At 46.0% G+C, this 58,003-nt stretch overlaps 4 protein-coding genes across 5 annotated transcripts in view; 2 read left to right on the top strand and 2 right to left on the bottom strand.

Moving 5' to 3' along the window:
* Window positions 1-4,596: 4,596 nt before the first annotated feature.
* On the bottom strand, window positions 4,597-38,812 carry LOC131729696 (basal cell adhesion molecule-like). 2 transcript variants are annotated; one of them, XM_059019906.1, is made up of 17 exons: window positions 38,592-38,812; window positions 16,408-16,535; window positions 15,843-16,059; window positions 14,601-14,671; window positions 14,380-14,476; window positions 13,786-13,968; window positions 13,420-13,544; window positions 12,957-13,113; window positions 12,139-12,254; window positions 11,743-11,884; window positions 11,093-11,220; window positions 10,127-10,271; window positions 9,407-9,442; window positions 9,047-9,067; window positions 8,153-8,297; window positions 7,051-7,165; window positions 4,597-6,364 (listed from the first exon to the last, which is right to left on the bottom strand). In XM_059019906.1, the coding sequence occupies exons 1-17, from the start codon at window positions 38,650-38,652 to the stop codon at window positions 6,362-6,364; spliced, it is 1,890 nt and encodes a 629-aa protein (XP_058875889.1). In that variant the 5' UTR covers window positions 38,653-38,812; the 3' UTR covers window positions 4,597-6,361. The 2 variants fall into 2 exon arrangements, with proteins under 2 accessions (XP_058875889.1, XP_058875891.1); XM_059019908.1 differs by lacking the exon at window positions 9,047-9,067.
* Window positions 38,813-46,346: 7,534 nt separating this feature from the next.
* On the top strand, window positions 46,347-48,647 carry LOC117969130 (adenosine receptor A1-like). Its single transcript, XM_059019913.1, has 2 exons — window positions 46,347-46,663; window positions 47,526-48,647. The coding sequence occupies exons 1-2, from the start codon at window positions 46,347-46,349 to the stop codon at window positions 48,301-48,303; spliced, it is 1,095 nt and encodes a 364-aa protein (XP_058875896.1). The 3' UTR covers window positions 48,304-48,647.
* Window positions 48,648-50,356: 1,709 nt separating this feature from the next.
* On the top strand, window positions 50,357-54,318 carry LOC117964973 (small ribosomal subunit protein eS19). The gene is made up of 6 exons (XM_059019916.1): window positions 50,357-50,481; window positions 51,527-51,597; window positions 51,774-51,874; window positions 52,821-53,004; window positions 53,847-53,901; window positions 54,253-54,318. The coding sequence occupies exons 2-6, from the start codon at window positions 51,527-51,529 to the stop codon at window positions 54,277-54,279; spliced, it is 438 nt and encodes a 145-aa protein (XP_058875899.1). The 5' UTR covers window positions 50,357-50,481; the 3' UTR covers window positions 54,280-54,318.
* Window positions 54,319-54,449: 131 nt separating this feature from the next.
* Window positions 54,450-58,003, bottom strand: part of LOC117964962 (uncharacterized) — a 5,824-nt gene continuing 2,270 nt past the window's right edge. Inside the window, exons 4-9 of the mRNA XM_059019914.1 lie at window positions 57,901-57,945; window positions 57,530-57,634; window positions 57,240-57,319; window positions 56,242-56,271; window positions 55,565-55,608; window positions 54,450-54,579 (exon numbers count right to left, since the gene is read on the bottom strand). Coding sequence (XP_058875897.1) covers window positions 54,552-54,579; window positions 55,565-55,608; window positions 56,242-56,271; window positions 57,240-57,319; window positions 57,530-57,634; window positions 57,901-57,945 — 332 coding nt within the window. The 3' untranslated portion in view covers window positions 54,450-54,551. The remainder of the gene's footprint in view (window positions 54,580-55,564; window positions 55,609-56,241; window positions 56,272-57,239; window positions 57,320-57,529; window positions 57,635-57,900; window positions 57,946-58,003) is intronic.

Below are 58,003 nucleotides of genomic sequence, written 5' to 3'. Positions count from 1 at the left end.
GATTTGTTTTTTTCCCAGAAAATGTCACTGCTGGGTTACAAGTATCCAGATTACAAATAATTACGATAACGAAATCCGTTTGGTTTTTTTTTCTCGATCACAAAATACAAGATTGCAAAATCCGGATCACTTTTACTCAAGATTACAAATTTGGAAAAAAAAAACCAAAAAAAAACAGGTGCGCCAGGTGAGCACCTGGAAAACAAGACTGTGTGCAAAACGGAGAACTTCAAACTAACAGAAGATGTTTTAAAATGAAAATGCGTGTTTCCTGCAAACTCAAATGGAACTGTACATCCCAACATTTAATTTGATTACCAAAATTAAAAATAACTTTCCAAATGTTCCATTTCATTTTTCATTATTATTATTATTATTATTATTATTATTACAATATCTGTAAGCTCTGAGCAGTGATTCGGACATGATTTAGTGCATCTCATAAGCTTCAAGCTGTTTTAATTTGCTGTGTTCTGCTCTTAGCAGATACGTAGTTAAAAGAATTGAATTTGCTTAATGGTTTCATAATGGTGCGATCTTTTGCTCATTCTGTCTAAAGGGAGGTGGGGGTTTGAATGCAATGAGGCAGGTTGTTCGCTAGCTGACGTTAGAGTTTGAAATAACTCAATATTGGGGGTGCAACAGAAGTCTTTCTTGCTCTTTCTCTCCCTCTCTCTCTCTTTCTTTCTTCCTTTCTTTCTTCCTTTATTTCTCTCTCCTGCCCGCCCGCTGGGACACAATTATCTCCCTCACAGTGGGATTCAGCCAGCTGTCGATAACGAGCTGGGATTGGAAATGAATTCTGGAGGACATGCAGAGAATGAATCCGCAGACGGACCGTTAGTCCGCAATCCTCCCTCCTCTCTCCAAACACGATCGCTCAGACAGAGAAACACACCGACGCTCAGACAATCAGACAGACAGACAGTGACACTCAGTAATGAGGCAGAAACACACACACACACACACACACACACACACACACATATTCTGACAAACAATAACAGATATGCATGCAAACACAAGCCAGACAGACATGCACCAACTCCCCAGTAATGTTGTTGAAGCTGACACCCTGGGATCCTTCTAGAAGCTGCTTGATGAGATTCTGGGATCAATAAGCTACTAACAACCAAACGAGCAAGACTGGCCAAATGGGGCCTCCTCTCGTTTGTAAACTTTCTTATGTTCTTATGTTCATACTCACTGATAGACTCACAGACACTTTGCAGCTACAGGAGAAAACCAAAATTATAAAGTGGGTTTTCTATCTGTTTAATGCTGATGTGTTTTTGCAGCGTCTTAGCTGGGCAAATTCTCGTCCTCACCCCATTAAATCTTAACAGTTAAAAAAAAATTCTAAAAAAAAACAAAACATTAATATTCCTTTCAAAATAGACGACTAAATAATAATGCAGCGATATTATTCTTATTCAGGGGAAATAGATTAAATAATTCAATACTGTTTCACGATTATTTAAAGCGGGAAAACGTTGAGACGCTGAAAAAAACAAAGCGGTCAGTAATTTGTAAACAGTCAGTTAGCTTCGTTTACGGCAGTCAGATATCAATAGCATTTTTTGAAGATGTAATCACGGTTGTATTTTATTGTTATTACAATTCCCCAGTACTGACCGACTGACGGACCTTTTCCACGCTGAATATCGTCAATTAAAAACACAAAAAAACATCTGAGTAAGAAAGAAGCGCTTTTGCGCGGCCCAGTCCCTGTGGTATACATCTCTCGCCGGAGTGGATTTTTAAACGAGACCGGCTAATGAGCCTCCCCGCGGGGTAGCGACTGAGACAAAACAGACCCCGCTGGCTGGCTGGCTGGCGGCGGTTCAAAGTGGACACCGAGACGGGACGCAGCTGAGGTGAGAGCCGAGAGGACAGGCGTTCAAAATTGAGTTAATGGCTCGACAATGTCTTCATAGTTTTCCCCGCGGGGTTTCTGAATTGTGTTTGAGTTTTGACGGTTACTTAATTCATTCATGTATTCATTCAAGAAGCGTGTTCAGTATTGATGGCTGACAACAGAAGCAGGTGCGTCGGCCGCGATTTAATTATGAACCGTCTGTGATGATTAATTACATTTTTTAAAAAAAATAATATTTGCATTCACCCCGAGTACCTCTCACATTTACCCAAACACTTATCTTTTAAAAGTTGTAATTAGAGATGCCAAACGTAGTTATAAAGGGCAGCAGTGTGGAGTAGTGGTTAGGGCTCTGGACTCTTGACTGGAGGGTTGTGGGTTCAATCCCAGGTGGGGGACACTGCTGCTGTACCCTTGAGCAAGGAACTTTACCTAGATTGCTCCAGTAAAAACCCAACTGTATAAATGGGTAATTGTATGTAAAAAATAATGTGATATCTTGTAAGTCGCCCTGGATAAGGGCGTCTGCTAAGAAATAAATAATAATTATAAAACCTTAGCGACCACTGATAACCATTCAAATAAAACACATACATGGAAGTACAGTTGTATTGGCAGTGACGCACCTGCCCTTTTCAAAGCGATTGATTCCTTCACAGCAGCCTCTTGGGTGATAGAGCCGGACTCATAACCATAATCAATGATATGCTGGTGCAATCTCTCTGGAATTACAATGAGTCAATAAGCCTTTAAAATCCATCTTCTTAAGAAAATTCACGAACGAGACGAGGCCCCTCACACACACACACACTCTGTGATACTCACACTGACACACACACACACCCACACCCTAACACTCTCTCTCACACACACTGAGACTCACACACACAGAGACCCACACACACTGCGAGACTCACACTGACACACGCACTGTCACACACACACACACACTGAGACCCACACACACTGCGAGACTCACACTGACACACGCACTGTCACACACACAGACACACACACACACACTATCTGTCCCTGCACCTGTCTGCTGCAGCACAGTGCTCTGACCGGGCAGGGTTGCTGTATTGTAAACACAATCAATAGGAGGAAATGAGTGATTAAACACGATCAAAGGCGACCGCGACACCCCGAAACAAACGCCTTGTCACGGCCCGCAGGCTAACCAAACTCACAGATAGTGTGATGCCCCCCCCCCCCACCCCCACACCACCCCCCACCCCACCCCCACACGCCCACACCACCCCCACCCCACCCCACCCCCACACGCCCACACCACCCCCACCCCACCCCACCCCCACACCCCCCCACCCCCACCCCCACCCCCCACACCCCCACACCCCCCTTTTTCACTTCTAACAGGATTTGTAATTGGCCCCAACAGGGACAGGAACAGCACAGGATGAACCCAAAATGTGAAAAAAAAATCACAAAAGGGTCTGGAGAAGAATGCAATCAGAAAAGCAATAGATTACTTGGTAAATGTTGACAGTTACCAGATTTTGACTTTTACCGTACCACATAAATATATCAAGTTTTGCAGTGAGGCTGCAGCTTTAGTAAATCTCTTCAAACACCTTGTTCTGAAGCTGCAGATCTGTAGCCCAGCTGAGATCAGAGAGGTCGGTGCTATTGTGGTAACCAGGGAGCCCAGCACAGCCACCGAGTATTTCATTAGAGAGACGTGAAGGAGGGGAGGAGAGAGGAGATCTGGGGGGGGGTCTGGACATCAGCAGAAAGATGATGGAACTGGGGCTCCAACACAGGGGCAAGAACTACAAACTGAACACAGAGAGAGGAGAGCGAGAGAGAGAGAGAGAGAGAGAGACAGGGAGGGAGACCAGGAGGAAGAGAGAGAGAGAGAGGGAAGGATGGATGGAGAGGGGAGAGTGGGGGGTCTGGACATCAGCAGAAAGGTGATGGAGCTGGGGCTCCAACACAGGGGCAAGAACTACAAACTGAACACAGAGAGAGGAGAGAGAGAGAGAGAGGAGAGAGAGAGAGAGAGAGAGAGAGAGAGAGAGAGAGAGAGAGAGAGAGAGAGAGAGAGAGAGAGAGAGAGAGAGAGGGAGGGAGAACGAGATAGAGAGGGAGACCAGGAAGAAGAGAGAGAGAGAGAGAGGGAAGGATCGATGGAGAGGGAGAGATAGAGAAGGATAGACTGATCGGACGGTGCCCTCTCTGTAACCTCTTCTGTGTATTATATTAGACTCTCCCTGCGTTGTTCCGTTAACAAAACAGCCCTACATGAGAAGCTCATTGGATGTTACTGTGCGTCTTACAAGCAGCTCACCGTGCTTCCCAAGGTCCTGTGTGTCTGCTGCTTTTCATTCCAGCTAAGCTCTCAGTCACTGAACTAAACCCTGAACTGAACATTTGCTTAATTATCCTATCCTAACAGGTTACAGATTTCAAGTTACTGATACGATTTCACAGTTAACTTGAAATCTCCAATTCTTTAAGAGCTGAGAACAATTAACAAGGCTTAGCTTAGCTAAATGAGAGCTCAGTTGGAATGAAACCAGAAGACACAGGGGTCCCCCCCCCCCCCCCAATCCCCGAGGACCGGGGTTGAGAAGCGCTGGCGTGTCGTATAGCGACCTGCAGATCGTGATACATATCGTGACATTAGTGTAGCACTACACCCCTGTTAACTAGTTAAAACTCTTTCTTGCTCCAGGATTGGACTCCACACAACCAGACTAGGGGGCAAACCAGTTTATTTACAACTTTTGTGGATTATTATTTTCTCTTTTCAGAAGCATTTCCATATTTTTTTTTTTTTTTTAACAGCAAGGTCGTGCGACTTTTTAACAAAGACACACACACACACACACAGGCGTACACCAACAGCAAAAATATTACAATTCAAAAAACAGAAAAGCAGCAGGAAATAAAATATATTTCTATATAAAATCGAAACAAAAAAAAACGCTTTTTGCAAAAAAAAAGAGAAAACTATCAAATAAAAAACAAAAAAAAAGATCAAAATTCGAATGAAACCGTTAACTAAATTGGATGGAATCCACATTACATTTCACAATCTTTTATAACAGTTACAAACACGTTCAAATAAAATACAAAAGCAGACGAGTTTCCAGTAACAATAATAATGATGGGAAGGGGGAAGAAATGGGTGGAGATTATTTAATATGGAGCGGATGGAATACATCAATAAAGTTGATTTTCTGTTTCAGCAATACAGAGTGGTTTCACAGTGCGCGGGGGGGGGGGGGGGGGGGGGGTGTCACGTGACACTTGCGTTGCTAGCCAGCGGTCGCCCTAGCAACCTGAGCCCAGCCTTTTAGAAATGCAGACATGGAGGCTAAACGTTTAACATCACGCACGCACACGCGTTGGATGCACACAGCAGTACTGATACGAGCTACACCAGTTCGGACGGGACGGTTTTAAAAGAAGAGAAAGAAAAGGGGGCGCTCTCTCATGCTGTGGTATCCACAACATTGTCCAGTTCTTTGAAAAAATACACTATTTTTTAAATATCGATAAAGCAATAATAATAATAATAATAATAATAAAACACGCTAAAAAGATAAAAACGCTCATATTTTCTTGTTCATTTCTCAAGCCATTATACAAAAAGACAGCAGAACTCAATTGCAATGGGTGACACTGTAGTTTAAAAGATCCATGTACTGTAAAAAGTAATGTCTATATATATATATATATATATATATATATATATATATATATAGACAGTTACACATATACCTCATTCCAATGTTTTTTCCAGTGTTTTAGCTATTTGAACATTTACAGTGCAGGTTTAGATACAGTGTTAGTAATTCAGACAGGCTCCCCACAGGACTGCATGCATCGATTCAGACACAATCAAGCTTCAGTATTTACAACGGGGAGATAGATAATGGTGGCAGCTTTGGGATCCGTGCCTGTTTTCCCCAATTCCAATTCAGCTTTAAAATCAATTGCCGATTCCAAATTCCAAATCCCTTTGAATCAATTCCAGCACAGCGCTGATCAAAAATCGCAATTCTGCAGGATCCTGTTAAACTAGAGCTCCTCACCACAGCGCCAACGCGTTCCCTTCAATTGAAGGTTGCCGTTTGTCTGTCAGGCTTCAAATGAAAGCAGTTGAAGGATCACAGCAATTATTATGACGTCTCTGAAATATCAATTCCGACGCCCTCGAAGGAATTGGAATCAGGAATTCATTTTAAAATGGGATTGCAATGGAAAACAGGAATAGGTCGGTGGCAGACAGCGTTGAACTTCTTATGTCTTCCAACAAATTGTTGGTTAAAACGAACAAACAAATATTCAAAACAGAACAGTCTTTTTTTTTCTCTCCTGCGATGGAGGGTGTGGTCTTGACTGGGAAGGTCATTCTTGGTTTTCACAGCTAGGTGGCGCCCCCAGCTTTATTAAATTTTTCCTCCAGAACTCTCCACTGCCCTTAAGAGGCTTTGTGTTTTTTTGTCGTGTTCATCACTGTGAAAGACAAAAAAGAAAAAGAATTAACTCATAAGGATGATATTGCTAGTCCTAACTAAGAGGCAAGAGAAGAGATTTTAAAGATGGTCAGCGCTCCTTTAAAAGGGAGGGGCCAGTGATCATGTTAATAAAGCTAATAAGAGGTGAGAGAATGGATTTTAAAGATGGTCAGCGCTCCTTTAAAGGGAGGGGCCAGTGATCATGTTAATAAAGCTAATAAGAGGTGAGAGAATGGGTTTTAAAGATGGTCAGCGCTCCTTCAAAGGGAGGTCCAGTGATGATGTTAATAAAGCTATTAAGAGATAAGAATTACTTTATGATGCACTATAACATTAATGTGTGCGAGAATACATGTGTACAGCATTGATGTGTGAATGGAAAAGACTTTGAATAAATAACCTGACGCGGCACACACCCTCACTGTGTGAAACCTCACAGCTGTATCTGAAGTCTGTATGGTTAATGTTTCAACTCTAGAGCAGGGCTGGCCACAGCTGGCTCTTTCTCACCCCTGGTCTTCGTTCCTAAACCCTGCTCTAAATGGTTTATCTGAACCAGTTAAACCTCCATCCAGACCCTGAGGTCGTTCGTTATCTCATGGAAAATCTGGAGTGGAATGGCCCTCCAGGACCGGGATTGATTGATTGATTGATTGGGGGTGTCCAATGGGTTTGACCCCTCACCTGATCTCGCATTGGCCGCTGGCGCCCGTTGGAGTCCAGAAGACCCGCCTCCTCGTTGGGTTTGCCAGACTTCATCTCCACGACTATCTCGTCTGCGTTAGCCTCTGTGTTGACACTGAGAGAAAGAGAGAGAGAGAGAGAGAGAGAGAGGGAGAGAGGGAGAGAGTGAGTGTATTGAACAGACTCCACTAGTGGCTATCTGCTTCCATCACACTTACACAAAATCCCTTACATCATACGTGGTGTGTACATAGAAGTATCTTAATATGTACGTGTCTGTTTTAGTGAAATATTTTTGTATCTTTTTATATAGATTTATTTTTATGTAATGATTTTATGTAATGATTTTTTTAGTTATTGATTTTGCAATTGCTTTTGGCCGCACTTCTGATGTAGTCATGCCAATAAAGCATCTCTGAATTTGAATTGAGAGAGGGAGAGAGAGAGAGAGAGAGAGAGAGAGAGAAAGGGGGGAGAGGGAGAGGGGGAAGAGGAGGGAGAGAGGGGAAGGGGGGAGAGGGAGAGGGGGAAGGGGGGAGAGGGAGAGGGGGAAGAGGAGGGAGAGAGAGAGAGAGGGGAAGGGGGGAGGGGGAGAGGGAGAGGGAGAGGGGGAAGAGGAGGAGGGAGAGAGAGAGAGAGAGAGGGAGAGGGGGAAGGGGGAGAGGGAGAGGGAGAGGGGGAAGAGGAGGAGGGAGAGAGAGAGAGAGAGAGGGAGAGGGGGAAGAGGAGGGAGAGAGGGAGAGAGAGAGAGAGGGAGAGAGAGAGGTTCGATAAACAGCTAACCAATGGATGCTGCTTCCAATAGACCCTGCTAATACAGACACAACCATCTCTCAGTGCAGCAATCAAATGAACAAGGGTCAAGTTAGATGGGAATTTTGCCCAATCAAGTGACGGCCAAAATAACATGTTTGAACTATGCCAAGTTGTATTTTGCATTTAGCCTTGATTCTAAAAGCTCCACCGAGACCACGGGAGTGCTTTAAACTTGAGTTCAATCCGGAGATGTTGGGAGTCTTCCATTTCCAATCCCTGCAGAGATCCATAGCGAGGTTTGTATAATGAAATCGATACGCTCTGAGGAAGACCCCTTCGAACTCACATGTCTTCCTTCCCCTGCCGGCCGCAGGGCAGCTTGCCCTTCTTCTGCAGGAAGTAGAGGAAGCCGACGAGAATGAGGAGCAACAGGACACAGACCACGACCGCGATGACCGCCGCGCCGCTGCCTCCCTGCTCCTGACGATTCGCTGAGAGAGACGGAGAAACACACTGCTGAAAACACACACCCACACAAGCCTGAAACCAGCATCCCGAACCAGTAAAACACTCAAGAGTACTGTGCAAACAAACATCGAAGACGCCGAGAAAGACTTCTGGTGGAAACGTTTATTGAATTTACATTAAAGACTCCGAGAAAGACTTCTAGTGGAATCGTTTGTCATTAAATGTACCTCGAAGACACTAAGAAAGACATCTAGTCTAAATGTTTCTCATTGAATTTACACTGAAGACACTGAGAAAGACTTCTAGTGGAAACGTTTGTCATTAAAATTTACCTCGAAGACACCGGGAGACTTGTAGTGGAAACATTTGTCATAAATTTACCTTGAAGACACTGAGAAAGACTTCTAGTTGAAACATTTTCCATTGATTTTACGTTGAAGACGCTGAGAAAGACTTCCAGTGGAAACGTTAACCCTCCCTAAGCTTCTTTTAGTGTTTCTAAATTCAGCACTGTCGAGTATTTAATAGCTACGGATGAATTTCGGACAAGCCATGGGGAACACAATGGGACAGAAATACATTGAAAAACCTATAGGGGGCGCTGTTGAAGACCGTATCTGCACAGCACACGATTAACTGCAAGGTCCAGAACGTAAACACAGTCTAAAGACAGTGAGCAGGATGAAGGTTTAATAAAGCCTGGTCCAGAGTCTATGATGGGTTGTGCGAGGGACGGGGCGAGGAGCTAGAGAAGAGGCAGATCAATACAAACCTGTCTTGAGTATGGGGTCCACTGCGGGCAGCATGATGGAACAGGAGAGAGAGGGTTAGGGGCATGCAGACAGGCAGAGCACAGCAAACACAAGCAGGGAGAGACGCAACTCCAATGACTGGATTCAGGATTTCAGGGCTGCCAATAACACCTCGCAGACACACACACCCGCACGCACACGCGCACACACACACGGTTGATTTAGTCCCTACAAAACGGGGTAATAACCAATCCTGGCCGCTTGCTTTGGGTTTCCTTCTCAGGTTCTGGCTGGAAGTATGAGTGTGTGTAAATACACTGAGTTTGTGTTTCGCTCGCTCTTCGTTGTGCTATAAATTTGTAAAGCAGGAGAAAGCTTACCTTCAGTATCTACAGGAGGAGTGACTGTTGGTGTTTCTGAAAAAAAAATAAAAGCAATGAAAAATAAGGAAAAATCAGAGCTGACTGAGAAGTGGAACCACCGCCTCAAAGAAATGCAGCAATCGCAGAATCCAGTGATTTCTACCCGTCTTGCTACAACAGACATGCATGGACTGTTGAACCAGTTAACTAGACTCAACATGGAACTGATCGCTGGCACGGTCCTGCTCATTTCAGGAGTGGAAATAAGACTCCTGTTGCACAGCAGCTTCACCCATTCCAGGTTTTACTACGAGCTTGATAAGAGAGGAGGTTTGGTGGTCAAGTGGTTCAAGAGAAGGGGCTTGATACCAGGAGGTTCAAATCCCTTCCCAGGCACTGACTCCCTGTGTGTGACCCTGAGCAAGTCACTTAACCTCCTTGTGCTCCGTCCTTCGGATGAGACGTAAAACAAACAAGGTCCTGTTGGAAGCGACTCTGCGGCAGCAGTTGATGCAAGTCTCCAAGTCACATGTGGATAGAAGTGTGCTAAATGACTAATAATTACTATGAGCTTGATTAGCTGCAGTGTCTGTAGGAAACAAGCTCAGGTGTGTCTGATTGAACTCCTACTGGATCAAACTGAAATTAAACAGGTTTTAACAGTGTTTCAATGATGATGTCAGCTCCTTTGACAGGTGACGGAGTTTTATCTGAAGAACGCTACGGTATGATGCTGACCTTTGTGAATGTTCACGTTGAACTTCTTCCTGCTGGAGCCATGCTCGTTGCTGACCTCGCAGATGACCCCGCTGTCCACCAGAATGGGGGTCACTGGCAGGGTCACGGTGCTGGTCACTTTGTTCCCGGTCACTGAGCTGATAGCCTGGGTGAGAGGGGGAGAGAGAGAGAGGAGAGAGAGAGAGAGAGAGAGACAGACAGTGTCAGCTATCGACTTCCGATTCTTGCCCGTCACACTTTCCAGACACTGGCCCTTGAAAGGATTGTTTTGGCCAGTGCCTTCAAGATGGCGCAAGCTGCCGGCCTCCGTACCACACCCTGTTCATCGTTAGAGCGTCTATTCCAAGAGATGAATTAAGTGCGGCGCTGTGCTAGAAAGGATCGACGACAGCTCAAGTGTAACTAGCACTCCAGAGTGCTAACTTTGAGAAGACATGTTTCAGAGCTCTGCTGAGAACGCAAGGGTGCTTTTTAAAAAAGTCACAAGGCTGTAACGAACGACACAGGTAAACAAAGTGAATTTCAACAGCAGGATTGATGATTTACGGACTCGTTTTGAGGTTAACGGAAGTATATTCTAAGCCAGAGTTTCCCAATCCTGGTCCTGGGGACCCTCTGTGTCTTCTGGATTTCATTCCAACTGAGCTCTCAATTACTTAAATGAACTATTCATTAGCTTAATTAGACCTTTTTAATTGTTTTCAGCTTTTATACAGTCGGGAGATTAAGTTAACTATACGGTTTTATAAGTAACTTGAAAAATCTGCAACTTTTTAGGAGCTGAGAACAATTATAAGAAGGTCTAATTAAGCACATGATCAGTTCAATTAAAGGTTTGAATAAGTAATTGAGAACTCAGTTGGAATGAAAACCAGCAGACACAGGGATTCTGTTCTAAGCTACAGTTTTAATGAAGACGGTTGTTTGAAACTGTGAGTGTGTGTGGGACAAGGGGGGGGCACTGACCTCCAGTCCAGTTGGGGTCCATGAGATTTGGGGTTCGGGGTGACCCTGAGCCGTGCAGGACAGAGTGAGGAGCTCCCCTTCTTTTGATACCCGACCGCTGTAGGGCAGGTCAACGATCTGGGCCTTTCCTGAGACAGATGGACAGACAGGCTCTTATAATAGTTTGCCATAGTTAAAAACACAGTGAAAGAGTGGCAAAGCATAGGGAAGCATTGTAAAACACAGAGAGGTCTGGTAAAGCATAGGGAAGCATTGTAAAGCACAGAGAGGTCTGGTAAAGCATAGGGAAGCACTGTAAAGCACAGAGAGGTCTGGTAAAGCATTTTAAAAAAACAAATCACGGTAAACTAACCCTTATAAAATGGTCCCATAATAAAATCAAAGCTAAGTGTAATAAAGCACAGTGAAAGCCTTGTAAAGCACATCAATAAACATGGCAAGCCAGGGTACACTGTGGTAAATGCACAGTATAGGCATGGGAAAAGCATGGGGTGGGAAACTGCACCATTACCAGGTTAATCTTTTAGAAAGGGCAGAGCCACAGGGCTCTTCCTTACAGCTCAACTGGTTGTATTGATTGATTTATTGTTTTGTTGATGTATTTCACTTTGACACTGTGTGAGGGTGCCCCACTGTTCCCAGTCACTCACCAGTAACAGTGACGTTGGTGATGGCCTCCTTGACCAGTCCAGAGATGCCGGGCACGCTGGCCACACAGCTGTAGCTGCCCGCTGCCTCGAACGAGACCTCCTTCAGGACCAGAGAAGCAGACTGAGAGACCACCTGGGAGCCCTGTGACAGAGAGAAGATGAGGGGTTAACAAAGAGACAGACATTGAGACAGACAAACGGAGAGACCCACACAGAGACAGTCAGTCACTAAGACAGACAGAGACAGACAGACAGACAGACAGACAGACAGACAGACACACACACACACACAACTAGACTGCAGGTCGAAGGACCAGTGAAATGCTGTCCGATTGTTTAAAAAGATCTTAGGTTTTACCGTGCCAAGCTGAAATTAAATAAAGCACAACGACTCGCCTTCTTCCACATGAAAGAGGGTGTCTTCGAGCCAGTGGTGGTGCAGCCCAGATCCACGCTGCCCCCTAGAGGAACCGAGACGGAGCTGGAAGGAGACACAGTGACCGGGTCCAGATCTGGGAATGACACAAACGCACACACAGAGTCAGATCTCAGAACACACAAACATTTCCAAACACATGAACTAAACCAGCAAGTCAGGGGTGTTCACCCCACGGAGCCACCACTGGAAATAAAAATGTAATGTGAATAAGGAGGCAGATCGCTGTGACCTCTGTTTGTTGAAACATGTAAGCGTGAGCCACAGACAGCTGCCTTCATATACTATTATTATTTGTTTATTTAGCAGACACCTTTATCCAAGGCGACTTACAGAGACTAGAGTGTGTGAACTATGCATCAGCTGCAGCGTCACTTACAACTACGTCTCACCCGAAAGACGGAGCACAAGGAGGTTAAGTGACTTGCTCAGGGTCACACAATGAGTCAGTGGCTGAGGTGGGATTTGAACCGGGGACCTCCTAGTTACAAGCCCATTTCTTTAACCACTGGACCACACAGCCTCCTGTGACATATACCGATTAAAGCATGCCCTTTTCAATTTGTATTTCAGCATAACTGGAGAAGTAGGACTCAAGATTTATTGTATGCAAGTGTGACAGGCAGACAGCTTCCATTCACCTTTGAAGTATATTGTGTAACAACTTGTGCTTATGAAATGCCCTTAGCAAGTTTCCTCACAAAATCGGGCATGCGGTTTTCAACAGAAACGAGGCAACGTAGGTGTGGACAGACAAGGCATACAGGGGGACACTCACAGTGGACTAACAGAGTGACGTCCTTCTTCAGTTTGACCTCTGGGGGCGAATCGAAATCCAGCGCCTCGCAGCGGTACTTGCCCCCGTCGTTGCGGGTTACCGAGTGGAGGGTGAACATTCCAGAGAAGGTGCCCTTATCCTCAATGCTGCCATCCGGCTACAGATAAAAAATAAATAAGTTCTCCTTCGTAAAAGTGCAGAAAAGTTTAATTAAAAGCACAGTGAATGCATGGTAAAGTACAGGGAAGCATTGTAAAGCACAGAGAGGTCTGGTAAAGCATAGGGAAGCATTGTAAAGCACAGAGAGGTCTGGTAAAGCATAGGGAAGCATTGTAAAGCACAGAGAGGTCTGGTAAAGCATAGGGAAGCATTGTAAAGCACAGAGAGGTCTGGTAAAGCATAGGGAAGCATTGTAAAAAGTTTACCACAGTAAAAGTGTACGTGCATGCATGCGTTTTCTCACCTGAATCTTTGTTAACTCGTACTCTGGTTCAGGGAAACCATCTGCCTTGCACTTCAGAGTGACATCATCACCCTCCTTCACCTTCTTCGGGGTCACCAGAGCAAAGGTCACTTCCTCCGTGTAATCTGATTGGAGGGGGAGTTAACACATGACATCTTTTCAACGAAAAAGAAAAAGAAGTACTTTTCGCTGGACAGCACCTCTATTGGAACTCAAAACGAGAGAATCATAGAACACAGCTGTGTATCAACTACTTATCTGTGGGGGAAAAAACAAACTATAAAAACCACAGACCTCTATCTAGTGTAACTCGGTTTTTAATATTTAACCCCACTTCCCGGAACAGCTGGCTTGGTGAACACTCACAGTGCAGGGACAGGCTGAATTTGGGCGAGTCCTTGGTTTCTGTCGTCCCCCCCGGCACGACGTACTCCACCTGGCAGTGAAACTGGGAGTCTTTGTCCTCCTTACTGGTTTTGAAGTACAGCGTGTTGGTGATGGTGTAGAGACCAGACGATTCCTTTACTACACGAGGCACCATGTACATATCTGTGGAGGTACAAAAGAGCGAACAACACATACACTTTATATTGAGATTCATCAATACAAAGAGAGAGAAATAGTGCCTTCATCAGCGTTATTGAATCTGGAAGAGACAGAGTCAAGCGGACCAGCATTTGGGCTCTAGTGCCTTCATCAGTGTGATTGAAACTAGAAGAGACCGAGTCAAGCAGACCAGCGTTTGGGCTCTAGTGCCTTCATCAGTGTGATTGAAACTAGAAGAGACCGAGTCAAGCAGACCAGCGTTTGGGCCCCAGTGCCTTCATCAGTGTGATTGAAACTAGAAGAGACCGAGTCAAGCAGACCAGCGTTTGGGCTCTAGTGCCTTCATCAGTGTTATTGAAACTAGAAGAAATAGAGTCAAGCAGACAAGCGTGGCTCTTGTGATTGACTACTCACTGTCGTTGCTCTCTGTGACCTCAGGAAGGGGGGTAGAGTCTTTGTACCAGATGATTTTGGGGGCGGGGTTTCCATTCTTGCTGGTGCAAGTGCTGACCTATAGAAAGAGGGGAAATGGGAGGGGTTTAGAACAGGGCAACGTGCTGATTGGTCCAGGTCGTATAGCTTATTTAATAACCATTGCTACACAATAATTATTTATTTGTTTTCTATATTCTTACCTCTGACACTGAAGGGTCAGTCACTGAGATGATCTTGGTTTGGGGGCTGACTTCAGGGGTCTGTGGGGCAGCTGGGAGGGGAAGGTTAAAAATAAATACATTCATAAATAACCAGACAAGCACTGCCTTCATCAGTGTGATTGAAACTAGAAGAGACCGAGTCAAGCAGACCAGCGTTTGGGCTCTAGTGCCTTCATCAGTGTGATTGAAACTAGAAGAGACCGAGTCAAGCAGACCAGCGTTTGGGCTCTAGTGCCTTCATCAGTGTGATTGAAACTAGAAGAGACAGAGTCAAGCAGACCAGCGTTTGGGCTCTAGTGCCTTCATCAGTGTGATTGAAACTAGAAGAGACCGAGTCAAGCAGACCAGCGTTTGGGCTCTAGTGCTTTCATCAGTGTTGTTGACACTAGAAGCTGAGTCAGGTATTGAAAATTGCACCAGTGATTTCATTGTGTTCTGGGTGTAGAGCCAGCTCTAGCTGCTATCTGTGTGTGTCAGAGACATGCTGGGGGTTGATGGTATCTGCATGACCAGCTGTACCCGTCAGAAACCTTGTAAAAACACCACCTACAATAACACAGCGTTGCTATTGGATCATATCCCTCTCTGATCTCCCGGAGCTGCCTTCACACACACGCAGGTGTGGCTTGCTGCTTGTTTTTCAAGCGGAACTGAAAGGTTCTCATTTCTGTGCGTCTTTCCTCACTGCAGACTCTAAGCTGTGCAGTATGTTACTATGTCTCTGTGTGTGCGTGTGTCTCCGTGTGTGTCTGTCTCAGTGTCTCTATCTGTAGACTCACTGTAGACTCATACAGTAGCTGATCTATGCGACAGTGGTTCCATCTCTCTCATACTATCATAATAATAATATCTTTATTTTTATATAGCGCCTTTCATAGTGGACCACCATCACAAAGCGCTTTACAGAGGCAGACTGTGAACTGTGCATTATATACAGAGTCACTTACAATAGGACATTGATTTACATCTCAACCACAGGGCAGAGCACAAGGAGGTTAAGTGACTTGCTCAGGGTCACACAGTGAGTCAGTCAGTGGCAGAGGTGGGATTTGAACTGGTGACCTTCTGCTTACAAGCCCTGGACTTTAACCACTGGACCACACTGCCTGCTATACTCAGAGTATACCCACAGTGGGTCTGTGTGTCAGTGTGACGGTGGGTCTGTGTGACGGTGGGTCTCTGTGACAGCGTGACTCTCGGTCTCTCTCTCTGTATACTCACAGTAGACCCGCAGGTGTGCGCTCCCCTCTCCGCTCCCCGCCGGCCCCGCAGTGATCTGGCAGTGAAAGTCTCGCTCGTCCCCGATCTCCACAGCGCTGAGAGAGAGAGAGGAGTCCTGGTCCACACTGACCCGGCCCGACAGCTCTGTGTTCTTATCCGTGCCGGAGTCCGAGGAGCTGCGATAGGCAACTCGCTGTCTGTCGCCTCCGCGCTCCGTCTGAGAGAGAGAGAGACGAGAGACAACAAGGGGTTGGCTATGACTTCTGAATGGCTGACAGACAGTAGCTGTGCACTAGATGGCGCCACCAATGCACCCTGGTGGACTGATGTAGCCTGTCCGTGAGAATAGGAGAGCAGCACAGCCCTCCCACCCAAACTGCACAAGATCAAACCTTTTATAATTAATTATTATCAGAGAGACAGACAGACAGACAGCCAGCCAGTACTAACAGGAGACAGGCTGCACACAGCTGTCTGTCTGACTGGAAGTTATTGTACTGACAATAGACAGTAGCGGTGGACAGACAGACAGACAGACAGACAGACAGACAGACGGTGCACTCACGATGAACCACTCCACGATCACGTTGCTGGTCTTGCTGCTGGAGGAGTAGATGCAGGGGATGCTGATGGACTTCCCCAGCTCTGCATCCACCTCCGGGGGGACAGAGACCTGGAGCACGGCCTGCCCGCCTGCAGAGAGAGAGGAGAGGAGAGACGCTTAGAGGCTTTCACTAGAGGAAACTTTTAAAAGGGTTAGTTTACCATGGCTTAACCAGACCTCTCTGTGCTTTACAATGCTTCCCTATGCTTTACCAGACCTCTCTGTGCTTTACAATGCTTCCCTATGCTTAACCAGACCTATCTGTGCTTTACAATGCTTCCCTATGCTTTACCAGACCTCTCTGTGCTTTACAATGCTTCCCTATGCTTTCATTTTATTCCACATTGCTATACTCTTCCTGTGGGGAGCTTTAATAAGTGACAGTGGTTTTAGGGGAAACATTTTTACATCAGATTTAAATCCAAACCATGATGAACTAGCCCTTCCCCGTAGTTAAAGCACAGCGAAGTGTAATAAAGCACAGTGAAGGCACGGCAAAGCATTATAAAAGCACAGAGAGGCAAGCTAAATGCAAAGTATAACCATGGGAAGATACAGGGCAAGACTACCAGGGGAAAGGTTTATACAGGAGCCTGCAGATCATGTATTTGGAACACGTGGCTGCAACAGATTTTTCATGAGCTTCAGTAGAAAACAGCCACCAGTCACTGTGCCCCCCCCCCCCCCCCCGAAATAATGTGAAGGAGCTGAATTACAACAGAGACAGACTGCAGCACTCGAGGGAGGGGGGGGGGGCTATAGAGTCCCTTTGTGTGCAGAGGGCAGGCAGTTGCTATGAAGAATGCAGCAAGAATGAATTAACTGCTGTTTTAAAAGATGCCTTCAATAGCCCTCTGCTCCCTTCTCCATTTCATACCCTCCCTTTTCTAGCACTAGTAAACTTTCCAGACAGCAGATCATGTGCTGCCCCTCCCCTCCACTCAAAGATCTTTGTTAGCGTCACAGCAATGTGCACGCTCCTCGACCTCCGACCTTTTTCGCTCTCTGGGGGTCGGGGGTCGTGAGGAGTCAATGCAGCGCCTCGAAGTGCTTCAGGAATGTAGGAGCGGATGGAATTTCACAGGAAGACCTGGAAAACTGCACCCAGCTATCAACACACTGGGGGAATAGGGCACTTGCACTGCCAGGACCCCTGGGCTGTCTTCAAACCTGCCAGTTCTGTCAGGATCTTTTAGGTTTAGTTTAGAGACCAACTGAAATCGTCTTAATATTAAGCTCATGGAATGTTGAAGCGATTTCAAGTGCATTGAGGCGTGTCCCCTCTCCCTCTCCCTCTCCCTCTCCCTCTCCAGGACTGGTTCAATGAACCTGTTCTCTGGACTCTGGTGCTGTTGTTTATTGTCTGCCTCCCTATCACAGGGGAATGTGAAATAAAACCTGACTTTAAACTCCGAGAACGGACACACACACATGCACAAGCACACGCACACACACACAGACACACACACACACAAAGACACAGACACACACAGTGAGTGACACACACACACACACACACACACACATCTTACTGTCAGTGGTTACACAACACAATAGAGTTTCCACACTGCCATCAAGGAATTTCTCATCTACTTAATTCACATCCTAATAATGATGATGATGATGATGATGATGATGATGATGATGAAACCACACACTTCATTAATTTAACTGGAGCCAGAGCCAGAGCAGCGTCTGTGCGTCCCACACTTCTTAAAGAGACTCCTGATTTAGCAGCCTGCGTTTCAGATTCCTTATGTTATCTAATCAAGCGGCCGAGCTGCGGCGCGCTTTGGTATTTTTCAAAGCTGACCCTGGTTAATATAATAAGCTCATTAGGAGACACAGAGGCCCCGGCTCACTGCTGAAATATTTACTGGTTTCTGGCAATCTGCTCCGGAGGCAGAAGCCAGTCCTCGCTACGGGTTTACTCTTCATAAAAACAAAATACTGACATGCCAGCCTTGCTGTTCAGGACCCTTATTAAAGTTTACTGCGGTATTTTTGCAGTTTTTCTTTTACCATAGTGTACCCTGGCTTGCCATTTTTATTAATATGCTTTACCATGACTCTGTGCTTTACAATGCTTCCCTATGCTTTACCATGACTCTGTGCTTTACAATGCTTCCCTATGCTTTACCATGACTCTGTGCTTTACAATGCTTCCCTATGCTTTACCAGACCTCTCTGTGCTTTACAATGCTTCCCTATGCTTTACCAGACATCTCTGTGCTTTACAATGCTTCCTTATGCTTTACCAGACCTCTCTGTGCTTTACAATGCTTCCCTATGCTTTACCAGACATCTCTGTGCTTTACAATGCTTCCTTATGCTTTACCAGACCTCTCTGTGCTTTACAATGCTTCCCTATGCTTTACCAGACCTCTCTGTGCTTTACAATGCTTCCCTATGCTTTACCAGACCTCTCTGTGCTTTACAATGCTTCCCTATGCTTTACCAGACCTCTCGGTGCTTTACAATGCTTCCCTATGCTTTACCAGACCTCTCTGTGCTTTACAATGCTTCCCTGTGCTTTACCAGACCTCTCTGTGCCTTACAATGCTTCCCTATGCTTTACCAGACCTCTCTGTGCTTTACAATGCTTCCCTATGCTTTGCCAGACCTCTCTGTGCTTTACAATGCTTCCCTATGCTTTACCACACCTCTCTGTGCTTTACAATGCTTCCCTATGCTTTACCAGACCTCTCTGTGCTTTACAATGCTTCCCTATGCTTTACCACACCTCTCTGTGCTTTACAATGCTTCCCTATGCTTTACCAGACCTCTCTGTGCTTTACAATGCTTCCCTATGCTTTACCAGACCTCTCTGTGCTTTACAATGCTTCCCTGTGCTTTACCAGACCTCTCTGTGCCTTACAATGCTTCCCTATGCTTTACCAGACCTCTCTGTGCTTTACAATGCTTCCCTATGCTTTACCAGACCTCTCTGTGCTTTACAATGCTTCCCTATGCTTTACCACACCTCTCTGTGCTTTACAATGCTTCCCTATGCTTTACCAGACCTCTCTGTGCTTTACAATGCTTCCCTATGCTTTACCACACCTCTCTGTGCTTTACAATGCTTCCCTATGCTTTACCAGACCTCTCTGTGCTTTACAATGCTTCCCTATGCTTTACCAGACCTCTCTGTGCTTTACAATGCTTCCCTATGCTTTACCAGACCTCTCTGTGCTTTACAATGCTTCCCTATGCTTTACCACACCTCTCTGTGCTTTACAATGCTTCCCTATGCTTTACCAGACCTCTCTGTGCTTTACAATGCTTCCCTATGCTTTACCAGACCTCTCTGTGCTTTACAATGCTTCCCTATGCTTTACCAGACCTCTCTGTGCTTTACAATGCTTCCCTATGCTTTACCACACCTCTCTGTGCTTTACAATGCTTCCCTATGCTTTACCAGACCTCTCTGTGCTTTACAATGCTTCCCTATGCTTTACCAGACCTCTCTGTGCTTTACAATGCTTCCCTATGCTTTACCAGACCTCTCTGTGCTTTACAATGCTTCCCTATGCTTTACCAGACCTCTCTGTGCTTTACAATGCACAGGGACGGTCAGGTCTGTTGTTACTCATTCCCGTTGAAGGGATATCGAATGTGTTGGACAGCGCCTGTGTTCCTGTTCATATTAATCAGCCCCCCCCCCCCCGACTAACAAAGTGACTCAGCTGTCCTTCTCCCCCCCCCCACGCAGAGGGGCAGATGGTGACTGGGTAATTGGTGGGGTAATTAGAGACTCCCCGTACTGACTGGTCCGAGCACTCAGCTGGGGGCTTGGTGAGGAAGGGGGGGGGGGGGTTTAATCCAGCAGGGCAGCTTGGCAACTAGAAGACCCCCCCCCCCCACACACTCAGGTGGAGACCCTGAGTATAGTGCAGATGGCACCTGAGAAATCACTCTGACACACAGACAGATAGACACACTCACAGACACAGATACAGATACACACACGCACACAAGTTGAAAGCATTTTAAAGCACTCGGTAGAACTGTGCAGTCAAGCGCACACACACACACACACACACACACACACACACACACACACACACACACAGAGACACACACACACACACACACACACACACACACACACACACACAGACACACACACGCACACACACAGACACACACACACACACACACACACAGAGACACACACACCCACACACACACACACACACACACACACAGACACACACACGCACACCCACACGCACACACACACACACAGACACACACACGCACACACACACACACACACACACACAGACACACACACACACACACACGCACACACACACACACACACACAGACACACACACGCACACAGACACACACACACACACACACACACACACACAGACACACACACGCACACACACACACACACACACACACACACAGACACACACACGCACACACACACACACACACACACACACACACACACCTCCCCATTCACTGTCAGAGTGAAAAGCCCAGCTCTCGTCACCGGACGCAAAACCAACACAATGGCTCTTCCTGCTGCTCCCCTGTAATTAGAAGCTAAGTGGTGCATGCAGACAGACAGACAAACAGGCAGGCAGACAGACACACAGCGGGCTAATGCACCAGCCTCTCATTCCTGCCTTGCACAATGAAGTGAATGCATGCTCAAATCGAAGGACAGCTTGTAGTGTTAATAGTAAGGTATACAGCAGCGGCCTCTGATCCAGACTTCTGAAGAAACTCACTCTGTCATTACAGCAGTACAGCCCAGCCAGCCTTGGCGCTCTGCCAGTGAAAATGAAAAAGGACAAGGCCACGCACTAGAACCAACTTGTATCAATGTTTCAATGTGGAGCCCCCCATTCCACTGTACAGGTTCCCCACAGCAGAGAGTCCCACAGTAAAAGCACAGCAAAGTGTGCATGCAGTGTAAAGGCAAGTTACTGATCAGGAAACCCATTGCTTATTCAGGTATGATAAATGGAGGTTGTAGGTGTCTTATACTCGCTCTCTCTCTCATATATATAATTTGAAAAAGGAAAACTGCTGTGTACCAACACTGTAAAATCAAAGAGAAAACAAGGTTCCGGACGACGATGATCAATCAATCAATCAATCAATCTATTTTATATAGCGCCTTTCATAGTGGACCACCATCACAAAGCGCTTTACAAGATGCAGCAACATCAAGAAAATCCATAATACTTTAAATACAGAGAAATGCATAATACATGCTATACAGGAAAAAACAATGCATAATATTAAATACAGTGAAAATGCAGAATACATGATACAGCAGCAACAACCCAGCAGCTAAAAGCAGATATCAGGCTTAAAGAGCATGGAAAGCGAGAGAGAACAGGCGGGTCTTGAGAGCTGATTTGAAGCGAGCGACAGTGGGAGCGTCACGCACCAGATCCAGCTCTCATGAGACTTGAGACTAGAATGTTCATTCCATGAGGTTCCAAATCAAATATATATATATATAGAAGAGAAAAATTGGATTCTGCATACAGCTGCAAAAAAAACTAAACGTGGGACTTTCCTACGATTAATTAACTCCCACACTGACAGGAAGTCGACATTGCCAAAAACAAATATCATAATGAAACAATACAAGCTGCAGATGCTGCGCTACAGAAATAACCCAACAGCCTGTCCAGCAAAACCCATTACCAAAGATATAAAACACAGCCGACACAAAACAATAGGCGATCCACTCGGTGTGACATCAGCGAACGACAAACTGAAATGCAGCGATTGCTATTAGAGGACAGGAAAACATTCTCCTGTTCCAAATGTATTCACACAACGCAAACCAGAACACAGGAATGAGATCTGAATTCAATAATGAAATGAATGAACGTGGCTCACAATCACCTGGTGGGTGAGTAAGAGGGTATGCAGCTGAATTCACAACGAACAGCTTCAGAACAGGTGGGGTCCAGGGGTCACAAGTGGAGATTAGATAAAGGGGCTTTCAGAACAGAAAATAGGAGGCACTTTTTTTACACAGAGAACTGTGAGGGTGTGGAACCAACTCCCCAGTAATGTTGTTGAAGCTGACACCCTGGGATCCTTCAAGAAGCTGCTTGATGAGATTCTGGGATCAATAAGCTACTAACAACCAAGCGAGCAAGATGGGCTGAATGGCCTCCTCTCGTTTGGAAACTTTACGTTCTTAGAACTTCAGAGAGCGGAAGATAATCCTGTGGGCTTCAGACAGGAATGCATTGGGAATTCAAAGTGTTACTGATGCCTTTCTGAGTCTGCTTCCTTTACCAGGTGATGGGGGGAGGGGGGTGGGGGGTGGGGTTGTCAAGGGCGTTATTTCATCAATATCACCCAGCTAAATATATACAAGCAACAGCTGTATCTATGAACTGGATACGCGACACAGACACACAGAGCTAAATATATACAACAGCACTTCAGAAGCTGGAGACAGGCATGGCCAGGTCTTGTGATGTCTGGTTCAAAGAGCCTCCACTGGAGTGCCGTCCTTTATAGAAGAAGTGTCTCGCAGTGAAAGCATAGGCAAGCATTGCAAATCTTTCTCTCTCTCTCTCTCTCTCTTTCTAGCGAGACTAGCGAGGCTGTTTTTTAAACTTTTCATTCCTTCAAGAACAGTCACAAGATTCCTGCTGCTGCTTCCAATTTAACACAGAGCGTTCCGAGGGGCTTCTCCCTTCAGTGCTGACTGAGACTGTAAATCCAACCTCCTATTAGCTTTATTAACATGATCACTGCTCCCCTGGCTCAAAGGAGCGCTGACCATCTTTAAAATCCATTCTCTCACCTCTTATTAGCTTTATTAACATGATCACTGGCCCCTCCCTTTAAAGGAGTGCTGACCATCTTTAAAATCCATTCTCTCACCTCTTATTAGCTTTAACAACATGATCACTGGCCCCTCCCTTTAAAGGAGTGCTGACCATCTTTAAAACCCATTCTCTCACCTCTTATTAGCTTTATTAACATGATCACTGGCCCCTCCCTTTAAAGGAGCGCTGACCATCTTTAAAACCCATTCTCTCACCTCTTATTAGCTTTATTAACATGATCACTGGCCCCTCCCTTTAAAGGAGCGCTGACCATCTTTAAAACCCATTCTCTCACCTCTTATTAGCTTTATTAACATGATCACTGGACCTCTTTTAAAGAATGCTGACCGAGGAGTTCAAGTCTAATCTTATATCAGCACGATGTATCGCAGTCAGAGAATGGCTGGAATTTAAAATCTGTTTTTCAGCACAAAACAAAAAACTCAAAACCAGAAAGCGCTTGGGAGAATGTTTTGACTGAGAGCACAGATCAACACCTGACTCACAGACAGCTGGAACAGCAGATCAGATCAGGAAGAAAAACATCAGTTTGGAAGCACTGTCTGTAGATGATTAGCCAGCTCACCTCACCGCTGTGCTGTAAACACGACGGCCTCCTCAACGGAGACGCTACAAATCTCTGTGTCTATGCTTTACCATACCTCTGGGTGCTTTACAATGCTTCCCTATGCTTTACCAGACCTCTCTGTGCTTTACAATGCTTCCCTATGCTTTACCATACCTCTGGGTGCTTTACAATGCTTCCCTATGCTTTACCAGACCTCTCTGTGCTTTACAATGCTTCCCTATGCTTTACCAGACCTCTCTGTGCTTTACAATGCTTCCCTATGCTTTATCACACCTCTCTGTGCTTTGCAATGCTTCCCTATGCTTTACCAGACCTCTCTGTGCTTTACAATGCTTCACCATGCTTTACCAGACCTCTCTGTGCTTTACAATGCTTCCCTGTGCTTTACCAGAACTCTCTGTGCTTTATTACACTTTGCTTTTACTATGGGGGAACTTCTATAGTGGAACTGTTGCGTTGTTTAGACAGGGAATGTAACAGGTTAGGGTTAAGAATGAAATAAGTCTGGAAAAACAAAAGCAGCTAACGAGCTAACTGCTTAGCGAAACCAAACAGAGGTGGCGAGGGGGGGGGGGGGGGGGGTTGGGGGGGGGATAATTAGCAGACTCCCGCCAGCACGCAAACTGTACAAACAAAGAAGGACAGGCTTGTTTGAGCTCGCTGGAATGTGGGAATAGGGTTCGATGCCGGGAGCCGGCAGCTGTAATCATTCTTGTCCACTCCAGCGCTTCACAGCCAGTGATTAACCAGCAGCAGGTGTTACAGAGCCCAGAACAGCTGCGAGGAGGCAGGGGGAGGGGATGAGGGACAGGCCACGGGGGGTTCTAGAAGCTCCGCGGGAGTCAAAACGAGTCTGAACACGGCAGCCTGTTAACAACACTGCCAACAAAACAGGAGCGCCCACGGTCAGCTGGGTGCAAGTGTGCAAGCCAGCCTTTCAACACAGGTATAAACTCAGCCAGATCAGTGAGACGCACATCACAGTTTGCACACCTTGAAATGCTTCCCTGTGCTTTACCAGACCTCTCTGTGCTTTACAATGCTTCCCTATGCTTTACCAGACCTCTCTGTGCTTTACAATGCTTCCCTATGCTTTACCAGACCTCTCTGTGCTTTACAATTCTCCCCTATGCTTTACCAGACCGCTCTGTGCTTTACAATGCTTCCCTATGCTTTACCAGACCTCTCTGTGCTTTACAATGCTTCCCTATGCTTTACCAGACCTCGCTGTGCTTTACAATGCTTCCCTATGCTTTACCAGACCTCTCTGTGCTTTACAATTCTCCCCTATGCTTTACCAGACCGCTCTGTGCTTTACAATGCTTCCCTATGCTTTACCAGACCTCTCTGTGCTTTACAATGCTTCCCTATGCTTTACCAGACCTCTCTGTGCTTTACAATGTTCCTCAGTGTTATTGAAACTAGAAGAGACCGAGTCAAGCAGTCAAGTCTATGGGCCAGTGCCTTCAGCAGTCTTAGTGTCTTCTCACTGATCAGCATTAATCAGTGCAGTTGACCCTGTCAGTTTTGATATAGGACAGACACTCTTCTCATTAAAATCAGGTGCTCTTGTAGTTTGGCACAAACACACAGAGAGAGAGAAAGTAGCACAGTTTCCTGCGGGACCCCCTCCTCATGGGGGGGTGGTAGACGTCTCTTGGACAGGTGGCACACGCCAGCGGGCTCACTCATATTAATGGGGGGGAGGGGGGGTCGAGCCTCTTGAGAGCACTCAGACACCACCCCTGCACTTCAGTAGGAACAGGGCACAAGATACATTCATACAGAAGTCAATACAATGCAGCCCTCTGAAATGTCTTTATAATATATAGCGCTAGACCCTGATAATGATGCGATCCAGCCCTCTGAAATGTCTTTATAATATATAGCACTAGACCCTGATATTGATGAGATCCAGCCCTCTGAAATGTCTTTATAATATATAGCACTAGACCCTGATATTGATGCGATCCAGCCCTCTGAAATGTCTTTATAATATATAGCGCTAGACCCTGATACTGATGCGATCCAGCCCTCTGAAATGTCTTTATAATATACAGCACTAGACCCTGAAATTGATGAGATCCGGCCCTCTGAAATGTCTTTATAATATATAGCGCTAGACCCTGATATTGATGCGATCCAGCCCTCTGAAATGTCTTTATAATATACAGCACTAGACCCTGATATTGATGTGATCCAGCCCCCTGAAATGTCTTTATAATATACAGCACTAGACCCTGATATTGATGCGATCCAGTCCTCTGAAATGTCTTTATAATATATAGCACTAGACCCTGATATTGATGCGATCCAGCCCTCTGAAATGTCTTTATAATATATAGCACTAGACCCTGATATTGATGCGATCCAGCCCTCTGAAATGTCTTTATAATATACAGCACTAGACCCTGATATTGATGCGATCCAGCCCTCTGAAATGTCTTTATAATATACAGCACTAGACCCTGATATTGAGGAGATCCAGCCCTCTGAAATGTCCTCTTCAGTGGAATAACAAACGCGGATCCCACGCTAGATATCCCCAGGCTTGTGGGAGAAATATTTCATTTCTTCACTTTACAACAACTTCCCAGAACAGCAAGACCTTGGGTTCAGAGTTGACAGAACCGGAATGTTGAATTATCCCCTAGACCCCCTCTGACCCCCTCTCCCCTGGACAGTCGCACAGTGCCACGGGTTGCCACGGTTACAGGGTCGAAGGCCATATCACCTCTAGCGACCCTTATCATAACATTACAAGCTTCAACGAACCAGGAACTGGGGGAGGAAGCAAGCCTTACTGTTGGTGTTTGAAACAGCCTTGAAAACCCGGCTCGCATGGGATTTAATGACAAGTCCATGAAACAAACCCGTCCTTCACTAGCGATACCCTGTCCTCGCACCCCGACCGACGGATCGAGGAGATTTCGAGTTTAAGGGTTCCTCGTGTGCCGATGAATCGCGTTCTCCTCGCACCACGTATCGGGTGGCGACGGAGGTCTATGTCGTTTGTATCGGGGTACAGCGAGCGCCTCTTGGATAAAGAATAAAGCTGTTTTATATTTGAAGGCATACTTGAGTCTTAACGAAATGAACCATCATTAAATCACTGTTTTGATGAATCCTACAAGAATGCACTCAGGACCGTTGCACGTATCGCGATACAGAACGTACATGAAATTCATATATAGGCAAGAGATGTATGAAATTATATATGAAACCACCAGCCTCCCCTCCCTAAACAGAAATAAACCCGGAGCTATAAAAAACAAATCAGGGGTCATCTCTAAATTACCTCCCCACTTCCGAATGTTTCTCAAGGGACCGTGAAATAAAGGATCGATTCCCAGCCCTATTTAAAATGCAGCCGCTTTGAAACAATCTCGTTCTCAGCATGCCTGAGGTGTTTTTTTTTGTTTCCATCTAGTTATTAATATTTCTTTCCCATTATTTATCCATTAAAAACACACACACACACGCACACGCACACGCACACACCACGACAACAACTTTATGCGACCGAATTTATCAAAAAATAAATAAATAAATAAAATTGTATATAAAAATATATAATACAATGATAATGAAAAAGTAATGAACTTTGAGGCTCTGTGCTTATCTAGAGAGCGTTTTGTTTTTCATTAAGACGAGAGGCCCGTGTTGTGTTGTATGATAAAGCGTTGAAATGCTGATATATTAAAAAGTGCGGAGAGAGAGAGAGAGAGAGAGAGAGAATACTTGAGAGATGTTCAATCATTCCAACCCGGTTTAAAACCCGGGTTTAAAATATATTTACTTCATAGATTTGCTTCATGTCTAGATGAATTTTAATAACGTATTTGACAAAGACTGTAGGGGTTCATCACTAAGCCTTTGAATAAAACCACTAAGCATACAGTGGCCAGCCGAGTTACTTTCATTTAAATTCAGACTACAATGAACATGCTAAATAGAATAGTCTCAGATTAACTGTACCATGCTTGGACTAAGCCTGACCCCTCTCTCTGTTTCAAAAACATCCCTACGCAAGCAGTTTTCAGACACCCTGTTTACCTGCCAAGGCTGGAGGATGGGATTCACCCGCCATAGCATTGTCAATGGGGTGCAGCTGTCATTGTAGGAGGTAGGGAGCAGGTTTGCAAATAGTGGGTAGTTACATCGTTGACTGCGTGGTAAATGACATCACAAACACATTATAAAACACGGTAATTCATGGTAATCTATAGTAAATGCATAGAACCACCCAGGCAAAAGCATGGGGGGGGGGCCTACAACAATCATTAACCTTGACAAACTTCTGTACGGGTGCGAGCAGGATCTGGATGGTGCGGACATGCCGGCTCTAGTCTAGGATTTGTGTTTTTCATCCTCTGTTTATATTACATCGGTTTCTGAATCTAATCATCTTGAGCTGGAGCGGAGTGCTGTGTCTATACATTATGCATGACTCCTTTATCCCAGCAATCTTCTCCTCTCTCATCCTTCAAATCACCGTTTCATCCCTCCTTCACTCCCTGGAGGCTCCAACCTGCCTCTCAGCGAAAGCGCGTTAGCAAACATGACTGTACGACACACACAGAGAGCTTTTACTGTGAGGATCCAGAACAGATACCCCCCCCCCCCCACCACTAAACACTAAACACCCTTTAATCACAGCTCAGCAAATGTGACACAGCCAGTGACAGCATTGTAAAGCATAGGGAAGCATTGTAAAGCGCAGTGAAGTCTGGTAAAGCATAGGGAAGCATTGTAAAGCACAGAGAGGTCTGGTAAAGCATAGGGAAGCATTGTAAAGCCCAGAGAGGTCTGGTAAAGCATAGGGAAGCATTGTAAAGCACAGAGAGGTCTGGTAAAGCATAGGGAAGCATTGTAAAGCACAGAGAGGTCTGGTAAAGCACAGGGAAGCATTGTAAAGCACAGAGAGGTCTGGTAAAGCACAGGGAAGCATTGTAAAGCACAGAGAGGTCTGGTAAAGCATAGGGAAGCATTGTAAAGCACAGAGAGGTCTGGTAAAGCACAGGGAAGCATTGTAAAGCACAGAGAGGTCTGGTAAAGCATAGGGAAGCATTGTAAAGCACAGAGAGGTCTGGTAAAGCATAGGGAAGCATTGTAAAGCACAGAGAGGTCTGGTAAAGCACAGGGTAACCGTGGGAAAAGCATGGGGGAGGAAAACTTCGAAAATCCCATTAAATCTACTTTCCCGTCTTAAAGAAAAAAATACACAGGGGTTATTTTTTCCATTGCATTCCTGGCAATGAAGTTTAAACTCTGTGACTTCCAGAGAGCTCTCAGAATCGTGTCTAAACTACATCAGCTGCAGCAGCATTAGGACCATTCCTTCCCACAGGGGGGCGGAACGAAAGATCAAACTTGTTCTGTGTGTTTTTATTTACTGCTGTGTTTCCAAGAGGGGCGAGTGTTGCCGGGGGGACAGGTTAGTGGTTACACTCCGGTGTGCCCGCTGCACTCAGAGACATGTTTCACAGCTCTACTGGGACCCCAGGGGTGTTTTCATTAGCAAGTCCCTCGGGATGCGATGAATGAAACAGAAAATGATTGAGAGAGATGGTGTGAGTCTCAGCGACTCGTTACTACAGAGCAGCAGAGTCACGTGATCACACAGAGACCAGCGCTGGAGCGGCCGGCTCCTTGTGTTAATTACAGAAGTGCAGTTTAATCACATGGAGTGGCTCAGGACAGACTGCTCCACCCCTCCCTCTCCCTTCTCCATCTCCCTTTTAATTATGTAACAATTCAAGCAGTTATAACTGGATTTAGATTGATCAAATCCAATGGGAAAGGGTTACCCATCCGGAAATCATAAAAACAGTGAACCTGATCCAGGACAAGGGGAGCAGGTGACTCGGCATATCGGAAACCATGATGGTGCCCCCCCCCCCTCTCTCGACTGTGTCTCGTGATTCAGGCTCAGTCCTCTCTCTCTCCTGGCTGTGTCTCCTGATTCAGGCTCAGTCCTCTCTCTCCTGGCTGTGTCTCCTGATTCAGGCTCAGTCCTCTCTCTCCTGGCTGTGTCTCCTGATTCAGGCTCAGTCCTCTCTCTCCTGGCTGTGTCTCCTGATTCAGACCCAGTCCTCTCTCTCCTGGCTGTGTCTCCTGATTCAGGCTCAGTCCTCTCTCTCTCCTGGCTGTGTCTCCTGATTCAGACCCAGTCCTCTCTCTCCTGGCTGTGTCTCCTGATTCAGGGTCAGTCCTCTCTCTCTCCTGGCTGTGTCTCCTGATTCAGACCCAGTCCTCTCTCTCTCCTGGCTGTGTCTCCTGATTCAGACCCAGTCCTCTCTCCTGGCTGTGTCTCCTAATTCAGACCCAGTCCTGACTTGCCTCTATGCTGGCTTGTTTGCGTGTCTTGTGTGTCTGCAGCTCTCTGTTGTCTGGCTGGATTGCATGCAGCGGAGGCGTCTGTAAACACACCCGCATGGAATTGTTTGATACGTGAGTGTGTGTGCGGGGGGGGGGGGGGGGGTGGCGGGGGGTGGCTGGGGAAGACACTTCAAAACACTTTTTTTGCTGTGTCTTGCTTGTCCAATGTTGCTGCTCGAACTTGATATAGTTTCGTGTTTGTGTACCTGTGTCGGTATCCATTGATGTGGAAAGAAAGAGAGAGAGAGAGAGAGAAAGTAGGGAAGAGGGATGGAAAGAAATAGAATAAAAAAAGAAAAGGGAGAAGGAAAGACAGAAGGAAAGAAAGAAAAAAGAAAGGAAAGAGAAAGTAGAAGACAGAAGGAAAGAAAACAGAACAAAAGAAAAAAGAAAAAAAAAAGACAGAAGGAAAAAAGAGCGAGAGAAGGAAGTGGCTGCTGCTGCAGTTCTGGTCGGGCCGGACTCTGCTGCTTCAAAGCTCCCAGTTAATCCCTCTCCTGGTTTCTGAGCTAGGCCCTTCTTGGAAACTGTCGTCGTGGATACAGGCTGGTCCCCCACCCCCACACCCCCCAGGAAACGCTGCCAGCAGTTCCCGAGTTCCTCTTGAATATGGAGTGTGCTGCTGTGTGTCTGTCAACCCCCAGCTCTCAATCCTCTCACACAACTTACATTATCGCTCAGAAAAACTCAACTTCTTCTAGTTTCGATAACACTGATAAAGGCACGAGCCAAGAAAAACCTCTGTGCTTGATTGAGAAGTGCAGCGTGTGAATTCTCTCTCTCTCTCCCTCTCCCTCCCTCGGCTGTGCTGATTTTCCAAGGTCACTGAAATCCTCCACACTGAACCGGTCCGAGACAAAGCCCTGCCGGAGTGTGGAAAGCTTTCTATTGACAGAGCTGCTCTCCTCTCCCAGCTCCGAGACAACAGGGCCAGCTGCTGCTAATCAAACACACAGAGGCACGGAAACACAGAGACCACAAGCACACCGAAACAGAGACAAGCACACAGAGACCACAAGCACACCGAAACAGAGACACGAGCACACAGAGACCACAAGCACACCGAAACAGAGACAAGCACACAGAGACCACGGCAACACAGAGACCACAAGCACACCGAAACAGAGACAAGCACACAGAGACCACGGAAATACAGAGACCACAAGCACACCGAAACAGAGACAAGCACACAGAGACCACGGAAATACAGAGACCACAAGCACACCGAAACAGAGACAAGCACACAGAGACCACGGAAACACAGAGACCACAAGCACACCGAAACAGAGACAAGCACACAGAGACCACGGAAATACAGAGACCACAAGCACACCGAAACAGAGACAAGCACACAGAGACCACGGAAACACAGAGACCACAAGCACACCGAAACAGAGACAAGCACACAGAGACCACAAGCACACCGAAACAGAGACAAGCACACAGAGACCACGGAAACACAGAGACCACAAGCACACCGAAACAGAGACAAGCACACAGAGACCACGGAAACACAGAGACCACAAGCACACCGAAACAGAGACAAGCACACAGAGACCACAAGCACACCGAAACAGAGACAAGCACACAGAGACCACGGAAACACAGAGACCACAAGCACACCGAAACAGAGACAAGCACACAGAGACCACGGAAACACAGAGACCACAAGCACACCGAAACAGAGACAAGCACACAGAGACCACAAGCACACCGAAACAGAGACAAGCACACAGAGACCACGGAAACACAGAGACCACAAGCACACCGAAACAGAGACAAGCACACAGAGACCACAAGCACACCGAAACAGAGACAAGCACACAGAGACCACGGAAACACAGAGACCACAAGCACACCGAAACAGAGACAAGCACACAGAGACCACAAGCACACCGAAACAGAGACACGCACACAGAGACCACAAGCACACCGAAACAGAGACAAGCACACAGAGATCACAAGCACACCGAAACAGAGACAAGCACACAGAGACCACGGAAACACAGAGACCACAAGCACACCGAAACAGAGACAAGCACACAGAGACCACAAGCACACCGAAACAGAGACAAGCACACAGAGACCACGGAAACACAGAGACCACAAGCACACCGAAACAGAGACAAGCACACAGAGACCACAAGCACACCGAAAGAGACACGAGCACACAGAGACCACAAGCACACCGAAACAGAGACAAGCACACAGAGACCACAAGCACACCGAAACAGAGACAAGCACACAGAGACCACAAGCACACCGAAACAGAGACACGAGCACACAGAGACCACGGCAACACAGAGATACAGAAACAGAGACAAGCACTCAGAGACCACAAATACCTATTTTTAGACAGTGAAATGCAGTGAAATAAGCCTTTTTTGTACCGCGAAAAAAATAAACACAACCCTAGTTCTTGATTTATTTATTTATGTATGTATTTATTTATACATTTTTTTTAAAGAACATTTCTGGCGAGTCACTCATTCCTCCCCAAGGCTTTCTTATTACAAACGAGACAGGACTCTTCACACCCACCGTCTCTTATCTGAGTCGGGGGGGGGGGGGGGGGGGGGGGGGGAGGCAGGTTTAAAAAGTTTTACTGAAACTAAAGAGTGCGGCCCTGGGAAGAGATAGCAGGGGAATGCAAACCCTGAAGGCTGGATGAAAAAAAATAAACATTAAAAGGTCTCTCTCCCTCCTGTCGAAACGTTTGTCACTGAATTAACCCTTTCATGCGCGGCGACCTCATACAGGGAAGGAAAAAAAGTCTTTATATATCTATATCTATATATAAGGGACATGTGGATGAAGAGCCAGCGACTGCATGACCTCCTCAGATGAGACGGTTGCCATCCCCACCCAAATAAAGCAAAGGAATGTGTTTTTTAAAAATGTCCTCGCATGAAAGAGTTATTAAGAAAATGTGCAAAACGAGAGGCAGCCCTTCAATCTTTTATTATTATTATTATTATTATTATTATTATTATTATTATTATGCTCAAAGAATGAATGTAAAACCTGGACTGGCACTCAAACTGCTCTGCAATGGGAATCTTATTATTTTTATGAAGAAACTCACAGCATGAAAACCTGGCATGTCTCTCAGAGTGCTTTAACTTGAATAGCTGCAGACTGGGATAGAAGTGGGATAGAGGTGGGATAGAGGTGGGCTAACCCACCCCCTCCCTCTTCCCCCCGGTCTGTCAAACAAACAGAACGTCTTCCACTTTAAAAAAAGCGCAAATTCCAGGGAAATAATCTCAGACAAAAGTGTGCCAACAAACCCTCCCCCTGCAACTCTCTCACATCTAACAGCCCTGCATTGTTAACAAGCATTCCACAGTGATGGGAACGCAGGTATTTCACTGTGCAATTACAAAGAGCAAACACAGCGCTCGGAGAACGAGAAGAGGGGCGCTGGGGAGGGGGGAGGGGGGCATTCATTTACCTCCGACTTCAAAAACGACCCCTCCCTCCCTTTCTAAAGCTTGTCTTCAGTATTACACACACAGCATTTTTGTTTGCAACTTTCAGAGTTCAGATAGCAGATAGTATCTGAAAACAAATACTATGAGTCACGCAGACCAGCGTTTGGGCTCTAGTGCCTTCATCAGTGTGATTGAAACTAGAAGAGACCGAGTCAAGCAGACCAGCGTTTGGGCTCTAGTGCCTTCATCAGTGTGATTGAAACTAGAAGAGACCGAGTCAAGCAGACCAGCGTTTGGGCTCTAGTGCCTTCATCAGTGTGATTGAAACTAGAAGAGACCGAGTCAAGCAGACCAGCGTTTGGGCTCTAGTGCCTTCATCAGTGTGATTGAAACTAGAAGAGACCGAGTCAAGCAGACCAGCGTTTGGGCTCTAGTGCCTTCATCAGTGTGATTGAAACTAGAAGAGACCGAGTCAAGCAGACCAGCGTTTGGGCTCCAGTGCCTTATCAGGGTTATTGAGCTGATGCATTGATGAAGCTCTAATCTTAAAACATTAAATAATGGTCTCTGAGCCGCAGCCTGGCTGCCCGCCCAGGAGATATAGAAGGTTCATCTTTCAGGGCTGAAACTGAAACAACCCTTAAAAGGATTGTGGCACCAAAACAGCCTTCTCTTTATGGCACTAAAGTAATGAATCATAAATCACCAGGAATGAACAGAACAGACCGCACACACAAACAGAGAGAGAGAGAGAGAGAGAGAGAGAGAGAGAGAGAGAGAGAGAGAGAGAGAGGGGGGAGGAGAGAGAGAGCATGAGAGAGCGAGCGAGAGAGAGAGAGAGAGCAAGAGGGAGAGAGGTCTGGTAAAGCATAGGGAAGCATTGTAAAGCACAGAGAGGTGTGGTAAAGCATAGGGAAGCATTGTAAAGCACAGAGAGGTGTGGTAAAGCATAGGGAAGCATTGTAAAGCACAGAGAGGTGTGGTAAAGCATAGGGAAGCATTGTAAAGCACAGAGAGGTCTGGTAAAGCATAGGGAAGCATTGTAAAGCACAGAGAGGTGTGGTAAAGCATAGGGAAGCATTGTAAAGCACAGAGAGGTCTGGTAAAGCATAGGGAAGCATTGTAAAGCACAGAGAGGTCTGGTAAAGCATAGGGAAGCATTGTAAAGCACAGAGAGGTCTGGTAAAGCATAGGGAAGCATTGTAAAGCACAGAGAGGTCTGGTAAAGCATAGGGAAGCATTGTAAAGCACAGAGAGGTATGGTAAAGCATAGGGAAGCATTGTAAAGCACAGTGAGGTCTGGTAAAGCATATTAATAAACTTCGCTGCACAGACAATGCAAAATGCATATAAAAGAACATACCAGCAAACACAAACACGGTCAGTTTTGACCACTGAATGCATTTCAAGCAGTTTATTCCCCAGTTTCGAATATTCGTCACATTCATCAAAACCACTGTGGTTAAAACCCCACGAGCGATACATCAATTATAAAATGTAAAAAAAAAAAAAAACAACAGAAGATGCAGGCCCTGAATGGAAATGCAGGTCACTCTTCCTGAAACCCTGAGCCTGTGCATCTGCACTGAAGAGGCTGTCAGCACTGAGTCACTGCTTGGGGTGACTGGAGGGGTCACGCCTGCCTTCTTCAAACAGGACTGTTTCTATAGCGGCGTGTGTGACTCTGCAGACCACGGGCCACGCTGACACTGTGCGGTATCCACCGGGGTCAATGCGCTGGCTTTCCGTCGACGCCACTGCTCAGCTAGGAGGTGGTCAAGTGGTCAAGTGGGCGGCCAGGATGCCCTCTGACCTTTGGAGGTGAAAGGCTGACCACTAGCAAAAGAGGACAAGACTTTGGGGGTATTTGATAGGGGGGAGGAGGGGGGGGGGAGGAGGGGGGGACACCCAGCTTGATCAGCCCCCAGTGTGTCTAGCTAACAAGCTCAGGTGTCTTATTATTAAACTCCTAGTGAAACCAGGAGCGATCAAACTGCTGTGCAATTGAGGTGTCTTATTTCCATCCCTGAATTAAATTTTAAAAACAAACACACGCTCCTTCTCTTTCATCTCAGGTCTCTGTTTGCCTGCTTTATTTACGGGTTCCCCCCTCAGGCACCGTTCTTAATTCTCCTAATGGCTTCCTCGTGTATTGTAAAGTCTGCAGTAGATCTGCACAGCGCCAAGCAGAAAACTATCCCAGCACGCTGTGAGCACTGCCAAGACTCGCTACAAAAAATAACAAGGACAGATAAAACAGCACGACCCACAAACAATACAGCACAGCCCCCTGCCACGCTCACTCACACAGGTCCATCTCTCTATCATCAGAGCCTTTCTTCAGCATCCCCTTCAAGCTTGACACTGCATTCCACCATCCATCAATCCATTCATCAATCAAAATTATCTATCTAGATATAGCGCTTTTCGCGATGAAAAACGTTTATTATGAAAATCCAGGAGCTTTCAAATGAAAACTACGTGTGTGTGTCTGAGAGTGTGTGTGTGTGTGTGTGCGTGCATGGGAGAGAATGTGTGTGTGTGTCAGAGTGTGTGTGTGTGTGCGTGCATGGGAGAGAATGTGTGTGTGTGTGTGTGTCTGTGTGTGTCAGAGTGTGTGTGTGTGTGCGTGCATGGGAGAGAATGTGTGTGTGTGAGAGAGAGCATGTATGAGTGTGTGCGACAGAATGTCAGTGTGTGTCTGTGTATGTGTGAGACAGAGTGAGTGTGTTTGTGTGTGTGTGAGAGAGTGTGTGTGTGAGACAGAGTGAGTATGTTTGTATCTGTGTGTGTGTGAGAGAGAGTGTGTGTGTGAGACAGTGAGTATGTTTGTATCTGTGTGTGTGTGAGAGAGAGTGTGTGTGTGAGACAGAGTGAGTATGTTTGTGTCTGTGTGAGAGAGAGAGAGAGAGAGAGAGAGAGAGAGAGAGAGAGAGAGAGAGAGAGAGAGAGAGAGAGAGAGAGAGAGAGAGAGAGAGAGAGAGAGAGAGAGAGAGAGAGAGAGAGAGAGAGAAACGTCTTGCATGCACCCGCATTACTCGATAAAAGGCTATCCGGCTCGTTTGATGGATTTCAATTGTGTGGTCATGGTTTAATTATCACTATTATAATGAATTCATTCAGATCCCTATTACAGCAAAGTGTTCTTTTAAAAGCTTTGTAAGAGAGAGACACAGACACCGAGGATGCGCACGCACACACACACACAGCTCTATAGATCTATAGAGCCCCACCCCACAATAACACAGGTGCGCATTCAACCCCCCCCGAAACACACACCCCACATTGAATTTCACAATATAACTGGTCGATTAATCGACCCATTAATTAAAACTCCCGGTTAAACCATACAAATGACTTCATTACGGGACATAACAGCACCAGCGCATTCCAGAGACGGCGGGAGAGTTCTGTCTCCATTTACACACACGCACAAAGAAAATCTGCTCCTTTTTATTAAAATCGGCTAATTGTTTTTAAACAATTAAAACGAGCCTAGGCAACTGCGGAGCCCGGAGGAGACCGACAAAGCAGCGTGACGCTATCCCGGCTAATGACAGACGTCCCGCTGATCCCGCAGCCGACTCGGGTCGCAACAGCGCCATCACTTTCTGAGGGATTCGTTTGGCTGTTTTTTTTGTTTTGTTTATATATGAAATACTGCTGGATTTATTGAAAGGATAAATAACAATAAATACTTCACACGTTATAAATACGGGGTGATTTCTTCTGCTCACACTGTTATATGATTTATTAAACTGCATTTATTACACAGGGCAGAGAGATTCGTTTAGTTTAGTTGTCTGTGATATAAAATATGTTTAAAACATACACACATACAGACACACTGACACACACACACACACACACACACACACACACACACACACACACACACACACACACACACACACACACAGACACACTGACACACAGAGACACACTGACAAGTTAAGATTTATAAATAGAATCCACATATTTCTAGAGTCAATGTCTGGATAAGCGGCTATTAGTTTCTGATTTAAAAGGCTATGCGCGCACACAGCGAGCTCTACCGCGCCACAGACAAGTAAAACTAGACAGTTAAGATAAAAAACAATTGACATTTATTTTAAAATATGTTCTAAAAACGAGGCCTGGGGAGATTGGGCGAGGTACGGTGCCCAATATACCGACCAGTCCCGCACCGGTTTAGTTTAATGAAGGGTAGACCAGCACTGAGAGGAGCGATCGACCCTAACAGACCCCCCCAAAAACCCCCAAAGAACCTCGTCCTTCTCTGCACTGGAGAACACGTCGCGCCCTCTCTAAGAAAAAAAAAAAGACTGCAACAAAGTATCTAACAGCTAACACAAGAAACAGCTACAAATATATACTTTGTACCTGTCGAGATAAAACTATTTACACTGATGAAGTAGCGACCACAGTGCCGCTACACTTAAACAACAACAACTAATAATGTGAGCCGGGGATACACATAATAATTGGGCATGCTAAATTGGGGTGAAAACCGGGGTAAAAATAATTGGCGACGACTAAATTTATAAAAAAAAAAACAAAACAAAAAAAAAACCTAATAATAATAATAATAATAAAATAACAATAATAATAATAATAATAATAATAATACTAACACTAATAATAATATTATTATTTACAATAATAACAATAATAATAATAATAATGACCCTTATGAAAGTGTCCCACAGCGAAAGCTAGAGCACAGGTAAGCATTATAAAGCACAGAGAGGTATATGATAAAGAACATTAATTAACAAACCTGCCTATTTAACTATGAGAAGAAGTCAATCATGGTAAAAGCGCGCACACAGCGCGCAGAAATACCGTGATAAAGCTTTTTTTTTTAAAGTTTAACAAGCATACACGTATATTTATTCCAGGCCGCTTACCTCGCAAGGCTGCAGCTGCGAACACAAGGACGCAGAGGAGGTGAGCGAGTCTCGCTTCCATGCTTCCTTCGGGTCGGGGGCTCTTCTAAATTCTGCGGGGCGGAACGGTGAAGGCGCTTGTTCTGTGTTCGGCGATCGCCGCGCTACTTTCCGCTGGTGAGCTGCGTTGAGAGTGTGTGGGAGCGGACTGGTGCGCTGTGTGTGTGCCAGTGGGGGTGAGGGAGGGAGGGGGGCTCCACCCCTTTATTTGACAGACAGGCTGGCTGGAGAAACAGGTGGACCCGAGCGCACTGTAATGTTTTCATGACCGCTCAAGAAAAATAGTGTTTCTTGCTTTGTAAAGTGCCGCACCCTGGGGTACCGGTGCGGTTTATTAATAACGTGCGGGTGTCAGCTTTGAGATGATATTTACACGCACGACACTATCAAGCGTGCAAAAGGGGTATTTCTTTCGTGTGTGTGTGTCTCAGCGTCACAGGTTCTGCAGAACGCGTAACAATGGACTCCGACTAGAACCACAGTTCTGGAATCCGAATGTGACGCGTCGAATTGTTCAATGATTCTGCTGGGCTGCTGTTGAAGTCATTCGCTTTATAATACAGACGCCCCAGCGATGCAGCATTGTTATAACGCGAAGCTGGAACTCAAGGGCGTGGCCGGGTGGGTGTGTCCGAGGTTTGAAAAACTGATCTATTTTCATGTATTATTATTACTATGATTACTATTATGGTTATTGTTACTATTGTTAGGTGTATTTGTACAGCTGTTACAGTATTGTCTGGTTCCCGTCCAAACCGGGGCATAGGGGCGGTTTCGTAGGGGCTGTTTATTGTAAATGTAGGTTTGCGGTTGAACGGGAAAGAAAGAACAGTACATCAGCGGAGATCGTTCAAAGAAAGAAAGAAAGAAAGAAAGAAAGAAAGAAAGAAAGGATACAAACACATGAAATTAAAGAAACGGTGCCCTCTGCTGGCCCTCAGCCTCACTGCAGTTTCTCTCCTCCCGGCACGGTGTATTGCGAGATAGATCGGGAGATAGCGATCTCTTTATTGTGTCGCTGTCGCTAATCAATAAGAAAGAGAATGGGTAGCACGCCTTTAAAGGGAGTGGAGCTCATAGTGTGCTAATTATAGAGGTCAGACTTGGGTCTCCCTGACCGCCTTCCGGCGCCTCCTCAAGACACACCTGTTCAGACAGCCTCTGTAAAGCTCACAGCTCTCCACTGGACTGGACTCGATGGCTCCCAGTTGCACCAGTACTTGCACCAGTTTGTGTTTGCACTGAACTGCTCCATACCTCGCCGTGTTCCACTACCGCTCTCAATTATAACTACCTCCTATATCTTGTACTGGAGTTCACTCGTACAGGTATCCGCATTCACGTTTTTTTTTGTAATTGCTCTTATATGAAATCGTTCTTATCCATTAATTGGACTCACTGTGCCCCTAGTTGAATTCACTCTCATCAGAAAATCCTTTCAAGTTTACCTGCTCTGAGTCGCAGATATCCCTCAAACGCAATTATTTGCTGATTTGTATTTCCTCTCATTTGATGTGTTGTCCTCTAGAGAGAGGAGAGACGCAATCTGCGCTGTCATGCCAGCTGCCAGATCCTGACAACAGAAACTGCGTCACCGCTGGCTCTGTGAAGGAGCCGCGCTCTGCTTCTGGGAAAAAATAAACCCGTGAAGTCATCCATGAAGAGAACCGCTCACGAGGGGAGCCCATCAGAGGGAACGGTCAAGGAGAGGCGATGACGGTGTGTGACGTCATACAGCATCCCTATGCGGGGCCGGACTGGGTTGTGGAAGTGATACAGCATCCCTATGCGGGGCCGGACTGGGCTGTGGAAGTGATACAGCATCCCTATGCGGGGCCGGACTGGGCTGTGGATTTTCAAGCATGAGAAAGACAGAAAGCGAGGTCTCTGATATTAATAACCCCCGGGTAATGCAATTGATTTCAGATCCAGCGCGTTTGTCAAACTGGAATCGCTGGGAGCCTCTGTCAATACAGACTAATTAATAAAGCAGTCTGCTTGATTAAAATCGCGTTACAGACCGGAGCGGGGTCAGCCGCTGCCGTCTTTAATCAGAACGCATAGTTATGATAACGTAAGGAAATACATGAACGAGAGGCGGCCCCGTTTGGCCCATCAGAGCTCGTCCGGTTCCGAGCAGATGATTGATCTCAGAGCTTTGTCAAGTCCGGTCTTAAAGGATCCCAGTGATTCAGCACAAACAGCGTGACTAGGGAACCCTCGGTAACCCATCCCATCCCCTCACCACTAAAGCGCCATACTCAATTATAGACATTTTATAATGATATCGTTCAGGCTCTACAGTTTGAGTTTACATAGTACCAGGATGTTCCTGGGTTCAAGTCCCAGCTCAGCCACTGACTCACTGTGTGTAACCCTGAGCAAGTCACTTCACCTCCTTGTGCTCCGTCTTTCGGGTGAGACGTCAAACCAACGAGCTCCTATTGGAAACGACTCTGCAGCAGCAGCAGTTGTTGATGATGCAGAGTCCCCCCCCCCCCATCCCCCCCCCCCACCCCCCCCGTCCCCCCCCCCCTAGTCTCTGTGAGTCACTTTGGATAAAAGCGTCCGCTAGCATGACTAATTCATATTGTTACGAATCTGTGATCTAACTATTATCTATGAACGCATCATAACCTTTTACTCTGGATACATACAATCAATCTCCACCGCAGAAACGGCGCTGAAGAGAATTGATTCGCGGATTCAATTACTATGCAGAACGAATCAGTCCGAAATGAGACACCGCTATCTGTGTAGTTATTGATCAACAGGAAAAGGGCCAGCCAAGCACAATTCACAAAGAAACAGACAGGAAGAGCATATTCAATATTAGGAAAACATAGCTGCAATAAAATACACCTTTCAATATTATCATAGAAAAATAAATAGCCAAAACAAATATGTATGTTGGATTCACGTTTGAATGGAATGGCTAAATGGTTCTGTGAATTTCTTTCTGGGTTAATTTCAGTCCAACGGCAGTAATTGCCCAGTTTGGTTCTCAAAGGGTTAAGTCCGCCCGCGTGTGTCTCAGTGATGTCCTAACACGCTTTTCCCATTGCTGCTGCAGTGCCGCTGTCTGTCTGTCTGTCTCTGTCTGCATTGCCATTGCAGATCCCTTGATCAAATCTCACCCTCGCTTCCCCACTTAAATGCCCCCCACCCCCCTCACCACCTCCTCCCTGCCCTCTAGGGTATTAAATATCAAAACACTGCCCCCCCCCCCCCCTTTATAAAGGTTAGTTATAAGAATGCTTCCCTATGCTTTACCAGACCTCTCTGTGCTTTACAATGCTTCCCTATGCTTTACCACACCTCTCTGTGCTTTACAATGCTTCCCTATGCTTTACCAGACCTTTCTGTGCTTTACAATGCTTCCCTATGCTTTACCAGACCTCTCTGTGCTTTACAATGCTTCCCTATGCTTTACCAGACCTTTCTGTGCTTTACAATGCTTCCCTATGCTTTACCACACCTCTCTGTGCTTTACAATGCTTCCCTATGCTTTACCAGACCTCTCTGTGTTTTACAATGCTTTCCCATGCTTTCTTTGCTTTCTTTGTAGTGGTTAGGGCTCTGGACTCTTGACCGGAGGGTCGTGGGTTCAATCCCAGGTGGGGGGACACTGCTGCTGTACCCTTGAGCAAGGTACTTTACCTAGATTGCTCCAGTAAAAACCCAACTGTATAAATGGGTAATTGTATGTAAAAATAATGTGATATCTTGTAACAATTGTAAGTCGCCCTGGATAAGGGCGTCTGCTAAGAAATAAATAATAATAATAATAATAATAATAATAATAATAATAATAATAATAATAATAATAATAAAATAATAATTTTAGGGAGTGAGAATGCTGTCGACCCTCCTTAAAATCCTGGAATATCTTGGAGGCAGGAATGAATGATCTTATTATGATCGCTGTTATTAATGGTGTTATTGCTGAGAATCCCCAGCCCCCTGTAATAGACATGTTTGGAATGCTTCTGGCTGGGAGGCTGTCTCTGTGTCAGCGCTGGAATTCGAAGGGTGAGGTGAGGGGGAGGTCTGAGTGAAGAGAAGGTAAAGAGACGGAGCAGGAGCATTGAGGACATGCAGCCTGGCAGCTCAGCCCCTCCTGCTAACACAGCAGCTATCAGGACTCAAGATAAGGGGGAGAGGGAGAGGGGGTATGAAGGATGCACGCACGACGTGTGTGTGTGCTAGAGGGTTCAGACGATGCTGTCTGTGTGTCTGTGTGTGTGTGTCTGTCTGTGTGTCTGTCTGTCTGTGTGTCTGTCTGTCTGTGTGTGTGTGTCTGTCTGTGTGTGTCTGTCTGTCTGTGTGTGTCTGTGTGTCTGTCTGTGTGTCTGTGTGTGTGTGTGTGTCTGTGTGTCTGTCTGTCTGTGTGTGTGTGTTTGTGTGTGTCTGTCTGTCTGACTGTGTGTGTGTGAGCGTGTGTGTCTCTCTGTGTCTGTGTGTGTGTGTCTGTCTGTCTGTGTGTCTGTCTGTGTCTGTGTGTGTCTGTGTGTGTGTGTGTGTGTGTGAGGGGGTGTCTGACTGTGTGTGTGTGTGTGTCTGTCTGTGTGTCTGTCTGTCTGTGTGTCTGTCTGTGTGTCTGTCTGTCTGTGTGTGTGTGTGTGTCTGTCTGTCTCTGTGTCTGTCTGTGTGTCTGTCTGTGTGTCTTTCTGTCTGTGTCTGTCTGTGTCTCTGTGTGTCTGTGTGTGTGTGTGTGTGTGTGTGAGGGGGTGTCTCAGTGTGTGTGTCTGTGTGTGTGTGTGGGGGGGGGGGTCAGGGGGGGGGTCTGCAGTCAGGTTGTAGGACCCCCTGGTTCTAGAGCAGCTGCTCTCATTATATCCACAGGCATGTTATTTTTGCAGCTGAAGCCGAACCCCAAAGAAAACAGATCGTGGGACGGGATGAAGCAGGACAGCAGCCGGGGAGAGACAGTGAAGTCCTGAACGGGACAGGTGCCGTCCCACTCCAGATTGCTCCAGGACATTCCTGACATTCCCACGGCCAGCAGCGAGGGAGCTGAAACCCAGTCCAGCACACACTCCCAGAAACAACACAGCCCCCCTGTCTGAAACAGGATCCCATCACAATCCCATTGTAATCCCACTGTAATCAGATTATACAGAGAATAATGCTCAAGGTGGTGTGTGATAGGAGAATGTTAGACCCACCCCAATGTTATTACGCACAGTCACACTGTGTACATTGCATGATATAACCTGAACCCAAACCCCACTAACCCTAACCCCTTTCTGATACACAACCATTAATGCATTGCCATTTTAGTGCTGCTGTCTGCCTGTCTGCCACTGAAGATCACTTAGGGTATATTTAGCACACTGTGGTCCCATTCTACCAATGGCATCCCATTGCAGCTGCCCTATACCTGTGCTACCATTGGCTCTTAGTGTAATGCTAAACTATCACCATAGGAGGCTGTGTGGTCCGGTGAATAAAGAAAAGGGCTTGTAACCAGGAGGTCCCCGGTTCAAATCCCACCTCAGCCACTGACTCATTGTGTGACCCTGAGCGAGTCACTTCACCTCCTTGTGCTCCGTCTTTCGGGTGAGACGTAGTTGTAAGTGACTCTGCAGCTGATGCATAGTTCACACACCCTAGTCTCTGTAAGTCGCCTTGGATAAAGGCGTCTGCTAAATAAACACATAATAATAATAATAATAATAGTAGCAAATACAAAAAAACACAAAGCTATCTTTCCTTTCATTTTCTATTTTTCTTTTCTTTGTCTCACTCCTTTTATTCTTGTTTTTCCCCGGCTCTTTTGAGCTTTCTATTTATATTCAATTTTATTTCTTTGTTTACTCTCTCTCTCTCTCTCTCTCTCTCTCGCTGCTCCCACTTGATCTTCTTTTAAAGTGGTTTCCTTTTTTAAAAGTTCACCACGGCAAAAATCATTTTGCAGTGTCCCATGGTTGTACTGGGCAGTTTACCCTGCTTTGGCATGATTTTTAATATGCTTTACCAGACCTCTCTGTGCTTTACAATGCTTCCCTATGCTTTACCAGACCTCTCTGTGCTTTACAATGCTTCCCTATGCTTTACCAGACCTCTCTGTGCTTTACAATGCTTCCCTATGCTTTACCATACCTCTCTGTGCTTTACAATGCTTCCCTATGCTTTACCACACCTCTCTGTGCTTTACAATGCTTCCCTATGCTTTACCACACCTCTCTGTGCTTTACAATGCTTCCCTATGCTTTACCACACCTCTCTGTGCTTTACAATGCTTCCCTGTGCTTTACCAGACCTCTCTGTGCTTTACAATGCTTCCCTATGCTTTACCACACCTCTCTGTGCTTTACAATGCTTCCCTATGCTTTACCATATCTCTCTGTGCTTTACAATGCTTCCCTATGCTTTACCAGACCTCTCTGTGCTTTACAATGCTTCCCTATGCTTTACCAGACCTCTCTTATAAGGGGAGGTAAACCCAGTCCATATTTATCAAGTCAATAGAAGTTATGTAAAAGTCTGGCTGGGCTGAATCCGGTAAGCTGCTGTATAACCCCATTAGGAATCACGTGATCTGTGTCATAAAAACACGGAAAAAGAGGAACAGATATTCCATTTGAATGTCTTATCTTTGCAGACCTTGCAATAAAACTAATCATCCATAGCAGAGTGTACTTTAAAAGATAAATAAATAACAATAATGGGTCCGAGCGGCAACGCGAGTGACACAGTCAATATGAAGAATATATAGCCTCCTCTCTATCAAGAGTATTGCGCTCTGCGGGTGTGTGGAAGCTCCGTGTCTGTCTGTCTGTCTGTCTCTCCGTCTCTATTTCAGTTTTTACCTGCAGGGTTGTCGCATAGGTTATCATATGCACCTTTCAGGTGTGAAAATCTTATTTATTTATTTATTTATTTTACTAATTTACAAATGTATGCAAGAGGGGCAAGAGAAGCCGGCGAGACTCAATTGTAAAAGGTTAGTCCCGGCAACGCGAGAGCTCCCCTCTGTTGTTTTCACTGGATCTCAAACACGCCGCCGCACAGATTCTTTCCAGGTGACTTGACGCGTAAATGTGTTTATATAGAGAGGCGCTCGTACCAGCTGGGTGACAATGACTGTCATAAACTCGCTTTACATATACTTCAACTATCTCAGATTGCACTGGCACCTGTATGTCTCAGCAATCGGACTGAAAACTAGGGCTTTCTGGAAAGAAACGGAGTGAACCAGTAGCAAAAAAATCGACACAAAGAAGACTAGGCGGCGATCTGATTCAAACATTCAAAATCCTAAAAAGGTATTGACAATGTCGACCCAGGGGACTTTTTCAACCTGAAAAAAGAAACAAGGACCAGGGGTCACAAATGGAGATTAGATAAAGGGGCATTCAGAACAGAAAATAGGAGGCACTTTTTTACACAGAGAGTCTGGAACCAACTCCCCAGTAATGTTGTTGAAGCCGACACCCTGGGATCCTTCAAGAAGCTGCTTGATGAGATTCTGGGATCAATTAGCTACTAACAACCAAACGAGCAAGATGGGCTGAATGGGGCCTCCTCTCGTTTGTAAACTTTCTTATGTTCTTAATTTTGTAGGTTCAGCCTGTCAGTAAATTTGCTCGTGCACCTCATTACAAAAACAAGAAAATTAGCATCATTTTGTAGAACACACATGTCGCTTGTACCTTCATGGGTTAATAATAAACCATTTGTTTTCCCCTACAGGTAGTCATGGAATACATAATGACCGGCTACATCGTGCTGGAGTCCATACTGGCGGTGCTGGTAATCTCGATCAATTTACTGGTTTGCGCCACGGTCTACCTGCATAAAGAAGCGCGCTCCCTGACCAGCTGTCTGATAGCGTGCCTGGCGGTGGCGGACCTCGGCGTGGGCGCCCTAGGGATCCCTTTCTCTGTGATGCTGAGCCTGAGGCGGACTCTGTGCTTCTACACCTGTCTGTTCATGGCGTGCTTCCCGCTGGTCACGGCCCAGTTCTCGGTTCTGGTGATGCTGGTTATCGCGGTGAACACGCACCTCAAGACCCGACTGCCGAGCAGGCGAGTGCGTGCGGTGTGAACTGCGCTTTAAAATAAGAGTGCGTGCGTGTGAACTGCGCTTTAAAATAAGAGTGCGTGCGTGTGAACTATACGCTTTAAAATAAGGAGAGTGCATGCGGTGTGTTTTTTTTTTAAGTTAGGAGCATACGTTTTTGTGATGATGATGATGATGATGATGATGATGATGATGATGATGATGAGTGAGGAGTAGTGGTTAGGGCTCTGGACTCTTGACCGGAGGGTGGTGGGTTCAATCCCAGGTGGGGGGACACTGCTGCTGTACCCTTGAGCAAGGTACTTTACCTAGATTGCTCCAGTAAAAACCCAACTGTATAAATGGGTAATTGTATGTAAAAATAATGTGATATCTTGTAACAATTGTAAGTCGCCCTGGATAAGGGCGTCTGCTAAGAAATTAATAATTATTATTTATTACATTTTTAAATAACATACAGGTATAAATCTAAACCCACAACCCATACCTATATATTGTGATTTTATTATTATTATTATTATTATTATTATTATTTAACCAATCAATAAGTCTGCATCACTTATATAGCGCATTCCACGATAAAAGCGCATTATAAAAACGACATATTACAAGATATATGATAGCTATGAAAAGAAGTGTCAATGTAAGCAACTCAAGCGGACAACCCCCTCCATACATCAGATATACACGCCTCGCTCCAAATCCTCGGTAACGCTTTCTTTTTCACAAAGAAAGACAAACACAGTGTTCATGGTAATGTATGAACATCTGTCCACCAGCACACCTGATGTATAGGAATGGAGCTCAGTGGGTGAGTTTCTGAGCCCGGCTAGTTGCTGAGTGAGCAGCGCCCGGCTGGCCCTGGAGACGCTGTCCTCACGTCTCCTGTCTTTGCTTCTCTCTCCGCAGGTACCAGGTTCTGGTAAACAAGCGGCGCCTGTTGGCCGCGGTCTTCCTGTGCTGGCTGGCCTCAGTCCTGGCCGGCTTCACCCCGCTGATGGGCTGGAACCGGCTGCGGAGCTTCGGGGAGGACCAGGGGAACCGATCCGCCCTGATCAGCTTGGGCCCGTCGGAGCGCTCCATCATCGGGCAGCACCTCCCTTACGGAGGCTTCCTCAGCAAGGTGTACGTGCGTTACCGCAAGAACCAGACCTACGCACAGACCCACGCCTCGCACCTCGGCCCCTGCTCCCTGGAAGCGGTGGTCAACCCCGAATACCTCGTCTACTTCCACTTCCTGGCCGGCACCCTGCTGCCCCTGGCCGCCGCGCTGGTCCTGTACACCGACCTCTTCTTCTGTCAGGTCCGCGGGCAGCTCCCCTCGCCGCGGGAAACCCACGCCCCTTGCAGACCGGCAAAGAGGAGGGAGAACCGGACCGCCCGGACTCTCCTCCTGATGCTGGCGCTGTTCTCGCTGTGCTCGCTGCCCCGGCACCTGACCAGCGCGGTGCGGCTCTTCCGCCCCACCTGCAGCCCTCCCTCCTGGCTCCCCCCGCTCACCGCGCTCCTCTCCCACCTCAACTCGCTCGCCGGCCCGCTGCTCTACGCGGCGCGCAGGAGGGAGTTCGGAGCTGCCATGCTCTCGGTGCTCGGGCGCGGATTCTCCCGCGGCCGCCCCAGTAATAAGGTCTACCCCCGGGTGTAGGGTCTACCCTAACCCCAATCCCCGAAACCAGATCCAGGAAACCTCAGTGTCAAGGTAGATGGGTGTAGGAAGTAAATAAGCTTTTGAGATGGTTTTATTTGCAATGGTAAGCGATATGTTGTGCATTTTACAGTTGATTTGATAAAGCCCCAGTTTAACTGATGTAATTGTTATTGTATCTCTGGGAATTGCTAGGAAATTGAAGACTATTATTATTATTATTATTATTATTATTATTATTATTATTATTATTATTATTATTATTACAATGATATATTTGCATGTTTTCCATGCTTCTTTATAAACAAAAATAAAATTAAAAAACTAAATAAATAATTGTGAGCTTTTATATGTACTGAAATAAATGTTTTTTTAATCATTGAAACTTTTTGTGTATAATAATTTTATTTTTTATTTTTATTTTATTTATTTTTAAAATATATTTCCTTCTTATCAACCTTCATTTTTGTACACTGCAGAGAAAACCTTATTTGAAACCATCTCTCTCTCTCTCTCTCTCTCTCTCTCTCTCTCTCTCTCTCTCTCTCAATTCAATTAAATTCAAATTGGCTTTATTGGCATGAGAATAAAAAGAATTGTGTTGCCAAAGCACATACATGGCATAACCGACTCAAATATACAGACAAAGAATTTTTTTAATACTAACAGTATCCCTCCTCCCTCTATATTAATACAGTAAACAGAATCACCCCCTTCCCCCAATATATCAAACAGTACCCCCTCCCTCCCTCTATTAAACAGAATCCCCCCTCCCTCCCTCTATCAAACAGTACCCCCTTCCCCCTCTATATCAAACAGTACCCCCTCCCTCCCTCTATTAAACAGAATCCCCTTCCCCCCTCTATATCAAACAGTACCCCCTTCCCCCTCTATATCAAACACTACTCCCTTCCCCCTCTATATCAAACAGTACCCCCTCCCTCCCTCTATTAAACAGAATCCCCCCTTCCCCCCTCTATATTAAGCAGTGCCCCCCTCTCTCCCTCTGTATTTAACAGAATCCCCCCTCCCTCCCTCTCTACATACTGTATAGTGTGTTTAATGTTTTCTTTAAGGATATAATGTAGGTATCTGTCTAGTTGAGCTCTCCGGCTGTTAGATACATAGCCTAAGCTCTAAGCCTTTTTTCCGACAGTCGGCGGTGTGGGGTGCGGTGGGGTGCGGTGGGGTGCGGTGGGGTGCGGTGGGGGGGGGGGGGGGGGGGGGGTATGGGCTTGTGTGCGGGGTTTTAACTTTCCGACTATTCTTCGTGTTCCCTGCAAAAATAAAATCAACGGCCAGGACAGATGAGAACGGTCGCAGAACCCCAATTCCGCCAGTATGAAGAATGCTATGCAAATGAAGTGGGTACCTAATTAACATACCCCCCCCCCCCCTCCGTGCAAAAAAAAATATCAAAAGGGATTGATGTGGTGGGAGTGAGTATTGTCCGTCTAAAATGGTTCAGCCTGTTTCAAAGATGGAGATGGGAACCTATTTCAAACAGTGCTAAATAATAATAATAATAATAATAATAATAATAATAATAATAATAATAATAATAATAAAACAGTTCTGATGTGAATCAAGTGTGCTGCTGGAGATTGCTGTGTTTTTAGAGGATGGAAAGGGGTAATGTAGCTGCCCCAGCCAGTAATGGATTCGCAGATGTCGCTGAAGGTACAGCCTTACCCCGCGGGTGTATCACCAGGGGGCACACCCCCTGCTCGGGCATTGCAGTGGTCCTAGCACTATATCCAAATGGATAAGGCTACGGCATGGTATGCATGTGGCGAACTTAAAAAGGATTTAGGTCACGCATTGCCAGTATCGCCCACAGCCTTGTCAATCTTTGCCAGCGGTTGTTTATATTATGTGATATCATATTATTACACACTCCGGGCGTTATTCATTTTCTGACAGTGCAACCGGGGTGCATGAAACCACAATGTAATTAATACAGAACACACGTGTGCAAAATTGCATGCAAACGTTTTTTTTTTTAATTGTTTAGTTCTGTGCTGTCGAAAGCACTGCTCACATCAGGACCGGTAACTCTGAAACACACACGCCCGCCCCGCAACATAAAGTCTCGCGTGGTTTGGTTAGCCCACCCCCTTTGTAAGCGGCCTGGAAACCCCGTCTGTCCCTTTTCCTCCCGGCCTCTCTCGAAACAAGGTAATGGAGCCTGTGTGTTAGCGGAATAAAACACGAAAAACAGCTTTAAAACGGACCTTTACAACACTAAAACCCACCTGTTCGGACTTAATAAGCTGCGATATGGTTAATTGTGCTAGTCTGCTTCGTGGTTTGATTGGGGGTTTTGAAAAATAGCGGTAGTTTGTGAGCAAAGAGAGACGTTTTATAGACGACAGTCTCTCTTTGAGTAGGCCTGTGTCTGTGCCGATTCGCTGTTATTAACATATTAGCTAGGATTTTTCTTTTTTTAAAATAAAACCTATACGAGTGGTATGTGGTTGTCATTTGTGACCGTTAATGCATTTTGACATGAGCAGCGAAATAATGTGAAAATAGTTTATAACAGTAAAATGTAAGAAGGACGCGTGGTTCAATGTGTACAGATTTCAGCAGCACGTTGTGCGAGTAATCAAACCCAGAGACACTTTTTCAGCTCGGTTTGTACCCCCAAACATAGACTAATAGTTACCTTGTTATTTTACTAAAACGCTACCGAGTCTTATTTTTAGACCCTGTTGTTGATCCGGGCACACGGCACTTGTATTTATATTAATACATATATTCGTTGCTTGTGTGCGTAGAGTTTTAGTTTTGTCATTTAAATCCTTCGGTCACGATTAATTCCATTGTCTTAGAAAATTTAAAACAGTTTGTGTAAACTCTAGTGGAGTCTGAGAAGTTGCCCTGTCGTAATTTTGAAGAAAAAACAAATATAAAATACAGATAGGAAATGTAACCTGGTGCGTCTGTGCACACAGTGACGGAGATTATAAACATTTTTCTGTGAAGATGTGGTTTTATTGTGTAAATGCTGGTTTTGTTGTATACTAGTCTGCTTTTTCAAATCTGTTGTAAAGGATCGGAATGACACGTGCTATCGTGTCAATCCGATCCTTTACAAATTTATAACATGCTAAGACGGAGATCTGTTTTTCGGTGGTATGGGTTGACGATTTGAACGTTTTTTTTCAGTTGTGTAGTTTTTATTGCAAAAGCTGGGCTAACAGCTCTCTCTCTCTCTCAGATGCCCGGTGTCACAGTGAAAGACGTGAACCAGCAGGACTTCGTCATAGCCCTGTCTGCTTTCCTCAAGAAGTAAGTATGTCTCAATCTCTCTGTCGAGCGACTGTCCTCATTTGAAGTTAAACCTCATGGATACTTTCTTTGGGGGGGGGGGGGGCTAGGGTGATGTTTCCAGTACAGCAGGCAGTTGGAGGGTGTGTTTGAAGCCTGTGTTGGTGCTGTCTCATGCCCGCTGTCTCATGGTTCAGGTCTGGGAAGCTGAAGGTGCCGGACTGGGTGGACATCGTGAAGCTGGCCAAGCACAAGGAGCTGGCTCCCTCCGACGAGAACTGGTACTACACCAGAGCCGGTAAGAGCAGGGCAGCAGAGTCCATTCAAACCAGCAGAGAGTGTGTGTGTGCCTGCCCTCCATTCAAACCAGGAGAGAGTGTGTGTGTGCCTGCCCTCCATTCAAACCAGGAGAGTGTGTGTGTGTGCCTGCCCTCCATTCAAACCAGGAGAGTGTGTGTGTGTGCCTGCCCTCCATTCAAACCAGCAGAGAGAGTGTGTGCCTGCCCTCCATTCAAACCAGGAGAGTGTGTGCCTGCCCTCCATTCAAACCAGGAGAGTGTGTGTGCCTGCCCTCCATTCAAACCAGCAGAGAGTGTGTGTGTGCCTGCCCTCCATTCAAACCAGCAGAGTGTGTGTGTGCCTGCCCTCCATTCAAACCAGGGGAGTGTGTGTGTGTGCCTGCCCTCCATTCAAACCAGGGGAGTGTGTGTGCCTGCCCTCCATTCAAACCAGGGGAGTGTCTGTGTGCCTGCCCCCCATTCAAACCAGGAGAGTGTGTGTGCCTGCCCTCCATTCTAATCAGGAGTGTGTGTGCCTGCCCTCCATTCAAACCAGGAGTGTGTGTGTGCCTGGCCTTCCATTCAAACCAAGAGAGTGTGTGTGTGCCTGCCCTCCATTCAAACCAAGAGAGTGTGTGTGTGCCTGCCCTCCATTCAAACCAGGAGAGTGTGTGTGTGCCTGGCCTTCCATTCAAACCAAGAGAGTTTCTGTGTGCCGGCCCTCTATTCAAGCCAGGAGAGAGTCTGTCTCAACAGTGTTCCACTAGCAAGGCCCACATTAGATTTAGCTGGGTCACAGTGGCTCCGTTCTCTCCTGCTACCCCCCCCCCCCCCGTCGCTCACGCATCTTAATGCAGTTGTTTTTGCGAGCGAGGCTCGCAGTGTAGACAGATTGCAACAGTTTGTCTTTCCACTGTTTTGCTAGCAGTTTTAGAGCTGTTATCAATCTCTCTCTCTCTCTCGCAGCCTCCACGGTGAGGCACCTGTACCTGCGTGGCGGTGCAGGGGTGGGCTCCATGACTAAGATCTACGGGGGGCGCCAGCGGAACGGCGTGTGCCCCAGCCACTTCAGCCGCGGCTCCAAGAGCGTGGCCCGCAGGGTGCTGCAGTCCCTGGAGGCCCTCAAGATGGTCGAGAAGGACCCCAACGGGTAAGAGAGCCCCCAGGGGCCTGAGTGCTCAAACTCCTGATCGTTTCAATATTAATAAGACTTCATTGAGGGGAGCTCTGAACCCCAGGACTGGGTGCAGCAGCAGCAGCAGGGCTAGTGTGAGTTTGTAACCCTGCTCAAACTCCTGGCTCCTGATCATTTCAATATTAATAATAATAATAGTAGACTTCATTGAGGGGAGTATTGAAACACTCTCTATAGCACTGCTGCATCCAGCCCTGGCTGTCAGAACTAGACTTAAAGGAATCTCCCTTTCTGTCACTCTGTGCACAGTTAAGTTTCCTAGCTGTGTATTTTATAATGCACATTTTCTTTTTTTTTTTTTTTTAGAAATTTTATAACGGTTTGTGTGAACTCTATGGAGTTCGATAAGCTGCCCTGCCATGACTTTTTTGGGAAAAAAAAAAGTATATGCATTATAAAATTGATACGTCACTGAGAAACGTAACGTGGTGCAGTTCTACACAGGATTGGACAGAACCGCTGGTCCAGTTGTGCTGGTGCTTTCTAAAGAGCGCTCTGTATCGGACTGGATCTCCTCCGAGCGGGCGGTCAGTTAATAACACTGACCTCCGCGTCTGACCCCTTGCTGCCCTGTCCACTGCAGAGCTCGCTCTACACTTGGAATGGCAAGTCTGTGTTTGAGCCGGGACGGTCTGTGGCTGTCCTCCAGCCCTCGCCTCTTCATTCGTTTCAACGGGCTGAGGTCCCGTTTCATTACAGCAGGTTGCTGAGTGTCTAAGAGGGTGGGGGTGAAGAGGAGCTCTCTCCCCTGAATTTCCACCCCCAGCTTCTAACACTCGGTCTGTTTTGTGTTTCAGTGGCCGCAGACTGACCCCCCAGGGACAGAGAGACTTGGACAGAATCGCTGGACAGGTGAGTCTCTTTGGAGTCACTGTGTGTGTTAACAGCAGTGGATGGGCTGATCGTCTTACTCTGAATCTCCTTCAGGAAGTGTTTTTAATAGGCTGGTGTTTGCATAAATCACAGCGAGGTTTTAAAAGCCAATCGGATGCGAATGTTCCTGCTCCCACGGCGCTTTTCTGGTTTCAAACGTTAATGAAATACTTTTCAATTTGATTAGAATTTTTTTGCTTGTTTCTGTTTGGCTCCTCCTCACTAGGGGGCGACGTGTCCTCTCACTTCAACGGAATCTGTTGCATTTTATTTCATTTGTTTTTTTATTGTAAGTAGATGACTAATCCACCCCATTTTGTGTTTTTACAGGTAGCAGCTGCAAGCAAAAAACCTTAAGATGTACAAATAAAATTAAAAAAAAAACACTGTTCACAATTTCCTGAGTGTTTTGTAGTTTGTAAAGCATTGAGAATGTGTTTACAAATATCCATTCCTGTCAAATACACAAGTATCCACGAGTTCTGTAATGCATGGCAAAGAAGGTAAATTGGGATTGAAACCACAACAAAGTAATGACTGTAAATGCAGTTTGAACTCTCCAGCAGCGTGGTGTGAGGTGAGGCTGGGCAGCAGGGAGCTGTGCTTCATAAAACCCACCGCTCCCAGGATCAGTTCGCAGGCTTGCTGATCTCCACACTAGAAAAGGAAACAGGAAAAATAAATAAATAAATAAATAAATAAAATACTGTATTGCACTCTTTACCAGACCAGAGAATCTGCTGTACCATTGGTGTGATGAAACCTGGTCAGGACATTCCTTAGCACAAGCTAGTGAGAGGCTGGGCTGGGGGTGTGTGTGGAGGCTGTCTGTCTTTACCTACCCTCCTGATTTCACAGGTACATGTGTTTTAAACTATCTAGAGAACTCCTTTTCTGATTGATATAAAAAAAAAATCTGTTTACAGAGTTCTTTGAGTGTGGCAGAGAAGGTCTGTGTTCATGTACTTGGGTAACTGTATCATGCATGTGTTTTGTTGTACAGTGTGTCTCGTAGTCAGGTGTCTGATGAAACTTGGTCAGGACATTCTTTGTCACACGCTATTAAGATACTGGTAGCACTCCTCGCTGCAGCACGAGAGCGCGCCTCACCTGTGAGTGTTGGGTTAGGTGTTTGTGCAGCTATATGGAAGAAACTATTTAGCATCACGCTCCTCATTGTCTCGATAATGTGTAATTGAGGGGAGCTCTGAACCCCAGGACTGGGTGTAGCAGCAGCAGGGCTAGTGTGACTTTGTAACCCTGCTCAAACTCCTGGCTCCTGATCATTTCAATATTAATAATAATAATAATAATAATAGATTTCATTGAGGGGAGCTCTGAACCCCAGGACTGGGTGCAGCAGCAGCAGGGCTAGTGTGAGTTTGTAACCCTGCTCAAACTCCTGGCTCCTGATCATTTCAATATTAATAATAATACTAGACTTCATTGAGGGGAGCTCTGAACCCCAGGACTGGGTGCAGCAGCAGCAGGGCTAGTGTGAGTTTGTAACCCTGCTCAAACTCCTGGCTCCTGATCATTTCAATATTAATAATAATACTAGACTTCATTGAGGGGAGCTCTGAACCCCAGGACTGGGTGCAGCAGCAGCAGCAGCAGCAGCAGGGCTCGTGTTCAGGTTTACCTGTGCAGTGTACTGTAGACAGACTGCTCAGCGAGGTTCAAACCCTGAGAAAAAATAAAGAGATTAATATTCTGCAGCTGTGGCCAAAACTTATGCATCAGCTAGAGTTTTAGGATATATATATATATATATATATATATATATATATATATATATATATATATATTACGTCATGTAATCAAAGATACTACAAAATGATATCGCAAAAAAAGTGTACCCGAAGCCGCAATAGTAGTGCAGTAGTGTTTCATGTTAGATTTTGGGTCACATTTTTCAATTGTCAGTTTTTCATTAAGCATCTGGGAAAACTACAAAGCGGCGGTGTGCAATTCAATATCTTAACGTGACGTTATTCCAGCAGGTTTCATTCGACTTGATGAAGCAACATTAGTTCATTCTATAGGAGGATGATGCAAAACTTGGCCAGAGCTGTTGTCTCTCTTTGTGTAGCCTCTGTACACATAAACCGCTTCGTGTAGTTTCACCACAGCCACTAGATGGCGCCACAGTGTTGTTATTATTACAGCAGAACGCTGCATTGTGCTCTGGAATGACAACACGATTGCAAACAGCGTCCCTGAGGTGTGATCGAGGTGGACAAGGTGGCACGGCGGGCAAGGACAGCGGTTCAGATTAGCAATTAAATAAAATTCATATGAACCTGAGTCCTGACTTACCATGTAGGTGGGCTCTGTGTTGTCCGGTCCCTACAGAGAGAGAGGAGAGAGTGTTACTGCGAATTGAGTGTAAAGAAATCAGCGCTAACAGAGGCTTTCAAATCCATTCTCTCACTTCTTATTAGCTTTATTAACAGGATCGCCGACCCCTCCCTTTAAAGGAGTGCTGACCATCTTTAAAACCCATTCTCTCACCTCTTATTAGCTTTATTAACAGGATAGCCGACCCCTCCCTTTAAAGGAGTGCTGACCATCTTTAAAATCCATTCTCTCACCTCTTATTAGCTTTATTAACATGATCACTGGCCCCTCCCTTTAAAGGAGCGCTGACCATCTTTAAAACCCATTCTCTCACCTCTTATTAGCTTTATTAACATGATCACCGGCCCCTCCCTTTAAAGGTGCGCTGACTCTCTTTAAAGCCCATTCTCGTACCTCTTATTAGCATTAACATGAATGAGATTTTCATCCTTGTATTTTTTTGCCCATAGTAATATTGCCCGTAGTCGTAGGCTTTACTCAACGAGCTCCTTCACGTTAACTCATCTCCTGTAACTCCTCGTGTATCCCACAAGAGGGCGCAGTTTCACACGCTCTCTCACAGTCACCCACACAGTGCCGAGAGGTGCCTCTTATTTATTAGACAGACGCCTTTATCCAAGGCGACTTGCAGGTGTTACAGGGCAGTGCAGGGTTACAATGCAAGATTAATATTTAAATACAGTGTAGTTTACAGTCAGTGCAAATAATAATAATACTACTACAGTACAATATGAACTACAAGTTAGGATTACAGCAAGTTATATCTACAGTGACAGCTTAGCAGTGCAGTAGTGCGAGGATAGCGCATCAGCTGAGGATCCAGTAATGTGGTGCTGAGGTCAGACGAGTCCAGGGCAGAACAGGAGGGTGGGAGGTGTCTCAGTGTGTGTGTGTGTGTGTGTGTGTGTGTGTGTGTGTGTGTGTGCGTGTGCGTGGATGCTGTTGAATTTCATTACCTGCTGCTCTGGTGCTCTGGGGGGTAAGTTCTCATAGTCCCCCGATGCTCCTGCGTGCTGCGGAGCTGGATCTGGGGTCCCTGTGGAGCACGGGGAGGGGGAGGGGGAGGGGGAGGGGGAGGGGGGGGGGGTGCACAGTAAGGGTTAATTAATCATTTAGCAGACGTTTTTATCCAAAGCAACTTACAGAGACTAGGGGGGTGGACTATGCATCATCAACAACTGCTGCTGCTGCTGCTGAGTCACTTCCAATAGGAGCTCGTTTGTTTTCATCTGAAGGACAGTCTTACCCTGAGTCTGATCTCGATTCTTCTTTATAATGCAGACAACAACTGCTAGTGCCACTACTGCCATCACCAGGGCAGCTCCAGCGACCAGAACAACAACAGTCAGATCTGAGGACACAGACAGGAAGCGGTTCAAATCCAGGAGAGCAGAAAGCAAGCTTTGCTGAGAAGAGCTCTCAAACCAACAGGCTGATCCAGCCCCAGGCACACGTGTCTGCGGCAGCCAGCGGAAAACCCAAGAACAGCTACCGGGCTCAAAAAGTCAAAACAACACAGACTGAGCAACAGCGCTGCTTACACAGCGAGGAGATGTTTGTGTTACCTGCTGTAGATTCCTCAGGGGTGCAGAGGTGTTGAGATGCTGTTTCTCTTACCTGTTGTAGTTTTTTCAGGGGTGTTGGTGCTGGCGATGGTTAATCCTAAAACAGAACAGAACAGATCAAAGCTCAGAGTGTTTATTGAATCTCACTCACGCGC

The sequence above is a fragment of the Acipenser ruthenus genome, unplaced genomic scaffold (genome assembly GCF_902713425.1).
Source record: "Acipenser ruthenus unplaced genomic scaffold, fAciRut3.2 maternal haplotype, whole genome shotgun sequence".
NCBI classification, from domain to species: domain Eukaryota; kingdom Metazoa; phylum Chordata; class Actinopteri; order Acipenseriformes; family Acipenseridae; genus Acipenser; species Acipenser ruthenus.
This window is presented reverse-complemented; position numbering and strand designations above follow the sequence as displayed.

Coding starts and splice junctions, on each gene's coding strand:
- LOC131729696 (XM_059019906.1), bottom strand. CDS start 38,652: ATGGAAGCGAGACTCGCTCACCTCCTCTGCGTCCTTGTGTTCGCAGCT. Junction 11,221..11,742: donor CACCAACGTCACTGTTACTG/GTGAGTGACTGG, acceptor CATCTGTCTCAG/GAAAGGCCCAGATCGTTGAC. Junction 9,443..10,126: donor CAACGTGAACATTCACAAAG/GTCAGCATCATA, acceptor TTTTTTTTTCAG/AAACACCAACAGTCACTCCT.
- LOC117969130 (XM_059019913.1), top strand. CDS start 46,347: ATGACCGGCTACATCGTGCTGGAGTCCATACTGGCGGTGCTGGTAATC. Junction 46,664..47,525: donor AAGACCCGACTGCCGAGCAG/GCGAGTGCGTGC, acceptor CTGGCCCTGGAG/ACGCTGTCCTCACGTCTCCT.
- LOC117964973 (XM_059019916.1), top strand. CDS start 51,527: ATGCCCGGTGTCACAGTGAAAGACGTGAACCAGCAGGACTTCGTCATA. Junction 51,598..51,773: donor CTGTCTGCTTTCCTCAAGAA/GTAAGTATGTCT, acceptor CTCATGGTTCAG/GTCTGGGAAGCTGAAGGTGC. Junction 53,902..54,252: donor TGGACAGAATCGCTGGACAG/GTGAGTCTCTTT, acceptor GTGTTTTTACAG/GTAGCAGCTGCAAGCAAAAA.